The sequence below is a fragment of the Lissotriton vulgaris genome, chromosome 4_1 (assembly GCF_964263255.1).
Source record: "Lissotriton vulgaris chromosome 4_1, aLisVul1.2, whole genome shotgun sequence".
Taxonomy (NCBI): Eukaryota; Metazoa; Chordata; class Amphibia; order Caudata; family Salamandridae; genus Lissotriton; species Lissotriton vulgaris.
In genome coordinates, this window is record NC_141691.1 from 871,318,158 (window position 1) to 871,390,246 (window position 72,089).

Genomic DNA, 72,089 nt, shown 5'->3' on the forward strand with positions numbered 1-72,089 from the left:
ACAATCTGTTTAAGAATTATTGAATGTATTTAGGGCAATACTCTACAGAACAGAGCTGACTCTTTCAGGGGACCACCTGAAAGGCTGGGGTCCTGGGCCAAAGCCCACTTTGCCCATGCCTTAAAACGTCTCTGGCAGGGTCTAGGAATGCGGGTGATGGGAAGATTCTGGTGGGGACTGTTTATCATAGTTGCGGAGCAACTGGGTGGTTGCAAAGCTGTCTTCCTTTTATGATATTAAATCATTTTCATCTACCCTCCGTTTTATGAGACTATTCTTCTTTACAATAGCTGTGTCTAGAAAAAGGTCCAAGAGATTGGGGCAACATATCTGGGCATATTTCATATTCTGCAACTGATAGAATGAGGCAAGAAAGTTAGTTGGTGCTACTGCATCGAGTGCAGAGTGAGTGAGTGCGGGCTATTCCTTGCCAGACTAGTGATGCTTCTGCATGCCCAAGCAGATTGACGCATCATTTATCAGTCTTGAAAATGTGGAGATAGTTACTAAGTGCCCTCAGTATCCTTATGGGGCTGGTAATGGAGGTTTCGGGCCCAATCAGCACTACAATTTGCGGTGCTCCCGGAAGTACATGAAATCTCTGTGCAAAGCAAAAGGGTAAAACAGTAGTCGATGTTTGATAGGAACACAAGTATGCTGTCCACCAAAAATCCCTATTCTTTTATTGCCTTCCCTTCTTCTCGTTTATACTAGCCACACAAGTTCAGCTTATTTACCACTTTTTGACAGTTATTAAAAAACTCAGGGGCATATTATCAAGACAGGCGATACATTTATATCCGCTTTAGCGGCAGAAAACTGCCGCTAAAACGTCGATAATGGGCTTGCTAATATGCTCTATGGAATTATAATTGAAGCCCATGTAGATGTCCTTCATCTGTCTTGATAATATGCCCCATAATGATTATATAAAGGCAACTGTTGTTCAATGAAGAAAATAAAATGAGAAACAATGCAGCATTGGAGGTATTCACTAGGAGCTGTGGGGTGTTGTTGACCGCTGCAGGGATGGACTCTAAGATCCAGGAGTCCTCGGGCCATTACCTGCTGCCTGCTACCAGCCCCTCCCACCGACTACCTAACTCCTCGCGCCAGGAGCTGTGGGGTGTTTTTGACCGCTGCAGGGACGGACTCTATGATCCAGGAGTCCTCGGGGCCATTACCTGCTGCCTGCAACCAGCCCCTCCCACCGGCCACTTAACTACACACGCCACCCGCTTCGCGGGTGACGCTTCGCACCACGAGCTGTGGTGTGTTGTTGACCTCTGCAGGGATGGAATCTAAGATCCAGGAGTCCTCTGGGCCATTACCTGCTGCCTGCTACCAGCCCCTCCCACCGCTACTAAACTCCACGCGCAACCCGCTTCGCAGAACGCGGGGGGGCGCGCGCCGGACGAAGCCCGGGCAAAGAGCGGGCCATCTGTGGCCGTCAAGGGTTGAAGGAGGCCGGGCTGAGCCATACCCCCTGGTCGGTCGAGGCTCCACCTTACTTGGACACCTTTGAACTGTGGTACTCATTGTTTCTTTTATTTTATTTTTAGTCAAAGTCAGTCAGTAATAGCTATCTGGGCCGATTTTAAATGTTAGATTTATAGTATGCTTTTTGACGCTTTAGTTTTATACGCTTATTTTATAAAAATATATATATATATTTTTTTGTCCCTGTGACATCTGGAAAGCTCCCATTGTTGAGAGCAATGGGTAAGAACAATCCTTCTACTTCCCGCCCTAATACTCGGCAAAAGGCCGCCTAAACTACCCAACTGCCGACCCTTACTGATATAGACAAAATGTTGCAAAAGACAATAGGGTTGTGGCCAATGCTATAGAAAACGCCGAAAGACGCCTATCTGTGACTCCAGCCTTGCCTCATTCCCCAACACCCATCTTATCTCATCCTACGACACCTGTGAATGATACCCTAACAACAGTCGACTCTCCTGACTCGCTGCTCGCGTCCTCCTTTGCGGACCTCCCCTGTGCGCAGATTGAGTTGGACGCTGGCCCATCTACTAATCTAACCCCTCCTATGGGTTCCCGGGGGATATCAAGGCACCTAAGTACTGTTCTAAAAAAAGGAAACCTAAACCTCAAAAAAAAGTTGTCGGGCAGAATAGCCCCGCTCCCGATATTCCTCAGGCGGATGCAGGTCCTTCCTTTTCCATCTTAGCTTCCCCGCTGAGGGCTTCCCACCTAATAATTGATTTGCAAGCCCATATGGAACAACTCATCAATTCGCAGTTTAAAATCGTGATGAGAAGAATTGATAAAGTTGTATCCATGTTAAACATCAGGAGTACCGTAAGCCCACAACCAATAATGCCGAAGACTAGTACCTCCTCAATGATGGCTGCAGGTACTATTAAACAACCAATCCAAGGCCTTAGTCAAGCTCCACTATCACGCCTAGATAATCAGGTACAGGGGCGGGGACAATCGACAACGATCAACTATTCCACTGCCCCTACCCTTTCTTGCCCTGCCATCCATATCCCTCCAAGCAGTCTCCCGACTAGTGAGAGTTCCGGCCCTCGTATTCCATCGCCAACTCTAGCAGGGCCCAGTAACAAGCAGCTAAATCGGGGGGCGACGCTTCACAACTCTACCTCTTCTTTTCCACTTAAAGTTACCCAACAACCTTTACCCTGTATCCAGCTTCCCCCTGAAGCTTCCCCGTACGTGGGGCTTCTATCGGGAGTCCCATCGCTCTCTGGAGAGCGAGGAGAAACGTTTCCCAAGCTAAAGAATAAAACTACTTTTTGGCTGAACAAATACAGACCACTAATAAACCCAGGCAAGGGGGAAATTCTCTTTGTTAGAAGAGTAAGTTGGATCGGGGACAAACCTAAAGATCGGGTAGGAGACTGTGTGATTATTAACTTTAGGGACCCGGGTGTGGTCAATCACATTCTAGCATGGGGTGACGTCTGACAACAGGGTACAATCATTCCCCTCCCCCTGGGGCATTTTTATCCACAGGCAAGGTTCCCCAGTGTACATGGATTTCGCTCCCCACATAACACGGGTGAGAGGACGGAATATAGCATTCCGGTGCAGAACAGATTTAATGCCCTGAACAATGTTGACTGACTATCCCTCCCATTTGGGCATGTGGATACAGATATTACCCCAGTGGGGAGTTGGGTGTAAATTGAGGATGTGAGGCGTGCAGGGGCGGTAATAATGAGCATCGGTGGGACCTCACAAGAGGATTCACCGTTGACGCTATCACTGATCCAGCCAAAGTCTTGCCAACAAGGGGTAGATACCGGGATGGCATTTAGCGAAGGTACTCCCTGTGTCAGTGGTATATCTCCAACCCTAGCTTATCGTACGTGGCAACACCCCCGTACATGACTTATAGGGTCTTGGAATGTGGCAGGGATGAGTGCCAAGTTAGCAGACCCAGAATGGGGGGAGTTGGTGGATTTGTACGACGTGTGTCTGTTTCAAGAGACTTGGATGACAACTGCTCCCACTAGGGTGGGTTTTGCATCTTATCCCACCCTAGCCTTACAGGGACCTAGGGGTAGACCTTCGGGGGGCTTGTGCATATGGGTGGCTACCCATTTGGGGTGCTCTGTGAAGGTGATCAATACTTTCTCCCCGGACATTCTGCGTACTGTCCTCAAATTTTTAGATGGCACGAAAGTGGTGGTTTTCAATATTTATCAGCGCCCTAGTTCCCTTTTGAAGGGTCTTCATTGATTGAGGCATTTGACAAAATCCTCTCAGGATACTCTGCCCCCACCCACAGGATATTGGGAGGTGACTTTAATTGCCACTTCGAACCCCTGGTAGGTATACCGTCTGTAACTGGTGAGGAGGACGGTACCTGACATATACAGGAGTGTTCTTTATATCCAGCCAAGCGTCTTACTCTACTGGCTTTGTAGATTAATAAGCTTTTATTCTCCCACTCCCTTAGAGACTGTAACAGTAGATTTCCTCCTGATGTGCCGGGGAAATTCACCTACAACAGAGCTGGGAAATCTTCAACTATTGACTATATCATGGTTAACGTTGAATTTTGGTCCAAAATCAAGTCCTTTACTGTTATAGAGAGGGTGGACAGCGACCATAATTTCCTGTCTCTGGAACTACTTACTGCTCTTGGTAGTCAACCAGGAGTGAGGGAGCCCAACTTACACATTAAATCTAATCTCATAGTGGGGGCTGGCGGTAGGCGCATTAGATGGGCCAAGTTCGTGCTGGCACCAGATAAAGTAGCGGAGATCTACCAACAAGTTGCCTCCTCTTTTGCTGAGGCCGTCAAGCTCTCAGCCACCAACAATTCTTTGGACTTCCGGGTGCTGGCAATCATCCACACCAATTTATTTACCACTCTAGCTGATTACTTCTACACTCCAGTCAATGGGAGGGCTCAACCTAAAATCCAGGAGCAGTGGTTTAGCAAACAGTGCAGGGAGACAAAATGTGCATTGGTCAGTGAGGTTAAAAGCGGCTCAGTAGAGAGCATAAGAGGGGCTAGACTACTTTATATAAGGATTATTGCAGAGTCTGAGCTGGAATGGGAGTCCCGAAGATGGGAAAATATAAAAGAGGACCTCAATACATGCGATTATAGGGCGTTCTGGAACTTGGTGAGATCCGGCTCACCAGAGGGGGCGTGTGTTATAACACCTAATCTGAGCAAAGAGGTCTGGATAGGGCATTTCAAGCCCCTCTTCGCGCACTCAAATAACTCGCTCCCAACAGAACCAGCTACAACTGCACCATACTCACATGTTACTCTAGACCCAGATTACTATCCAGTAAAGCTGCAGGAAACCCAGATGGCCCTTAAAAGTCTGGCAACAGGCAAGGCCCCGGGTTTGGATCGTATACCGGGAGACCTGTTTCTGAGCGAGCAAAAGGTTTGGGTACCCTATCTCTGCCTCTATTTCAACGCCATCCTCGGCGGCATGGAAATCCCTCGAACGTGGTTGGGGGGGCCAGATTATCCCCATCCACAAAAAGGCTTCCCCTCAGGACCCGATCAATTACCGCCGCATGGCCTCATCGACGTCTTGCAGAAATTATTGGCCCGCATTTTACTATCGAGGTTGCAGTGCTGGATGGATGAACAACTAATCCTGAATCCTCTGCAAGTGGGCTTTCGTGCTAAAGTTTCCACCATAGACCAACTATTTAGACTCTAGATGGTCTACTGGAAGACAGTCATTATGAGGGCTGGTACTTTGTATTTGATTTCTGTAGATCTTCGATCTGCATTAGACCCGGTCCAGAGGGAGAAGCTATGGGGGGTCTTACTGGAAATGGGTGCACCCACCTACCTATGCCAACTTTTCAAACGGTTACATCAGGGTACGTTTGCAAGAGTAAGGTTCGGGAGGGTAGGTGAGCATTTGGCCGCATTCCCGGTGGATAAGGGTGTGAGGTAGGGGTTGTGTTGGCCCCTACGCTATTTTCCCTGTTCCTAAATGACCTGATCAACCACCTCTTGGGCGCAAGGGACTTGGACTCCCCTCGTTTGGCATCCCGTAAAATTCCAGCCCTAATGTTTGCTGTTTGCTGATGATACCCTTTTATTATCCAAATCTCCATCGGGTATTCAGCGGACATTGGAGGCTTTTTGCTCCTTCTGTAGACTCAGAAATCTGGAGATTAACCTCTCCAAAACAAAATTTATGGCTTTTAATTCCAAATTGCCCAATTTCCCCCTCCCCCACTTGGATGGTATAGCCCTCGAAAGAGTTTCTACTTTCGAGTACTTAAGGGTAACTCTGAATGACAAGATGGAATGGGGGACACATATAGCTAAGGCCAACATGAAACTGGCACAAGCTGCTGGAGGTATCCTTAAGGTCCATAATGAGTGCTCATCCAAAATCCTTGGCCCGCCACTGGAAATTTATAAAGCAAAGGTAAGAGGGGGGGGGCACTTTATGGAGTAGAGCTATGGGGCCCTGCTAACGCCTCCATGCTCTCTATCACAGAGAATAGCTTCATCAACCGCCTAATGAAACTCCCACAGAGCACACCTCTGATCCCTCTACGCCTCGACCTGGGGCTGGTCCCCCTACACAAAGTCATCCCTAATCGCCCTCTTCAGGACTGGAGGAGGCTCTGGGCAACAACCGAGCTCTCTAGCTACCAGGAGGAACCTAGCTTCCAAACTGACGCTGAGGGGCACGGGGAAAATCCCTTGGCTTAAGCATGTGAAACAACTATGTAAAGCCCTGGGGAGGGGGGATTGGTGGCTCTCCCCGGAACCTTCCTCCTGCCTGACCCCCAGGAGAACACTGGCCAAAGTGCCAAACCAATTCCGAATGGATCAGTTGGTAGTGAAACCATCTTTGGGTAGGTTGACATGCAGCTTTCTTGAAGTCAAGGATAAGTACCACTTTGAGAAATTTTTGGACAACATCCAGCCCCCACTGGCAAAGAAACTTTATGTCCAATTCAGGCATGGTTCTCTCCCTGTGAGGGTTGTAACAAATAAGTGGTCTATGGCTCAACTTGTACCAAGCTTATGCCCGCGGTACGAACAGGCTGAGGAGACAGATCTGCACGTTCTGCTCTTCTGCCCTTTGTGCTCCAAGGCAAGAGCCAAATGGATCCTACAGCTATGCATGTCCAGGGGCTTCAGGGATTTCAGAGAGGTGATTAGATTATTGAAATATGATTCTTCTGCTCTGACTGTGTTTGCGACCTCCAGATACCTGTGGTCGATGTGGTGTACTAGAGGAGCTAAAATTAAAACTCAACTCGCCTTAACTGCTTTTATACCTCCATGAACTTACATGAGAATTGTAACGTAATTAATTTACGGCCTGTTTTATATTTAACCACCAGTTTTTAACTTTTTAATGTTTATATACCGTTTTAGCTTTACTGTTTATTTATGTACTTTTCAATATTGCCTACTGTTGACAAATTGTAGTTTTTATTTATGTATCTTTTGCTTTCATGGATTTTAACCGATAATAAAGCTTTTAGACTGACTGACTGGACAGATGTTCATGAATGGACTATTGTCTGTGTGCTAGGTTAAAATGATAAACACAATTACAAGAAATGCCTCTGTATTTTGAAATATGCTGATAATCCAAGGACTAGAAACAACTGTTTTGTGAAGGCAGTCAGCATTGGTTGCTTATTAGTTAGATACTTGTCCATCCAAAGGGATTCCAAATTCTAAATATGCATGAGTTGTAGGGGGTCATTCTTTAATAAAGAAAGATTGTCTGTATTGGTCTTTAGTTTTAATGTCAATTTTGGTAATAACAGCAAAGGGACACTTGGGCGACTGTTTGAAAGTGCATTATTAGTAGTGGCAAATATGCATTTATCACTGGCAATAATACCACTAACACGATATAGGGATCAAAATAGGTCTTAGAAAATTATTTCCATGCTCAACCCTTGGTAGCTCGGCTGCGAGCTGGCAGGAGTAACTTCCAAGACAGGTATGTAAAGCATTTAAAAACACCAATTCAGTAAATAATTAAGACACAACACACAATAAAAACACAACTCTAATTTATAACAATAGGAAATATTTTTATCTTTAAAATGACACCAAAATGGAAAAGATCTATTGTAGGGAGCAGATATGTGAATTTTTAAATAATAGACACTTTAAAGTGCTTATAAGCCAGTAATGCCACCTATGGACACTTGGTTGCCTCTGACAGGGACAAATTCACACTTATCAGCTTATCTGGAGGATTTTTCAACAGAGGTCGTTTAGGCTCCTCCAGTAGGCCTAATTCCGTGAGAAACTCCTTCTTGAAATTCGTTTTGCAGCTCCAAAGTGTCCAAAACACCATCCAAGGGTTCCGGAATCTCCAAGATAGACCTTGAAAGTTTCTCCAAAACTAGCTCTTTTGCTACGTATTAATCCATTAGTTTCTTCATTGTTTCCAGTGATTTTGTTTACATGATATATCTTTGGGAATACTACTCCAAAATAACAGCTCCCATACTAATGATCTGGCAGTTTATAATAAGCCTTGTTTCCGCATATAAAAGAAATTCCAGGAAACACAGGTTCAGTTCCATCTTTGAAACCTCAACCCCCAATTACCTTATAATTGTGTTCACATTCACTGGAACCAATGAGTATATTGTTATAATAACTAGTTCTTTACCTGTGGAGAGAGACTTTCCCCTTCTTTTCAAAATCCAGCAACATTGCAGCATGAGTCTTGCCATTTGGGGTGAACCCTATATTTTCAGCCCATTTAGGAATTTTATGGTTCTTATCAATAGCCTTTATTTGGAAATTCTCTCTCCTTTTCTCAACCATATTCAAAAATATTTTCTCTTTTTCACGTAATAAGCATGTTAAATTATTCTTGTGTGATTCAGCTATATCTATTGTACCTATTGTTAGAAAATATTCACCCATATAACGTGTTACATCACTTTTAGTATGTACAGGAGTCAGGTTACTACATATAGGAAGTGCAGAAAATACCACATCTGAATTAGAATAGTAATACTGCAAAGGTCCTTTCCTATAGAATAAACTAGCTAAAATACTACATGAAATACCATATGTTAGTGGTAAATGATGGTAAATCACACCTTCGGCTACCGAAGTAGGTAACTTCATACAAATATAGCAATCTTCTATTTCCATAGCTTCTACATAGTGTACTAATAGGTTTGCAAATACATTTAAGTAAGTTCTGTTTTTATTCCAGTATAATGTAGTCCTTCCTCATCTGATTCTTCTAAATCTAAATTCTGTTGTTTAATGCTAAGTGCTTTCTCTTGTGTATCTATTCTTCTTGGTGTATCTATTGTTTGTAGCTCATTAGTATTATTCTTCATGTCTCTACTCATTATATAAGGAATAGGTATTGTCAGTCCTAACCATAAGAGTACTATCGCTATACTACATGTGCATATTCTACAGCATGTTTTTAAACAGTTTCTTTTCGGTCTTCCATTAACAGTATACTCAGCCATTTCTGACCAAGGAGACTTAACCCCTCTTTGTAGCCTTTACACAGTCATTTAACCTGTGAAATGTTTCAAGTGGGTCTCACTTCTCGATCAGTCTGATCAACAATTAACTCGTCATCACTTTCATCACTTATTTCTAAGTTTTTGAAGTCTTCAAGGACGATGTAAATCCATTCAGGGCCTCTGAATTTGTTATTCAGTCTTTTCAGTCGTGGACTTCTCCTTCTTGGTTGTACTGTAGATTGTTCAGTTTGACTTGTTATTTCATTTACTTGTTCTGATTCTTCATTTATTGTCTTTAGACGAAATCTCAATCTTTTGACAAACTTAGGCTACTTGTCTCCTTTTCTGGGCCTTTTAGCTGGCACTGTGCTCTGGCCTTCTTCCAGTGCTCTCTTATTTTCATTCAGTTGTGGCACATCTATTTCAATGCTGGCTTTTGTATCCCTCTCTATCTAACTAGGTCCAGGTCTTATTTATGTTTCTTCTGCCTGGTTACTAATCTGGCCTTGTTTAGGTATCTGCTGATTTCTACTTTGATTTGATTCACCTTCTTCTTCCTGAACACATTTTTCTACCCCTATCTGACCATGTTCAAGCTGTTCGAACCCTTGATTTTCTTCTGCCTGAGCTCTCGCCCTATCTGTTCCTCGTCAGACTCAAAATTTCTTGGTGGAGTGTCATTTGTCTGAGTATTCTGATCTTTCCTTATCTGTTCCTCCTCAGAATTACTACTGGCTTGGATTTCTGTATTCTGAGTGCGTTCTTCTAGTCCTGTCTCATCCTCACTATCACTCTGACTGTCTAGATAAGTTTGACTTCTGGTTCTCACGTATTCTGCGGGTATGTCAACTACTCGAATCCAATCATCTTGACTGGTGCTTGGTTGTTCCTCTTCAGCTACTTCAGGATCGATATCTTGAGACCCCTCAGCTGCACAACCTTCAGCTTCAGTTTCATCAGGTTCAGTCACTCTTTTTGTTTGACTGGCATGGATCCAGTGTGGAACTCCTTCGCACTTTACAGCTGTTGTGATAACCAGAATTACTTGTCAGGGTTTTCCCCACCTCGGTGCAAGGCAAGATTTTTGAGTATGTTTCTTTAGCACTACCCAATCACCTGGGTTCAGGTCATGTGCAGGAGTTGCTAGTCTGGCAACATCGCCTTCCCCAACCTGATGAGAGATAGAACGCACTTGGTCAGCCAGTTCTTTGCAGTACACCAGTACTAAATCATCAGATATATTTATCAGCTTGTGTCCTGGCACCCATGCTTGCCTCATTGCTCTTCCCATTAATATTTCATGAGGACTCAAGCCTGTGTTCCGGTCTAGAATACTTCTGAGTCCCATCAGTACAAGAGGTAAAGCATCTGGCCACTCTAATCGGGTAGACCCATACATCTTTCCCAATCTTGACTTGATTGTGCCATTCCGTAGTTCTACCATTTCAGAAGCCTCTGTGCGGTATGCACAGTGCAGCTTTTGCTTAATGTTGAATGCTTCACAGATTAGGCCAATTATTTCATTATTAAAATGGCAGCCTCGGTCTGATTCAATCATTACTGGAAAACCAAATCTAGGTATGAGTTCTCTGAGTAGGAGCTTTGCTACAGTGATGCTATTATTCCTACTTGTGGGGAAGGTTCCACCCATTTTGAAAATAGGCAGACAGTGACAAGAATGTATTTTAGTACTCGACAAGGGGGTAACTGAATGAAATTAATCTGCAATCGTATAAAGGGACCCTCTGCCTTCCCAATCTTTCCTGGTAATACTACAGTTTTCTTTCCAGGATTCATTTGCTGACAAATTAAACATCTATGGCAAAGTGCTTCTGCTATGTTCCTGAATTTCACATTGAACCATGACTGTCTGAACAGACGTATCATGGCATCTCTTCCTCAATGAGAATCTCTGTGGAACATCCTAGCCATAGGAGCAAGCAAAAAGTCTGGTAACACAGGCCTACCATCAAGGTAAACAATGACACCATCTTCAACACTTCTTGGATAACCTATCTTTCTCCACTATTCCTTTTCTTTTAATTCTGCTTCACTTTGCAAGTCTCTCACTTCTTCCCACGTTCTCACACCTTCAAGCAACATAAGTTGGCAGCTGTTTCCACCCGTTTCAATTTTCTTGTTTACAGCCATTTTAAATGTGGCACAATGTTGGGCTAACTGGTCAGCATATAGGCTACCAGCTGTCACTTTGTCATTTCCAGATTGGTGAGCAGCACACTTTTTTTTTTTAACATATTTTTATTAAGTTCTTGGCAGAGAATCAATGACATAATGATTACCAAATATCCGACATGTAAATCTAAACATACTAAACTGAAAATACACTGAAATTGCCCAAGATGGGTACAGATCAAACAAAAGATTGTATTTAAACAAAAACATACTGTCCCAGATCCCAGATATCCAGCGTTGTACGCTTTTCTCAGTCAAAGTAATCTTTCCAGTTTTTAGTAAATTTACGTAAAGCTCCAATCCTTTTTGCATACCTCAATTCACTATTTCTAACTCTCTTGATTTTTTGAAAACATTCATCTGCAGTTGGAATTATTTCTGATTTCCAATATTTAAGAATAAGAGATCTGGCAATTGCAACAATGATGTACAAAAGCTTCACCAAGGAATCTTCCAAATTAAGCTCTGGATCAACCCCAAGTATAATCAAATTATTATAGTTATCGATCTTAAAATGTAAATATTGAGACCATATAAAAAACATATTTTCCCAGAAAACCTTGATTTTGGGACAAAAGGCAATAATATGTGACCAATTAGCCAAATCAGGTTGAGTGCATCTAAAACAATTAGACGTTGCATTACTATACATTTTGGACATCGTTGCCGGTGTATAATACAATAGCCATTTGCTAAAGAAAAGCATACGTCTCCAGTTTGCCCCTCTAAGGACCGTGAAGTTTAATTTATTTAGTGTTGTCCAGTTTATTTCCTTTAAATTGAAGTTTTCATGTTTCTGCCATTTATTTATCGCTTTGGCACTCAGATCCTCCTCCCTATTTTCTGCCAAACTTTTCCTCCATGTTCCCGCCCTCTTGAATACTGGGGACCAAAAGATATCGTTCGTTAAATTAGAAATCTGGCTTAATTGTGTTATATCAATAATACTCAGTAACCTATACAGCGCTACATATGAGCCCGTAAGAAGAAAATTACCGCTTATTAACACTGCCATCTCATCGGGAGTCAACCAGACTCCAAATTTAATAAAATTTGATAAGTTAATGAACCCATATCTTGCCCAGGTAAGTGTGATGTCTAATTCTAATCTGGTCCCTAATCCAAAAACAGCCTCTCTTAATGGAGTTACTAGGGACAGGAGAGAGAGTGAGTACCTTTTCAGCATAACATCTCGCTTTTTAAGAAACCAACGCAGAGTCTTGTATCTGACTAATTTGGGTGATTTAAAAATCGCGAGAGGAGAAGGTATTTTGGATTCTTTGCAGATTAAGTCAAAAAAGAAATTAATAAACAATACATCTCCAAGTGCTGGATATTTAAATCTCGAAAGATACTGCACAAAATATGCATAGTAATAGTCTTTTAAATTTGGTAGGCCCAATCCACCGTGATCCTTATCTACGCATAAGGTTTCTATAGCTAATCTTGGAGTCTTTTTTGCCCAAATGAAGGCTGAAAAAAGAGATTCAATCTTGGAAAAAAAAGGCCAGGAAGGGAACAAGAAATGGTTGAAAACAAAAAGTTGAAAAGTGGGAGTATTGACATCTTAATTAATGCTACTCGGCCCAAGATAGATAAAGGAAGTGTATCCCATCTTAGGAACATAGCACGGACTTTCCTAATAAAGGGTTCAAAATTAAGCATGTATAGATCACGTACTGTAGATGAAAAATAAACCCCTAGGTATCTTTTGGGTTTATTAGTTATACATCTCCGAATATCTGACTGCAGGTCCGGGTTGTTATTCCAGCTGATAATAATCTCAGTTTTCCGTTTATTAATGCGATACCCCCCCAATGCTTCAAATTGTGAAAAAATGAGAAAGGCTTGTTCTTGTGACTGCATATCGGATTTCAACAGAAGCATAATATCATCTGCGTACAGTTTGATCTTATCCATACCATCTATCGGTGGAGAAATATTATTATTTTTTCTTATTGCAGATGCTAGAGGCTCGATAAAAAAAGCAAAAAGAGTGGGGGAGAGAGGGCAACCTTGTCTCGTTCCTCTTTGAACAGGAATAGACCCAACCATCAATTTATTGATTAGAATATGGGCTTTTGCTCCCTGGTACAAATTTCTAATCAAAGTGATGACTTGAGAAGGTATACCAAATCGATATAAAATAAAAAAAAAGTGTCCCAAACTACTAAATCAAAAGCTTTTTCTGCGTCTAAAAGAAGAATTAAAGCTGATACCTTACGAGTTTCAAAAAAATCTAGTGCTTCTGCTAAATAATGTGTGTTAGTGAGCAGTTGGCGGCCAGTTATAAATCCATTATGATCTGTATGAATTAACTGTGACGCAACCTTATTGAAACGAATAGAAAGCAATTTTGTAATGATTTTGTAATCCGAGTTTAATAAAGTTATAGGTCTATAGGAATTTGGGTCTTTTGCATCTTTTCCTTTTTTCACAAAGCTAACCACTGTACCATCATAGAAAGATGTCGGGATTGGTCCCCCCTGAAGCATTGAATTTACTAATAAAAGAAGTATTTCTGAAAGAGAGCCAAAAAAGGTGACAAAAAATTCGGCTGGAAAACCATCTGGGCCGCAAGCCTTACCATGTGGCAAGTTTTTAACTACCTGCTCCAATTCTCTAATAGACACCATCTTCAACACTTCTTGGATAACATATCTTTCTCCACTATTCCTTTTCTTTTAATTCTGCTTCACTTTGCAAGTCTCTCACTTCTTCCCACGTTCTCACACCTTCAAGCAACATAAGTTGGCAGCTGTTTCCACCCGTTTCAATTTTCTTGTTTACAGCCATTTTAAATGTGGTACAATGTTGGGCTAACTGGTCAGCATATAGGCTACCAGCTGTCACTTTGTCATTTCCAGATTGGTGAGCAGCACACTTGACCACAGCCACTTCTTTTGGCAATTGGATTGCTTCAAGCAAATCTTTTACATAATGACCATTAATAATAGGAGTACCTGAAGAAGTCAGAAACTCCCTTTGCATCCAGAGCTGGCCAAAATCATGCACAACCCTATAACCACATTCGCTATCAGTGTATATGGTTACTTTCCAATTTTCCCTAAATTTTCAGGCTTTTGTTAATGCTACAATTCGTCTGCTTGTGCATACTTGACTCCAGGTAAATAGGATGCTTCAACTGGACCCCCCAACGTGCACACTGCATAGGCCGCACTCAAACCTCCTTCCTCATGTCTCATACATGAGTCATCTACCAATTGCTCATATTTAGACTCAATTAATGGCTCTTCTCTTATGTCAGGACGTGGTTTTGTGCTGTATTCAGTCAGGTCGATACAATCGTGTTCGACTTCTCCCTTCACTTCTGCAAAGTGTGAATCAGGTAAGAGTGTTGCTGGGTTCAGAATATTACACCTGGCAATGGTGACGTTTTCTGCACCTACAATAATTCGCTCATACTTAGTCAGCCAACTAGGAGTGAGGTACTGAGTCTTGGTCCTTGTTAACAAAATCACAACTGCATGTGAAACATACACTGTCACTGGATGTCCCATAATAATGGATTCACTTTACTCAAGGCTCATGTAGGTTGCAGCTACTGCTTTCTGGCATCCGGGCAATGCAGATGCCACTGGGTCTCGTGTGGAAGAAAAATATGCCACAGGACATCTCATTAGACCGTGAGTTTGGGTCAAAACTGAAAGTGCACCATTATCTCATGTATCACAGAATAGTGCAACATCTTTTGAATATTCAGGCATCCCTAAGGCTGGAGCTGTACACAGACTTTCTCGTAATTTCAAGAAACAGTCATGCTTTCATCATCCCATTCTACTGGGTCTTTTGCTCTGTTCTTTGTCATTTGTATCAATGGTTTTGCTAGGACTGCAAATCCCACAATCCATTGCCTGCAGTAGCCTACAACTCCAAGAAACATTCAGATCTCTTTTTGAGTTTGAGGTAGATTCATGTTTTTGATTATTCTGATCCTTTCTGAGGTGACTCTTCTGACCCCTCTTTCCTTCTGGTGCAGCAGATATTTCACTGATGAGGTGCAAAATTGCAACTTTTCAGGTGACACTTTATGTCCTCCTTCACCTAAATGATTCAGTAAAGCAATGGTATCCACAACACAGTCATTTCGAGTTTTAGACACCACCAATAGGTCGTCTATATACTGGACCAGGACTGACTGTCCAGGCAGCACCAAAGACTCAAGGCGCTTTTTAAAAATCTGATTAAAAATCGATTGACTCTCTGTATACCCCTGTGGGACGGGGTTCCAGACATACACACGACTGTCGAATTCAAAAGAAAAAATAAATTTGCTATCTGGATGCAATGGAATAGAGAAAAATGTGTGACACAAATCTATTACAGTGAACCATCCAGCTTCCCACGGTATCTGATACAGAATTACTGCAGGATTTGGCACAACTGGACAGCATGGAACAACAATTTTATTGATTTTTCGGAGGTCTTGTACAACCCTATACTTCCCACTTGGCTTCTTTATGCCAGTTATGGGCGAATTACATGGACTGCTCATTATTTCTTGTAAAATGCCTGCTTTAACCAAACGCTTTATTTCTGTGCAACACCTGCTTTTATCTCTGGGCTCATTTTCTACTGTCGAGTATTTGGGTAAACTGCACCTTCTTTTACTGTCACTTTTATTGGATCTACATTTGTCATTAGTCCTACATCTTTTCCAGTAAAATTCCACAAATCAGAATTTACAGCATGCTGTAATTCTCCTAGTAAATCTTCTATAGATAACTTTTTATTCTCTGTTTCTTGTTTTGCTAACATTAGTGTATAGATTCTGTCTTCGTCTGCAGTTTGAATTTCAACACCACTTGGGGTGCAAAAGATGGTGCAATTCATTTTGCACAACAAGTCTCTGCCCAACAGGTTCACTGGACTTGAATCACACACAACAAATCAATGCATTTCTTTAAAATTGCCTTTTCTAACTTCCATTGGTTCTGTGACTGGGGTATTAATTTGTTTATTAGAAACGCCCACTACTTGGATCGCTTCTCCCGAGAGGGGTAGGTTTGGAACGTCTGCTGTTCTTACAGTAGAATGGGTAGCACCAGTGTCCAATAGAAAGGTGACATCATTTCCTTCAACCTTTCCTTCAATGTATGGACCTGACTGATCTACCAGCAAGGAGGCGCCAAGTACGCACTTCTCGTCCTCCCATCTCACGCACCGTCAGTATGTGTCCACACTGAAAAACGTATCACTCAAAAGAAATTGTTATGTTGCTATGTCTCTCCTCTCACTTCCCTCCCAATTTGTGGTATGCACACTCTGGTGTGCTTTGCTCCTAAAATTTGGCATAGGTGCAAGGGGTAACTGGTTTTGTATTACCTGCTACTGTTGTTTCCGTGGCACCTCATTAGTTTGCACGTTACTGTTTCGCACAGCCTTCACTCGTTCTTCCAGGGTCCCAACTTGCCGCACCCGTGACAAGTAAATTTCTTTTTGGCTTCTTCTCTATTGAATTTTCCACTTGGCTTACCCTCATTACCATCACCCTGAGTCTGGTTATTGTTCATTTTGCTCAATTGAAGCTCCTGTTGCTCTGCTAATTTCACTTGTGCCCACATTACTTTTTCCTTTAATACTTTTCGTTTATTGTCGAGTTCATCTTCACAATATGTTGCATATCTAAGGATTTCATCAATCGGCTTGGCCTGCCAGCAAATGGTATGATCTTTAATCCATTGCAAAAATGTTGGCCTTAATCCTGACACAAACCGATAGATGAAATGCGTCATGTCATATTATCCAATCCACTATACGGTTTGAATACTTGTAACAGGTGTTCATAATATGCATGCACAGATTCATCTTTATTCTGAGTGGTTCTATCTATCCTAGTCCAATATGTCTCTTTTGCAGGTATCTTCCCTTTGAGGTAGAGTACTACCTGGTTGTATTTTTTCATAACCTCATCAGAAGGTGCCCCTGTCTTCGGATCTCTAGGATACACATCACTAGGCCAATCAATAGCAATTTTACATTCGGTCCACAAATCTACAGGAACAACAATGTCAAATAATCCATCTAAATCTTTCAAAAGACATTTCGAAATCTTCACAAATCTCTCCACTTGTCTGTACCACTCTACAGGTTTCTAGCGAAGTTTGGGGAAGTCATTTTTAAATGACAAAATATCCTGTCGGGACCATGGGACATGTACATAACCTCCACCTGGTACCTCTCTCATGGGACATAACCTTTCCACCTTTTCTGCTTCTTTTAACACATATTTGGATACAGTTTGTTTTGATTGGGACTCTTCTTTTTTCTTTGCCCACCTAGTTTTCCATTTTTCTATGTCACCCCATTTCTGCAATAATGTCATAAGCTCATAAGCTCCCTGATTTGTATCTTTCTACCTGACACATTCATATTTTCCAAATCTTTGTCGGAAAATTCAACTCGATATGGTTTCTGTAACACTTTAGATTTTCCAATGTCAATTCCCATGTTAGCTGCCATATCCATTAACTTTTCATGAAACACTCCTGCATTTCTAGTAATACTTTTGCATATGAATAATAATTAATCTTCACTGAATGTATTTAATCTGTCCAATCTCACATTTCCAGCCATCATTTCTTCTAATTCGACTCTTAATTTAAATATATCCAATACTTTTGGCTGTGACTTTGGTTTCTCTATTTCTCCTGTCCATCTCTCTATTTCTTCTGGGGTTACTACTGTGGCATTTCTTGTACCTGAGGATGTCTCCATTTGTACTTCTCTAGAATTTATAGGAGTGGTTTTCCTGACTGTGTCACTCACTGGTTCTCCTACTGGCAAATCCATCAGGGAAATCACTGATTCACATTCACTTGCTTGATTATCAATTATTAAACTTTCTTTTCTTGGCTGAACTACAGGTGTAGTCAGAACAGGAGTTTTAGGACTAGCCTGCTTATCTCTGTACAAAGGAACAACTGGGCCAATAGTTACCCGAATTGTTAGGGCTTCAGGACTTGTATTTATTTGGGAAATTTTCTGAACCAACTCACTTCTTTGTTTATTTAATGCTTTTCTTTCCCTGTCTTGAAGTACTTTTCATAGTGAAGTCTCATGTACCATTTGCGGAATCAAAGGTGGTTTCAGAAACGGAGCATTTGGATTAACTGTGCTTGGCTCCTCATTATAAGGTGGTGGATTTTTCATTAATAAATATTCCAAATAATCACCATCCGATTCACCACTAGTCATTAAATGTTTCATTTTCTCAGTCCTTTTACTCCCTGTAGGTTCTTCTAAAGTTATTACAGGATATAATCCTTGCACTAATATGGACTGTCTCCATTGTTTCATTTGTTGGTCTCTTTTGGAAATTTAGGATAAAACTTACTCCAATTCCCGTTACTTCTGGGTCTGTCTCGCTCAAAAGCCTCAGTTTCCCATTCCTCCAATGCCTCATACTGCGTTAATCTAGGTCTGGGATCTAATTAATTCATGCGAGTTCTCAAATTGTACAAAACTCTGCCTTTAAATGTCCCATTTTCTGGAAACGCTAAAACACCATTATCTTTTGTGTTCTCCATTCAGTTTTCAAACCACACACGAATGTGATAGCCCCTTTCTACCATCATGTATGATGCGGGCGTATGTGGTGGTAGAATAATAATCCCTTCTCTTGTTTTGATTGCTTTATCTTTCTATAAATATTTTTTAGTTCTTTTAATGAATTACATTTTTGTTTTCTCTCCGTACATGATATAAGGTCTTCCTCTTATAAACTGTTCTTGCGCAAACCCTAGATATTTCCAATCTGGTCTACCTCCTACAAGCGGACTTATGTGCCACATATATTTAAAACGAAAAATCTTTAGGATAACTCTCAATTTGTTTACAAAATTACTTCCTATACCAGCGTGTCTTTTATTTTTCAGTGACCAATCAAAATTTAGAATTCAAATAAATTCAACGAATGGTTCCACGGCTTTTCTCGTGAGACTAGTTCTCACGCTCCTTTACTCACCCCTCCTTTACTATCTCAGCTACACACCCGCTGTCTCAACCAATACCAGCGCTGCTCTGAGTGACGTCAATGCAGCTCCGCAACTGACTCCCTCCTTTGCAAGGTAATACGAACACTTAATTTCTTTCACTTTTAATGCAGTTTTTATTATTCAACAACGTGAAAACATTTGCCACTGTACCTGAGTGACTAATTCAAAGAAAAGACATATTTCACTCACTACGAGTAAATCCCTTCCGCTTGCTCTTCATATACTACGAGTAGATCCCTTCTGTCAACCCTTTACACAAGCATTAGAGAACCTGTTACTTCTTCAGAATTATCCCTTCTGGGATATATTAAGACCAAAGTTTCAACAGTGAACCCCTTTGCTATCAATCAAGCTCAGATGAACCTGCTACTCCTTCCATTTGACCCTTTCTAGGTGATATCACACAAAAGGTTTTGCTAGCGAACTCTTTGCTATCATTTATTCATACATTCATACAGGAAAAACCCTAAAAACTGCTTCCGGTTTTACCTAATCATGCACTAATTTCCTACTGGTAAGTGACCTCACTGCAGTGTGGCTTCCATTTACCACCCGCTATTCTGCCCCCAGGGATTCCAGACAAAACATATAACAGGTACGAACAATTTTTGGTTAATACATAAATCAATACAAATATGCAAAAATATTTTTCATTAACCAACTAACTCCAACTAACTACCTATCTTAACTAAACCCGAACCATACTACTGCTACCAAAAGAAATACTCATAGAGCGCGCAGGTTACCCGACTCAGATTGCCATACTCACCAGAGCCCCTAAACAACATATGATGAGATTTAATCAGGTAACCTGTGCACTTACTCTTATCAGTGTTTTATAAATTTCATTTAGGACCTATACCATTGTCTTACCAATCTTCGTCATCGATACCTAAAGTCTTAAGGGATCAAAGGTGTTAGAATAATAGGTAGAATAAGAACATTTGCACTCATAAATAACCACAACTCGGGACAGGTTTAAACTCTTTATAAAAAACCTTTAAAATGTCATAATCCAAGTATTGAACAATAGAAAATTCTCAATTAGGAAAATAACGATTAGAATGAAAATATGTAGAGTTTTTATAAAGCAGTCTTTACGCATTGACAAGAGGGTGGGACGAGAGAAGGAAACAATACAATGACATACCCACATTTAATATTTACCTAGAATGGTGTGAAGAACTAACCCTGGCCACGGGTCAGTTTAAAGGACAGAACCCCGAAAGTGCAGGCACCATAAAGGCAAGCAGGTGCAGATCAGAATCAGGACAGGTAAAGCCAAATTGGATCAGGACAGGACGACCAAGGGCTAAGACCAGCTCACGCAGTTAAAGTTACAATGCCTGCGTTACTCCCTCTCTGCCGCTAACAGCCAGAACCAGGTAAGAGTTATCGATTTCTCCGACAAAGTGCTTCACCAGCACTTCAGCTCTCAAACCCCGATCTGGGTTTCGAACCTTCTGACAGAGGGCTTCGCCGGCACCTCTGCTCCCGATCACCTATTGAGTGCGTTGGGTCAGTGAAAGGTCAGCTATTCGGACAAGTCCGACAAATTCACTATCTAAAGCAGAGAGTGCGTTATGTCACATGAGTGTGACAGACGCATGCGCAGTATGAAATCCCGCGTAGTAGCGGCCATATTAATACAATGCGATTATCGTTAGTAAAAGCACATATGCAAGCTTCACTTAGATGTCATGAAATGCAATATTAATAGGACAATCATGTTGATTAGTACATTAACCTTATGTTGAGAGGACTGAATACAAGCAAGTCACATTACTTGCGAATCCTTGTTTCAGTCGTACTCCAGGCTGCCGATTCTTTGTGGTGATGGTCCAGGTGAGCTTTGCTAACCTGTAGCTTGAAGGGAGTCTATTATTTAGTCCAATTGAAGCAGGTTTGAGCCACAAGGCTGTTGTTTCAGATGGTGTAGGATACACATCAAACTCCTCAGTGTGGGCCCTTCTTGCTTTCTTTGGTCTCAAGCAGAAGATCTGAGAGGCACCTCCCCTCTCCGATACTTATTCAGTGTTCTCAGGGGTCAAGTAGGAGGGCACTCCTGTCCAATGAGGAACAGGACAACACCCCAGAGCATGACCACTTCCTCCAAAGTGTGGCACAATGATATCCCAGAAAGCACTATTTATCCCAAATTCAATATGTCAGAATTTTCAGCAGGGAGAAAAGAGCTGGCTATACACACCTCCAGGATGGAGTATATCCATAGTCTTTCACATGCATCTGCTCATTCCTTCCTTAAGCCAAGCAACTGGCTGGGTTCAAAGAGGAGAGTTGTAAATAAAACTGGTGTCTTCAGCTTGTGTCCTCCTTCCATTGTATGGCATTATTTAATACCCCTCTCCTGGCTCTGGCAATCCTATGCCCAGAAGCCTCTCCTTCCAAAAACGCTTCCTAACTCCAGGGGTACTTTATCGCCTCTTCTAAGCAGCCAGGCTGATCCATGTATCTCTGACCAATCAAGGCAGAGCACTAGAGGGCCGAATTTTGACTTACAGATAAGAAAGTCTTATAACTTCTTGTCTGTACATTTTAGAATAAATTCAACAATATCATATTGTTGGATTTTTCATTACCACTCTACTGAGTCCTTTAATCCTAGTGTTATGGCTTTTCTTTCTCTAGGTATTAACTAATACCCTCTTCCAATGTTAACGTATGGGCTGGGAACCTGTAATGGAAAAATGACAAGAGCAATTTATCCAATACCAGGGGATATAACACAGGTTTTATAAGGCCCTAATTATAAGTACAGGACCCCAAACCCTGGGCCACCTTGAAAATATTTTAGGGGCTCTGAATATATCAACATTTTGCAGATCCTCATTTCACAGAGCTCCTAGCACAAAAGTCGATTTTGGTTAGCACTTTACTGCAATGTGGGAAGTGAAATGTGCAGTTTTGGCAACCCCAGGGCATATAAAAACCTTTTTCATAAGGAGTCTCTTTATACGTACCTGAACCCTCCACCCCTGGGACACCAAACGGAGACCCTGGGGTACCTACCATGCCCAAACATTGTAGGTTATTCATTTTAAGTGCCCCAAACACCTATGTCTAGTTGCAGCACGATGTGCATTGTAAAAGCAGTCCTACAACACAGGGCTGCTTTTAAACTGACCTCAGGCTTTAGCAGTGAACACGTGCAAGTGCAGAAAAGGCTCCTGGCCTCTAAACTGGCCAGCCCATCTTCGAAAATAGGGACTTAAAGGTAGTTTTAATCCACCTACCCTATTATGTACCAGGGCCTTATAGGGGAGGTCAGTCCAATCACAGGGGTACCCTAACCCATAGTGTACCCTAGTTTAAGTAGGTGTTTTCACTGTATTCCAAGTGTGTCTTTAACATAGAACTGGCCCTGGGTCTGGTTAGGCAAACCCCAAGGTTAGTTTGAGTAAGTTGCCACCATTACCAGTCAGCAAAACTTTGGGGGGTGCCCAGGGCCCAGGATAAATTTGCAACAGTGATGCAATACCCACAAGAGATTTATCAAGCCACACAAGGCCACGTTGCAAGGCGCTGAGTGTCTTGATAAATCTAGAGCAACCAACGCAGAGCAAACCACTGCCTTGCATTTCTCTACAACAGAGAGGTGTTTCCATGGATGGAGTGTAGGTGTTCCCATGCATCCACATATGGATTCTGAGACATTCCCATATTTACCAACATTGGTAGAAAGGGTAAGGGGTTAGAATTGTTTGCTTCATCTACAGAGGCTCAAGGAGGAGAAATATCTTTATTTCTCCTCCCTTTTCCCCTTTCTACATGTGCTCATTCTGCATCAAACTTAGGAAGAGGAAAATACCTATGAGGACTGTTTTTGTGCAAGAAGCTGCCCCTTTCATGCACAAAAGAAATCCTGCCTCCAATGCAGGGATTCTTGCACCTGACTGCATTGGTGCTAGTCCGCAGTTTGTGCACCAGCAAGGTGACTTGCTACATTTCGGCGCATGGAACATTGATAAATGTACGCCATAGTCATTTTAGCCACTCTCCACTACAAACTTGAGGCCAGATTTATGAAAGGATTATGTAGCCCTCATGTCAGGCCAAGTGGTGCAAGGCCAACACAAGCCTTGGTTGACACCTACTATGCCAGCAGAGCCACCTTTCATGGCTTGCATAGCTTACTAAATCTGGAGTAAAGTAAAGCAGCACACGCCACTGTGTTGCATTACTTTGCCCTGGGAAGGTGTTCCATAAGTGGAGCATGGGTGTTCCCATGCATCAAATATGCCTCCCAAGAGAGGCGCAATCAGGAGAAATACCTTTATTTTATCCCACCAATTGTTTTGTCTTCTACATGTGCTGCATTCTGAGAAAAACGCCTCTGACGATTGTTTTTGTGCCCAAAGGTGTTCCTTCCTGCACAAAAGCAATCCTGCCTGTACTGCAGGGACCCTTGAAAGTGTGCCTGCATTGGCAGTAGGCTGAACTATGTGGCCCAGAGCAGTGAAAGAGCAGGAATGCAACATACCTTAGTAGATGTGGTGCATTCCTGCCCTCTCTATGTGATGCAGTGCAACTCAGCAAGTTGACTTGCTGTATTGTGCTGCATCACATCTTCATACATCTGTTCTTGAGTTTATTAGCTATGAGAAAGATACTGATCAAATGTGCTAATTTGGCAATGGAGAAAGAGGATGTGGAGCAGGTAGGACATGATGTTGCCTAGAACAGATAAATATAATTTTAAACAAATTCTTTATTATTTACTAAACCAAGCCTCAGTCAATGACTTGTAGCAAGATCTAGTCTAGGTTTCTGATTGATATCAAAAGAGAAAATCTCGAATTGACAAAGTAAAAAATTGAAGAAATCATATTGACAAACTCCAATGAAATTCCTGTCCTGGATAAATCTTCTGGTATGAGCAAGCACAAAACCATAAGTGTTTGGTGAGTGTCTAAATGCAGGAGAATTTGGAGGCCTGAGAGTTGCCTCTATGGATTCGTATCATATGTGTGGGGGATGGATCTAACGTCAAGGGGCAGGGTGAATGAACAGGAGCAACAAGAAGTAAAAACAAAGAGAATAGTGCTTTTGCATTGTTGAGTGGGCTGTTATGGTGCTGCATGAGAGACTGTCAGTCTTTTGGCCAGCTGTGACCTGGTCGTTTTCCCCGTCTGCTTTATTACCTCTGTACACATGCCCTACTCTACTGTCTCCACTCCATCATCAGCAAACATTCTCTTCCATTTTATTATAATTCAATTGCCATTGCTGCCCTACTTCACTGAGAGACAAATGTAGACGGGGCTGAGAAGCCATCTTTGTTGTGCCTTTTGATTAGCAATGGGTCATGTTCTCAGAAGCTTTGATATGCTAATAAACTGCGTCTGAGTCTTCCCCTATGGAGGAACAACCAAAGCTGCAGCAGCCATAGGAGCAAGAAAAATGGAAGGAGCAATGTGTCACTGTGTTTGGCTGTACAATGAAATAAGTAAAGTAGGAGAAGAGGCCTTGCTCTTCTCTGGGGTACATTTCCAGTAAACACATTATAAGTGCTCTAATGGGCTTGGAATGTTTTTTTCGAGAAAAACAAAAAATGTGATGGGTTTAAAGCTTGAAATAATTTCAATTACTTGTAATTGCATGAAGTTTTGTCTGTAATGCAGTATCTCAGCCGGACCCCTCACGCTGGAAGATACCGCAAGCGGACCAGAACGTCCTGATCCAGTGATACCAGTAAACCACAGATTCGTCAACTTAAAGAAAGTCTCTCTGTCACATTGGGAAGAGACGGTGCGATGTTCTACCAATCGGGTCAACCTTTGCGATACACATTTGAAAAGATTCTGCATTACGGACGGCGGAACCTGATCGATCCCTCTCAAATTCTTGAGTCATTGCTATACTATTCATCTTGAATTGGACCTTATACTAGCTAATAGCCCTGAGGAAGCTCCCTGTTAGGGAGAGAAAACGCGTTGGCTGATCAATTTCTTTCACAATGAAATCAATGAACTTTTGCACTTAATAATTTTGGTAAAAATAAAGAAAGGACTGTTTCTAAAAAACACTCTGTTCGTTTTGGACTTTATATTTGTGCGCCCCCACCCAAGCTTAAAAACATATGCAAATCAGACCAGTTCAACTTGAATGGCCAGGCAAGTTCCCGTGGAACACAAGCAATACTAGACTGGTTTAGGCATTGTCAGTAAGCTATAGCTTGAGTCCTGTGGCACGGTGCGCAAGGGGACCCACATCTGAATGTACAATTAGGGCAGGGGTCTCCAAACCGGTCCTGGAGGGCCGGATCCATGCCAGATTTTTAAAATTACTACAAGTATCTCAATGGGGATACCCCAAAAATCTGGCATGGATCCGGCCCTCCAGGACCGGTTTGGAGACCCCTGAATTAGGGTGTCACATTGATGTAAACAAAAAAGTGATCGGTTGGTATGCTTGAATTAATCTCAGTGACATTCATTTGCGTGGACTGTATGCTAGTTCATATTTTTTTGGCCACCTCAAATGAAAACAAGGTCCATGGAAATCAGCCTTGATCCTGCTCCTGCTGCAACAGTGTAACCCAAACTGTCAGGTGATGTCTCAACTAAATAAAAACACAAACAACCTCAGGCCAGTTTTAGTCTAGTTAGGCCTTGTTGCTGTGGTATAGTTTATTGCCTGTTGCACACTGAACAATAGCCCTATGTCTAGGCATACCCATCCTGCACTGAGGGAAAAAAAAGTAATTGGGTGGAATCATTAAATGAATCTCAGTCATTAGCAATTATTCAATGATGCCACCCAGTCCATTCTTTTAAATGCCCATGATACCACCTCAGAAAAGAAACAGCCATAAGAAAATCAGCCTTAGTCTTGCTCCAATAGGTATGGCCAAGCCTAGTTAGGCTTTGTCAGTGAGGTACAACTTTAGCCCTGTAACAGAGAGAGCAAGGATAACACATCTGTGCATACCTGTCACACTTGAAGTGTCAAATTGAAGAGAACAAAAAAAGTATAGATGGCATGCTTGATTGGGTGGAATGCTCAGCCACTGGCAAATTACTCGGTTTATTTAGGTTTATATCCCAGTTCATCATTTATTGTCCATCATTCCACCACAGACAGGAAACGGCCACATGCAAATCAGCATTGTTCGTGCCATTACCAGATTTGTATGGTTTTTATTGCCAGGCCTGGTCACAACTAAAAAAGAAACAGACTGGTTTCAGCCTGGTTAAGCTTTGTCAGTGCAGTAAAATTTGATTCCAGTGCTCATCGTACCCATGTCTGGGCATACCTGTTAAACCTAGAGGACAACAAAAAAAGTAATCTGCAGAATGTAACTGGAAATTACACTTTCTGATATTTCCCCAAGTTACTCGACGCCATAGTCAATCTTTACACTGAGACATAGGTCTGTGTCAAACTAAGGAAAGGTGATAGGACCGGGGAAGATCCTTGCGCAAACAGGTCTAAAACTAGGGTGCATTCTCACCCCAAGCCTATTTAATATCTACATGGAGGACCTAGATGTTCAGTTGATGGAATTCCAAAGCTGCCTGCCCAAACTAGCTAATCGTCCAGTGTGATGGGTACAAAATGCTGACGACATAGTCCTATGCAGCCAGACGCCAATCAGCTTCCAGTGTTTGATACATTACCTACACGAATATATGGAGGAGCTAGGTATGAAACTTAACTATAACAAAACAAAGGTGATCTGTTTTTCTCCAAATTGGTACACCCACAACGTGAAAATCAATTGGATGGTAGCAGGGAAAAATATTTGATCTGGTCGGATCGTACAAATATCTAGGGGTGGTCCGGGATCCCAAATTAAAATACACAGAACATCCAGTCCACAGATGGGCCCAGGCAAACAAACTCCGATTCTCATTCAATACACTACAAAAAAAGTTGTGGTACCTGTCCCATGCCCACCTCTTACAAGTAATTGCAGCAAAGTTTCTACCAATCTTAACCTATGGTACAGAACTCCTAAAGGGCACTGACATCACTACTTTAAATCAACAGCATTCTACTCTGTTTAAATGTATCTTCCGCATCCCGCAATTCATCTCTCAGGCTCAAGTGCGATTGGAATTTGGCTTACTCCATCAATCCCTGGTTAGGATGGCTGCACCTTTCAAACTGTGATGGAGATTGAGAGCTGCACTACTAGAATCGTTGGCCGTCTTATGCTGGACAGAAAAAAAGAGTTAGCCAAAATCCAAAAACATCTGGCCAACAGCGCTTTCACAGGCACTAACCTCACTTAAACTGGATGAAGCATGAGATATTAACATCAGTTTTGCTGCCTTTAAAAAAGTTGCTAACAATGCAGCCAAAAGACTAGCCTGCTCACTTGACGAAGCTGAGTTGGCAAGGAAAAGTAACAGATGAGTGGAACTGCAATCATATGAGAATTGGGGCCCCTCAACCCTACCTTATCTCCACCAGTGCAGCATTCCCTTGTCCTTATCCACCTGGGGGCATTTGAAACAAAAGATCTGGTCCCATCTTGCAAACAAACAAGGCTAAACCCCCTTTGCAGGCTTTGCAGCATTTCTGAAAAAAACTGTATTACACCTCTTATGCACCTGTCCTGAGGTTGGTGCGCTGAAATGGCAATTATTATTACCAGCACTCCGATCTCTTCAGATCAGTTCTTGCCAATCAGCTGTGATGGCACTTTTGAACAGCCAGTTGCTGCAGCTTGCTTGTAGAGAAACAAAGTTTCTCCAGCTAGTAAATAAGCAGCGACAAAGAAAGCGGGAGGAGAGTGCATATCAGAGAGTGCAAAAATGGCACATGGAAAGGAATTAAATACTAAAAGTATCCTTGTCTAAGCTTCAATTGCACATGAATAATCAATCATGAATTTGAATTCTTTTGAGTCACTCAATTAAAACCATTCTAGTCCAACCAACAACTACACGTTACAAATAAACCATGAATTTACATTCCTTTATGCTCAATAGCACACAAGATCAAACCAGACCAGGGCGCATCACCAGGAGTAGAGTTGACTGGGCAACCAAACCCAGCCACACGGACCCACACCATTCACCAAAGGCCACAGATGAGGGCACCGTGACAAATCGAACTTTGAGTGAATTTCCTGACATGAGGCTCCGTCGGGACAGCCCTACGCTCATTGAACCACAACTTATGCCTATAAATCAAAGAGACATTCAATATGATTACCCTGATGCGAGGTTCCGTCAGGACAGCTTCAAACTCATGGAACTACAACTTACGCCCATAAAGTATAGCAACATTAATTCATTATGAATTGGCTTTGACTGAGCATTTAGATGGTTTTCACCAGGTTCACGCATCTTGGTCATCCAATGACACCAGTACTGCAACTTAAAAAAAATATATATATATATATCTATATATATATATATATATATATATATATATATATATATATATATATATATATATATATATATATATATATATATTTATATATAGATATATATATATATATCACAAACAATGAAATCACGTCTCTCCTAGCCACTTAATGGCGATGGGCTCGAGATGAGGTCGCGACCCTCCACAAACAGTTTAGAGATTTCACCATATTCGAATACAAAATCCACTCAAGCCCTGAATAGTTTCTTGAAGCGTGTGTTTAATTAATCATGCTGCAAGCAAACGCCTTACGCGTTTTAGTGCCAGAGCACCTTGGTCACGGGTCAGAGAAACGTTTGTGCAGTGAAAATACATATAGTGCAAATTCATACAAACTGAGATAAGACTACTCTGTCTCTACACTCAACTGATTTTGGCAGGCATCTTGTGAATTTTGTAAATAAAGTCTCACTAGGATTTTAAATAAAGTTTTACATTGGGAGCATGGTGATGCAATACTTCAAAGAAGTAATATTTGATATTACAACACTAATATTTTTAAATAGTAATGTACAAAAACAAGTAGGTGGACAATGTACAAAATGAAATAACCACATTGCAAGTGGACTCTGGAACTGTTGTAGAAGAACAAGACAAAAGGGGAGTAAAATACAAAATGTTAACAGAATTTGATCTGACAGGTCGACAGGGATTATCAAGCCCTGGTCCTCAAGATACCCCCAATTGCGGTTGAGGAAGAGGCGCAAGAGGAGGCAACAAAAGAAATACAAAGAAGCAAGGCTCATTGGACACCTACATGGGAATGACTACAGGGGGAAAGACCGCGGCAAAATGAAGGACACTTTCACAGTAGTTAACCTTTCTAATATACAATTGTCTATTGATCAAATTGATGTTTTATGACTTGGCCTAACATTTTGCCCAATTAGTAAATCCAATTACAGAGATAGAAGAATAGACCTTTTCCACTTTGTAAGAAAATTTGAAATAAAAAAGTGGTTTGACATAAAAAATAAGAATACAGTAGGAAAATCTGCTGAAACTGATACCATTGTATGTATTGAAGATCTTGATATGTTACAAACAATGAGGGCATTGGGAAATGAGACTAAAACATGTTTGTCAGGCTTTCGATTAAAAACACGCACATATTCGACATGCTCGTATTGGAATCCAACGTTGTGTACATAAAAACACTTGCGTTTTCGAATCCAACGTTGTGTCAAAATGTCAAAGCAATCGGTGAAGTACTTTCAGAGATTTGCAATTTTGAACAAACAAACATTTAAATTTTTACTTATATAGATATACATATATATATAAATTTGTAACCAATGTTATCCATACTATTAGTGCACAGTTTTTTATCTTTCTATCTGATTTTTTAACATAAGTTGTTATGCATATGATCTACATTTTTGTAAATGTTTTAATTAACCAAACTATAAAGATATTCTTCTTCTTTTCTTCCACTCTGGCTGATGTTAATTTTTATATTCCACCATCATTGTTTTATTTTGCTGATGGCTTTACTCCCAGACCATCACAAAACTTTTATGAGGTTTTGGAAAGGTCATGATGGTATAAATGGTGGTTTGGCATTGAAGTAGTGATGCCAGAAATTGTTACAGACTTGCAGGCATTCTACAACACATGGTGAATATGATGCCATTTTGCAGGGTGTCTCAACCACCTATTTACTTTCCTGGTAGGAGCAAGAGGCAGCTCTCATGTCAGGTAAGCCACCTTCTCCAACTCTAATAAAAGTACAAGTGAATTTAGAGGTGGGAACAAAGGACATCTGCCATTTTTGGCAGAAGTCCCAATGCCGCCCATATCTAAATTCGAACTTAAGTCCTGAACTCAGCCCATGTTTTAGAAATGGGGTTTCTATTTGGCAGAGGTCTGCACCTTGTCCAAGTAGGGACCTTCACTCTAGTCAGGGTAAGTCAGATACACACCCTAAATTAACCTGTGCTCACTCGCTGGTAGCTTAACCCGTTCCTCTCTGCACGAATAGGCAGAGTTTGGATGGCCCCGGCTGTCTTCCGCACACCCCCACCGTGATGTCGGACACAAGGGGTTACTACACAGAAGTCGAGTTTAACACAGAACTCAAAGTAAAACACCACAAAAAGTCTCCACACATATTAGGAAAAATTAAAAACAATTATCTGAGTAAAACAAGACCAAAATGAAAAAAAAACAATAAGTAGAAATCGAGATAGGATTTTTTTAAAATTATGATTCTTGATGAATGGGATACTCCATCACAAACGGATATCCCATCCGCTGTATTACTAGTTCCATAGGGTATAATGCTACTTGTTATACAGCTGATGGGATATCTGTCACGTTTGTGATAGATTATCTCATCCGCCAAGATTGTAATCAGACCCTAAATGTGAAAACAGTGCTTAGAAGTCACTAGTGATCAAAAGGTTATTTGAGGTTGTGAGTGACCAGTTAAAATTCAAAGTTCAGGCCCAAAACAATGGTGGGCAGGTCGGCTACAAGACCTAGACAGGTTGCCTTGAAGAATTACCTTAAATAGAGCTTTTGTTGACATTGAGAGTCTTCTAAATCATTGTTGAGCTGTGCAAAAGGGGTCCTGCGTTGTAGTCGAGCTCCGTTGAAGTGAATGCATTGCATCATTGTGCAGCCGCATGAGCTGTGGATTTTTTGTCTTTGAGGTGCCTCTGCTTTGAAGGGCGATGTGGCAGATTTTCACATTGAGGCAAAGCATTGGGTTTTCCAGAAATCAGCTGCAGAACCAACTTCTTTTTTTTTTTTTAAGTATTTTTATTGAAGATGTTTTTTTCCCTTTTTTTTACATACAGGGCACAACAAGGTATTACATGAAACAAGACATATCATATACTAAGAGATAAAGGGTAAAAAGAAAAGAAAAAAATTAAAAAGAAAAGGAAGTAGAGAAGAGTACAGAATTTTAAGATTCAAGCAAAATTGCAGAATTTCCCCCCAGCTAGGTAAGCATCATCATACATAAATATAAATTAGACAGTGCAATGTACATTAGCCAAATATAATATTCAAGCCTTTCAATCCATACTCTCTTCTTTCCAGCGAGTGATGGGATCCCAAATCTGTTTCCCAGTGTTCCTTCCCTTTTTCCCTTTCCTTGCATAGATCTCAATCTCCAAATTATATATTGATAGTAATTTAGCAAGCCATTGATGGAATGACGGTGGTAAAGGATCCAGCCATGCAGATGCAATACAGAGTCTCATAACTGACATAGCTAAGAATAGAAAGGATTCCCCTTCACCCTGATGTTGACCCTCCTCCTCTTTTACCCCCAAAAGAAATATTGAGGGGGTTAGGGGAATATTTGTTCCTAATACTTGATTTAAGAAACCCTCTATGTCTTTTATGAGTAACTGCAGGTGAGGACATGTTGCAAATACATGTATTAGGTCTGCCTCTGAGTTTCCACATCTAAAACAATTGGTTCCTGCTGTTCCACCCCATTGGGCTATCTTTGCAGGCGTATGGTATAAGTGGTATAGTGTTTTGTAGTGTTGCGCCTGAAGAGGCGCTGAACATAACAGTGTATACCCCATTTCCAAAGACATATAAAAACTTTCCTCCCTGACTTCCAAACTACCTTTCCATTTATTTGCCCATTTTTCGATATCATCCTCCTTTGAATTTAATAACTCAGCATAGAATCTCTTTATGGTACAATCCTCGCCTGCTTCAATCACTTCCATGATTGCATTTTTACTAAATCCTGACGAGCCGCCTTTTTTGCTATGCAGAAAGCTCCTTATTTGTAAGTACTTAAAAAATTGTCTTTTATCTATTGCATACTTGGCTTGTAGATCGGAAAACTGGTAGACCCCTTGCTGTCCCAGAAAGTCTCCTATCTTTCTGATTCCTTTTCTTTCCCATTCTGCAAGTATAGTTCCAGAAGCTACTTCCACAGGTAGGTTTGGATTTCCTTTCAGTCTAGTGTATGAATTATACCGCCCCAACCCGAATCTTTTAGTGAAAGCTTTCCAGACAGTGTAAGCCGCTAGGAGCGTTTTAAACCGTGTCCTTTTGAAATAACTGGATTCGGTATATTTTAGGAATACATTCTCTGCTTCTGGGCCCAATAGCAAGCCATAAATTGCTAATGATCCCAACTCATTCCATCCTTCAGATTCTCCCCCCCCCCCACCAAACCAACCATATTTTGCAGAGCTGCTGCCCAATAATAGACCTTTAAATCTGGCAGTGCCCACCCACCCCTCTCACGTGGAAGTGTCATAAACCTAAGTGCTCTCCTGGTTTTCCCTTTTGCCCATATAAATCTGTTAATCATATCTTCTATCTTCTTGAACAGTTTGGCCTCGAATAATAAAGGTATTGCTCTAAAAAAGTAAAGAAACTTAGGTAAAACCAGCATCTTTACTACGTTTGTTTGTCCCACGATTGATAGATGTAAGTTATCTAGTCTATCCAGGTCCCTCCGTACTTTATTGATTAAGGGTGTTACATTCTTTTCCACTAAGCAGTCTAAATCAGCTGATATAGACACTCCCAGATATGTACCTGCCTGAGCAACTCGGTTATCTGTACACGTAGTATAGTGATTTTTAATTATCTGGGTCTTATTGGTGTTAAGTTTATAGCCCGAAATTTCTCCAAACTTCGAAGCCTCGATTTCCACTTGGGCAATAGCCTCCGTTGGTGTTGGTGTGATTACTGCAACGTCGTCAGCGTACGCTGGTATTGTACAATGACCAGTTCGTGTGGGCAATGGTTTTATTAGATCGCACATCTCTATTCTCCGAATTAGTGGATCCATGTACATTGCAAATAACAGTGGGGATCAGGGGCAGCCTTGCCTCGTACCTATCCTTATCTGGAATTGTGTTGTAGTCCCCGCATTCACTTGCACAGAGGCCACAGGGTCTACATATAACGCCTGGATTGCTTTAATAAACCTTTTTTTAACTCCTGATCTTTCAAGGGTATGCCACAGATAGTCCCAGGAGACCCGGTCGAATGCTTTTTCTGCATTTAGTAACATAATCGCCATTGAGTCCCCTGAGACTGCTGCTGCGTCAAATACGGTTATTACCTTGCGCGTATGATGGGTGGTGCTACTTCCAGGTATAAAACCATGTTGGTTCTTACTCACCACCCTATCTATTATCTTGGCATATCTTGTTGCTAGTATTTTAGAAAAGATTTTAGTATCCATGTTCATCAAGGTAATGGGCCTATATGACCCCGGTTCTTCCGAAGGCTTCCCTTATATGAACGCTTAGCCGTTGGCTTTGCCTTGCTGATTACTTCCTCTCTAAGTAAGAAATTTCCCACATATACTAGAATGGCCCTTGATTTGGTGCTTGTGTTTTTTTTTTGCGTCAAAGGAAACCTGTGTGCACGTTGCACCTCCTTATCCCAATCCCATTTATCCATCTCTGGGAAAGCTCCTCTCAACAATTCCACAGTAAAGGCACGTACATCCGCCCCCTCCTTCCCTTCCTCAATCCCAAGCAGTCTTATGTTGTTGCCCCTCTGTCTATTCTCGAAATCTTCGAGCTTCCACAACACGTCTGATGATATTTTCTCTTGTTCATCTCTGTACTCCTGTAATTTTACGACTTCATCCTCTACTTTGCCTGTCCTCTCCTCCACCTCCACCAGTCTGCCAGCCATTTCTGCATACATTTTATCAACCTTGCGTAGAGTCCCTTGTATTTTTTTATTTGCTTGCTTAGCTCTTTGGCTCTCCCGTCGAGCCTCCCCCTGAATCTGCTTTAGGGTTGAAAACAAGAGATCAAAGCTTGCTGCGTAGTCTTTCCCCTGTGTCTGGGCCTGAGCTTGCGATTTATTTAATTGTTCAGAGCCACCAACTGCACCCTCCTGGTACAGCTGTGAGGTGGCTGCATAATCCCAATCCAGTTTTTTAGCCACACCTGCTTGTATTACGCTCCTACGTTTCTTTGCTCTTCTACGGGTCCTTCCCTTGGTTCTACTTGGCTTACTCACTAAGTTTCGCTTTAGTACGGTATTATGTTCTGACTCTGATTCAGTATCTAGCTCTGAAGTATCTATCTGTGATGCCTCCGAGCCACTTTCCGTGGGTGATGATGTGTCATCTAAATCAGCAGATAAATTATGACTTGAGTCTGACTCTTCAGCCTCAACCTCTTCCTCATTATCCTCCTTGTCATCATCATTCCCAGTAAAGAAGCAGTCATCACTAGGTGAGCCAGTAGCTGCAAGCATATATTCAATCCTGTTGTTAATACTCCCCTTATCCACACCCTCAGTCCTTACTTGAGAGTCATCTGGAACACCCTCAGAGATATTATTGTTAATGCCATTTTTAGCCTTACTCGTTTTATCCGCTGGGATATCTGCAGGGTTATCTCCTGGGCCAGTTACGGTAGGCATATCTACTATCTCCTTATTACCGGGAGATAGCTGTGTCATTTCAGCTGTTAAAGTGCTCTCAATCCCTTGGCTGCCCCCCTCTTGCTCCTTACCCGCTTGGGCTTGAGTATTAGGCGTTGTTACTGTCGATAGCGGCATAGCCTCGGGAAGGGCTTCTCCTGCGATTATATTGACACGTGGCTCTGTTTCGCCCATTACATCTCTTATATCACCAGGCACTGTGTTTGCCTTTGTTAACACGGCTGTACGCTCCAGACCTGTCACCGCCTCTATAGATTTCTTTCTACTTTGTTCTTCCCCAGACTCTAGAACTGCAGCCCCGTTCACAAGTTCCAGGGCTGACTACTTGTCTGCCGTCGACCCGCTGCTGATTCCCGCCGCGTCGTGTTGTTCTTCCCTCTGACACATCTCAGCTGCCGCTCTGGATTGCTCCTCGCTTCTTTGACGTCATCCTCCAAGCCCCTCGCAGCCTCTAATCGCTCAGCCTCGGTTACATCTTGCAATCCGGACAGCTGCTCTGTAACACCTTCTGGCCCATTGCAGCCACTCAGTCCGGCAGCATTCGCGTTCGCGAGAGCATCCCCAGCGCTCTCAGCTCTCAGCACCGGGAATGACTCAAACAGAGTCGGCTGCCGCAAGGTAGCTTCCCTCGAGGATTCAGAGCCAGCATCAGCACATTTCGTAAGTCCCTTTCTAATTAATTCTTTCTTTTTCCTCTTTTCTGCTTCTTTATCTTGCTTTCTCTTTTCCGTGGCAGCCAGTTTCTCTTCTTCAAGGATCTTGGCAGCCTCCCTCCGCAAATGGGCTCTGTGTCGCGCCTTCACCCTTGCATTTGGTGGTATCTCAGCATCACTTGTTCGCAGATCTTCATCCTCGCTTTTGGCCATGTCCTTGCCTGTCCTCATCACTTTTGGAGCCATGAGTTGCTCCCAACACACCAAGTATTCTGGAGTCGCTGTAGTGCCTCTTCAATTGCCGCTCCAACTGTCTGCCAGAGGGTATATGGCTCTCTCTTGTAACTAGCAGAGGATTGTGTAATGGGCCACTCGATAAAATCGAACCAGTTAAACAAGTCCTTGAACATCCCGCTGTGTGGTGCCTCAGCAATCCGTTTTTTTGGCTGCAACCTGATTAATTTCGTCATTCTGCTGCATGTTGCATAAGATATAGCATATCGCTCTGCTCTCCTTATCAAAGCCAAGTTCCCAGCGTTTCACCACGGGAGAGTGGTCGGGTGCTGCTGCCTCCTACGGTCTGTCGGCGGCCATCTTGCCTGCAGAACCAACTTCTAAGGCCCATGACTACAAGTGGGCACCTTAGGCAAGGGTAGGACTGACAGATGACAGAGTCCAGCAGCACCAGCAGGAGTGTAGAAAGTTTGTTTTTTCTCTGAGACTTCAGAAAACAGGACGCAAGCAATCCCTTGAAGTCACTCTGGGTTTATGTGTGAGGGTCCAGTCCTTGTCCTTAGTAGGGCAGAGATCAGCAGGCAGCAGAGCACATCAGCCAAGCAGCAAAACAGTTCCTCAAAACAGTCAGTCAAAGCAAAATGGCAATCCTTACAGCACAACAGTCTTCACTCCGGCAATGTTCTTCCCAGGTACAATAGTATACTGACTTGGTAATATAAGAGCCCTAGTGCTTATACTCAAAAGTGCTTTTGTAATAGGGTAGACTTCAATAAAGTTCTCTGAAGTGCACAAGGACCCCTTTAAACGCTGTGCTGTCTGCAAGGCTGTCTGTGGAGGGGAGGGGTGTTATAAGCCCTTTGTGAGAAGACATGACACAGACTATTGAAATGTAAATGTGAGCCACCTCTGCCCCTTGTTGTCCAGGAAGGCTAACATAATTCAGATGAATGCAGAGGAAACCTCTGTCACACCCAGCCCTTCCTGTGTTTGTGGCTGTCGAGAGGGATTGCACAAAGTTCAGCTGTCACCGAGCCTAGACGTGTATTTGAGATAGGCTGCAGACACACAGAGCAAATTTAAAAGCAGAGAAATGTCCACTTTCTAAAAGTGTCATTTCTAGAATGATAATGTCTAATCAAACCTATAACTAAAGAGGATTTATCACCACCATTCCAAAGATATGAAACATGAAGTAGCTACTCCTCTCCAATCAGAAATTATAGCTTAAGAGTGTTTTAAAGAGTCCCCAATGCTAGCCCATGAGAGGAGTAGGCCTCACAGACGTGAAAATTAATGTAGCTCTTTGGCATTACCAGGACATGTAAAACTTAATAACATGTCCTGCTTTTTAGTTACATAGCAACCTGCCCTTAGGGTAACTTAGGGCCTAACTTAGCGACGAATTATGTGTTAATGAAGGGGAGTTTAAGGCTTGGCAAAAGGTTTTAACTGCCAAGTTGAAGTGGCAATTAACTACACACACAGGCCCTGCAATAGCCGGCCAGAGACAGGTTTGAAAGGCTGTTGTGTCGGTGGCAAAACTAGTGACACAGACCACTAGTCGCATTAGATTACAGGCCCTAGGTATATGGTATACCTCTTTACAAGGGACGTACAGGCAAACTAAATATGCCACTCAGATTTACACCAATGTTGCCATGTTTAGGGGAAAAGTGCATGCACTTTAGCACTGGTCAGTAGTGGTAAAGTCCTACGGTCAACAAAAAGATATGGCAAAGAGTGAAGGGATGCAGGCAAAAGGTTGGGGGAAAACCACCCTTGGGATGACTAGTCTAATATCATGTTATGAAAGATTAAGAAACAGATACTTTAATGATTTCTCAGGTTTGCATTTGAGATTCATCGTCCCTCTACACATTTTGGTAATACCACTACAACATAAATGGACATCTCTAGTCACCTTTCATCTCTTGCCATGTAAGGGCTTTCTATGACATCTGTACTCAAATCTCAAAGAAATATAGATACAAGTGGGTCACATAGTACTGTAATTTCTTCACATGCAAAAGAATAATCATGTGTGGATCTGCACCTCTGAACTAGTAAGAATGATCATAACTAATCACATTTATCACTGACAATTTCAGTATAATATGGAAAGTTGTTTAATATCTAGAACCCAATACATGAAGCATGAGCCTGCCTCTGTAAGGTGCTATGATGCAAAAAAAACATTTAAAAGGATTAATTCTGAATTCTCACACAATTAGCATTTGTGGAACCAAATTAACTAGGGTTTGCACAAGCCAAACTCATGCAAAGTGACGTTAAGTCGAAAAGAGTCTTGAAAGGGTGTATACTGTCCAGCGCAAAACATCTTTTCCCCTGGAAAGATACGCTTTTCTTAGTGCAAATAATGACTTTGCTGCTTTGTGCCACCTTGACTCAAGGGTTATTACTTGGGAGAAACTTTGTTAGATCAGTGCATTTACCCATAGCCTATGACGCAAAGCTTGATATGCTAAGATTGACGGCCTGATTTTGCATAACAAATTTAAGACTCCTTGAGGTGGGTGCTAATAAGTAGAAATGTTTTAATTTCTCTCATCTTTCCATGCTTTGGATGTGTGCTGCACTTCACAGCACATACAACATGTGTGATGTTTCAGAATTTCTCTAGATATGTGGTCCTAGATTCATAAAGAAATCATGCAAGCAGTGCAACAAGTAAACTTGCTCTGCACATTGCATGAATGTACGAAAACAGAAAATGTTTAAGCCACCATGCTCCTACGCAGATACCCTTGCCCCGTATAACAAGGGTGTCTGCTTTGAGGTAAGCATCGTTGTGTGCAGGAAGGATTCCCTTGCTGTACAAAAAACAAGTCTTAAGGCATTTCCCTCTTTGAATGTGTCCTGTTAAATGCAGCACACATGCACTGAGGATAAAATGAGGACAAATTACCACATTTCTCCTTGTTTCATTTGCCTAAGGGAGGTGCAGGAGTTTTGTGCAAATCTCTGTCTACATACAATTTTTGTAGATAGGGATTTACATCAAAATCACCCTTTTGACGGAAAGTAGCACAAAGCAGCACAGTGCACAGCCTTCCGCTTCTTTTGCTTACAATTCAGTGCAAATTGCAATTTGTGTGGCATTGTAAATACCAATACAACACTTTGTGCTGGGTTTGGGTGTAAAAGGTATTGCAAACCCAATGCAAAGTCTTTGTAAATCAAGAGCTGGACTTTGTGCTGCAAGATTGTGCTTCTGATACAAATCCTAAACTAGCCAATAGACAGTCTTCTCTAGAGCAAAGTTTGATCATCACACAAGGCAGCTGTTTAGATCACCAGTGCAGGGGACGACAGCAGCAGTAGGCCATTTTTCATAAATATGAGTGCACTGCTTTACACTTGAACAGCACCCTTGGTTGCTGGGCTAAGTTACATAAATTATAGGTCTGCCTCTGAGTTTTATTCTGGTAAGATACCCATATGAATGCAGAAATTCTGTCAATACAGTAAAAGTGCTGATTTTACATGTTTAGTGTGGGTGTGTCTAGATAAGGCATTGGAGTAAATGAACATTCACACAAATGTGTACTTAGAGCTTTCATGGAAATATTTAAGGTTTCTGTCCTTCCTAAATGCACCCATAAATTTGCTCTTGTCAAATGCACCCATAAGTGGGTTTCCATGGTTGAAATAAGCGGTTGTAGGGAAATGTGTTTCTTAGTGGGAATCGTATTTTCCCTTTGGTCTATACGACCTAAGGAACATTTTCCTTACATTTGTGCTTACTGTACTTAACATATTGTACATGATTTGCAAGAGTAAGGTCTACAATAGTGATTGTGAGAAGTTGGCCTGGTATATTCTGACCACTAATTATAGTGGGCATCTTGTACCAGACCAAAAAACCCTTATTGATGATTGGGTTAAAGACAACCTTTATTGAAAGCTATCCTAGTGGTAGCTATGGGCTAAGTCTCGAAGGAATGTAAAGCAGCTTCTTTTACCATATCAGAACCTCCAGAAGGACCAAATGCAATGAGAACCACACAATGAATATATCAAATATATGTATTTATTACTAAACACTCTCTTCTAGCCTCCTTATGAAATTAAAGAACAAAGCACACAATATTAAATCACTAGAACGACAGTAAATAGCACAATGCACAGTGGGCTCCAGGGGGAGACCAAACCATATACTAAGAAAGTGGTATAACAACTACAACTTGACTAGACACAGTGCCAATTGCACGTAGAATTGATGGGACCCCAAGGAACCACCCAAGGTAGTGCCACAGGGGACCCACAGAGGACGGGTGCAGAGTGAGAACACAGGCTCGTGCTCCGTGCAACTCTATGGGAAAGTCGTGGTTGGAATTTTAAAAATTAAGGGCACTTTGGAGAGGACTTTGAGCAAACCCTTTCGAACTTAGAAGGTTCCTAGGCTAGCAGCCTTGTGAGCAATGGAGAACTCGTGTTACCCAACACAGGGAAGCCAGGTGCATAGGTGTCAAGTGATGTCGGCAATCATCGTCGTTTTCAATGGCATGATGCTGAAAAGAGCTGAGGCCGTGAAGAGGAAATGTGTCCAGTGGAAACCATGCCTGGATTCGAGGTGAGTAGAACCTAAAAGCATAGGGGACAGAGTCTGGGTCACTTCAGGGTGACCATGGGCTCGGTAAACGTATGCCCATCGATGTTGTGTGCTTCAGGTGAGTTGATGCGATGCTTGACTCTGCTGCCACGAGGACCAGGAGATGTTGAGGACAACCAAAGTCCACAGGTGAGCTGTCCCATGAAGGATGTCAAGAGCTGGGGGGGTCAGTGTCCGGATGGAACACAAAGAAGCCTTGGCAACTGCAAACCACGCTGTCAGAGGAAATCAGCTTTGGTGAGGACCAGCAAGGTCCTGGGAACTCTCCAAGCTAGGAAGAGTTAGGGCACGTCTGGAGCAACCAGGAAAGCTCACCGAATGTCAAAGTTACCTTCCCACAGGCCAACAGACCAGGGATCTCGAAGAGACCTCAAGATGAATCACAAAATACAAGCCCACAGAACATTTGTGGCAGCCACGGGGACCAGGAGACGTCGAGGACAACCAAAGTCCGGTGGTGAGCTGTCCCACAAAGGATGTCGAGTGCTGGGGTCAGTGTCCGGATGGAGCACCAACAAGGCTTGGCAACTGCAACCCACGCAGTCAGAGGAAATGAGCTTCTGTGAGGACCAGCAACGTCCTGGGGAGTCTCCAAGCTAGGGAGAGTCAGAGCACATCTAGAGCAACCAGGAAAGCCCATGCAAAGTCAAAGTTACCTTCACAGGGACCCACAGGCCAATGAACCAGGGATCGCGAAGGGACCTCAAGATGAAACATGAAATACCAGCCCACGGAACACTCATGGAGTGTAGGCCGGAAATCTTCAGTGGAAAAGCTGCTCGGGGTCAGGACTACAAGTGGCCTAAAGAACAGCCTCAGGGGATGCCGGAAAGCATATGCTCCTGCAAAAGAGCACAATGCACAGGGATTCGGGTTGCATGGTCCCCACGAGAGATACGGGCCTCAGAATAGATAACAGCACAGATCAACCTCAGAGACCTCGGGAATCTACCTCCTGTGTTGCAGAAATCTTTCGAGTCATCAGGAGATTCGAAAATGCAAACCAGTCAGATGTGTTTAGGTGCCTGCTTAGCAGGGGAGTAACTCCTTTACTCCAAGGGAGATTCTTCAGTCATCCAGCGTCATGCAGATTGTCGAAGCACTTGATTTCTGTAGCAGAGTTTAGTCCAGGTAAAATCTAAAGTCATGCAGTCATGGGTTCCTACTTTATACCCAAGGAAGGGGTGGGAAAAACTTTTGGGACCCACCTATGGGAGAGCCAGGAGAGAGGGGTGGCTAAACCCATGTCCTTTGTCCAGTTTTGCCCCAGAGCAGGAGCAAATGGCTCCTGCAACCGGTTTACTGGACTATGCACAAGGACACTAAATGTGTCCCCAGTGCGGATATCAAAGCATTCTCAGAGTGCACCCACCCAGCCCCAATACACTGAAGCCTGTCTGGGAGATGGTTGCACCTCCCTGTGACAGGAAGCCTATTGTCAAGCCTTCCCCTGCTCAGGTTTGGCTCAGCAACAGGAGGGCAGACTCGTGTCTGAGGCTGGCAGCATCCATTTTGTGATGCCCAGTTCGAGAAATACGGTATTGGGTGTACCGGTGTGTCGCATATGTCCCTTTAGGAGGGTGGAATCATACCTCCCCTGCCAGTTATTGGTGGGGAGGTATGATTCCCAGGTGTTTGACACCAAACACAACATGTTTCTAAGCAGCCGTTTTAAGGTTAGCATTTACATCCAAGGTTACAATGCACTTAAAAGTATATGGTTGGTTGCATCACAAACAACCCCGGAGAATATGTTCCGAAGGCTGCAGAGGGGCTCTGATCATGCATGGGCACCCGCTCACATAAAACCCAGCACCCTGCCTTCAGGACCGATAAGGCCTGCCCTAGGGGTGATTGATAGGTTTATATGTGCAGTGATATATGGTAGATATAGTGAACTTATATTTAAGTGAGGGGGGCATGCACCACCTTACACAGGATGCAATAGCAGACCTGTGGTGTCAGTTTGAGTGGTCTCTCAGGGGTGGCACAATACATGCTGCAGCCCCTGGGAGTCCTCTGGTGTACCTATGCCCTGGGTACATAGTATACCATGTACTAGGGACTTATAAGGGTACCCCAGAATCCAATCTGGAGTGTACCTAAAGTACATGCAATCAATTTAGGAAAAAAGCAGAAAACTCGGGTCCTAATTAGCAGGATCCCAGTCAGACTAGTCGAAAACCCGAAAAAACCCAGGAAAAAAAATGGGGATAACCAGAGTCAGAGTCCACCTTCCTACAGTGATTTCCTGGAGACCTCTCTGATCGATCCTAGGAGCGCACACTTTTGACTTTTTACTTGATGGCGAAACACAAGACCATACGGCGCAGAAGGGGGGGCTGGGGCATTATTTTAGGTGCCACCAATTTCGTCAAGGGTGACCCATTCCGTCCCAAAGCCAATGAATATCTTTGTGATATAGGTGCCTCAGACCTTTATTTACATTCTGCAGGGGGTGCCACACATTTAACCTTATACCACTGATTTTCTTGTCTATATTCTTATTGAGAGGGCTCTTAATTCTTCTTGCACAGGTACGTACAATCTCGGGGATATAAGATATCGTAAATGCTACATGGTTACAGTGCGTTCCAGTCGATAAAGAGGCCAGTACACAAAGCAGTGATTGGCAGAGGAGGATGTTTGTTTCAGTGAACACATTGCAGATTTTGGTGGATCTTACTGTGTTTATTTCAATTAAGGATGTGTAGTTTGTGGAATAACTCAGGGCCAGATGTACGACGAAGTGGCGGACAATGTTGTTAGCCTCCTGGGCCTAACGACACGCTCCGTCACTTCGGAAATGCAAGGCTGCACCATATTTTCAAGTATGTGGTGCAGCCTTGCGGTTCCCCCAGCGATGGCGCTAGGTTCCATAACTTAGTGCCAAAACAGGCACCCTTGCACTATGATGTGCAGGGGAGGATTAATTATGTGCAGGAAGGTGACCCTTCCTGCACATAACCAATCCCAAAATGCCATTTTGTAACTTTCATGTGTGCTGCTTCATGCAACACACATGAAAGTTACAAAATGGCATTTTTAAAAAGGTTTGTTAATGTACAGGAAGGGACACCTGCCTGTATATAAACAAACCGTGGCATTTAGCTTTTTCCATGTGTTCTGCACAAGGCAGCACACATGGAAAAAGCAAAAATGAGGAGAAATAATGCATTTCTCCTCCTTTCTCAACCGAATGACAAGGGTTTTCCTGGTCTTAAATTTGGAGCTGCCTTCTATGTATGCCACCCTTCTACGTAGGGGGCAGCGTCAAATACAATGGATCTTGTGGTGGAACACCCACCACAACACCCACTGCACGCCCCTTTCACGCTAAACATAGCATGAAAGGAGGCCTTATGTACAAGGCAGCGTTATGCCACGTTAAGTGGCTTAACGCTGCCTTCTAATAAGGAAAACCCCTATTACCACAGGAACGTCAAAAAAAGTGACGTTCCCGTGGCAATAGGGGCTTGGAGATATGCCCGTCAGTTTGTTGACCGCTTGTTGTGTCCGAGGCAGCGTCAGTCTTCTGTCCGCGGGTTCTAAATTTAGTACCAAAATTACCATTAAGTTTTGTCATTTTGATGCCTACCATTTAAGCACAAAAACAATTGTGCTGTAACAATAGATACTTCACTCCTTTTTTATTCACCAACTCTACACGGCCAGTCAATAATTACTGTAAACATTACTAAAAATATGTGTAGGATATTATAATAGCATACCAGGATGCATCAGAAGGAACATAGCAAAGCCCAAACCTGTTGCAGATCTTCATGTGCCATGTCCTAAACTTTGTGTGCGCTAGGCTGTCTCCAATTGTAACAAGGCAATAGATTATCGTTGTTTGCCTGCGTTCAATGCTTTGCAAACATTTTAGACAAAATAAACGATTTATAAAAAAAGAAATGCTGGATTAATTTTTATTGCAAGATAACAGTCTAACGCCCCCACCCCCCAAGATATCCCTTGTAACAAAGAACTAGTTAGGGAAATTGCTACCATTACATTATAACAACCATTTTTATTAGTCGATGGTTCCCTTCATGGATTAATAAACTAACGACAGCGGCATGTCCTGCCTTTGTCAACAGAAACGACTTGCATTATTCATAGGATGCCCTCCTCTATGCATATAAAACACACGAAAGCTGCAGTGTAACCTGTGTATGGATTTATGCATATATTACCATTGATTTCTTCATGGCACACATCTAAATTCCACCGCTTAGATACTCAATTATATTATGCTTAAGGGATGCTTGATCTCCTCGAAAGGTTTGCAAATGTGTGATAAATATAAGATGTACAAATAAAACATTCACGATCAAGAAAAGTTTCATGTCTGAATTAAATGAGTCTGTATGTTGAAATATATATTCATGAAATTGTCTCATCGATTAGGAAAATCTCTCCAAATATCTTCAAGGTTACACCTGCCACTATGTCTCAATGCATCTATGACATTGAAGTGACATAACTCAGTGGTTTGTCGCACAATCGATAATCGTCATATTTGGGCGTAATAGGCAGCTGTGAGCAGTAAGGCGCGCACCACGCACTTCATAAATATTAATCAGGCCAGAACAGCCAGTGCACCTCACGGCACCTTAGTAAATGTTGGACCAGCGGCGTTCATGGTACATCAGGCTTCGATTTCTGAATTCAAATTGCAATGCGTCAGAATTGTGATACCTATTCCTTAGAGAGGCATCCCTTCAACATGGCGCATTGTAAAAGGGAATTTTGGGGCACTGATATCTGGAACTTTTGTCTTCGCCTCCCGGTTTCTGCAGCTCGGACAACTGAAAGGTAAAAGGCTGTCTGACACCGAGGGGCTTATTTACAAGCCCCTTGCACCACTGTTACGTCACTTTTCCCCATTTTAAAAGTGACGCACCAGCAGCGCAAGGGGCTTGTAAAATAGGCCTCTCGATGCTTTACTGACACTGCAGCTATCACAAAGCATTTCCTCCGTAAATTGTAAATCTTAAGGCATGCAGCACCTTCTACCGTTCCCCAGCCCTTGCGATCACAAGGGGATGCAATGTACCTTGGGGCAGATTTACAGGCCCTTGCAACATCTTTACGTCACCGTTGCGTCACTTCTGCAACAGATTTACAACGTGATGCATCTAGTGAGATGCGTCACGTTACAAAGCCCTGCGCTACAATATACCTGTGTCAGGTATAATGTATGCAGGGTGGGCGTTCTGTCGCAAGGGAGTCCGGTAAAAGGGATGTAGTGAAACCTTTAAGATTTACCTGAGTCACTTTTACGTCCCCGCTGCGTCAAAACCTGAGGCCTGCTTGTAGCAGGCATAAGCAGTGACGCAGCACAATAGGTATAGGCTGACCCTGAGCATTGCTGGAGTTGCGTCACGCTTGCGAGATGCGCTAGTCCTTGTAAATCTGCCCATTTTTTGCCAATTTCAAATTGCTGCGTACAATTGTGTAGTGCAGATTTCTACTTCACATTTGCAAAATGACCATATCAGCTTTGCAGAAGCAAAATTCGTTTCTGATTTTGGCTTCCAAAAGTTTGTCATAAATTCCTCAGTAGTTGAAGCAATAATATAATCCAACTGCAGCCAACCATCTGTGAATTCTTATTATAATGGTAATTAAAACAAGTAAGAGTACTGTTTGAAGTTACTCCTTTCCCTACCACTGTGCACCCTCCGGTCAATTTTCACCCCACTTAAATTGTCCAGAAACATTATTAGTGTATTTTTGCTCCAGTATAGTGTCTGATTTCATTTTATTTTAAATGCTTCAACTGTATTAGCCTGGTGTACAGTACAAAAATAAAGGGCATATTTATAAGGGATTATTTTTTCCGACGCTCTGGTGGCATTAAGCCCTTCGCCTTTATTTACAAGGTGGCGTTAAGCCACTTAATGTGGCTTAACGCCTCTTGTAAATAATGTCCCTATTTATGCAGCACTTAGAGTGAAAGGGGCGTGAAATGGGTGTTGCAGTGGGCGCTCCACTGGAACACCAATTGCTTTTTGACGCTACTCCATATTTTCAAAGTATAGATCAGCGCCAAAAATATTGCCAGGTACTACCTGGTCTTAAGCAGGCAATTCGAGGTGAAATGTTTAATTTTTCCTCTTATTTTGTTCTTTCCATGTGTGCTGCATTGTGCAGCACACAGAGAACAGGAAATGGCCTGTAAAGATTGTTTATGTGTAGGAAGGTGTCCCTTCCTGTACATAAACAATCACCCCTGCAGAGCAGGCACCCTTGCAACATGGTGCAAGAATGCCTGCACTGGCACTAGGCAGCTTCTTTAATGCCAGTGTTAGGGAAACACAGAGGTGCGCTGCATTCTTATAAAGCGGATCACTGACAAAATATCGAAGGTCAAAAAATCGACCGACAAAAATATCGAAGCAAAGATATCGATATCAAAAATATCGTTATTAAAAATATTGTGTTTTTAGTTGACAAAATATGTAAAATTAACTGAATGAATACTTATAAATAAAAAAATAATTAAAAATAATTCATAATGTTTAAAATTAAAAAGGAATATATAAAATGTAACGAAAAAATTAATTAAACGTATACAAATAATAAATATTATATAAACGTACTTAATAATCCATTTTAATAATTATTTGAATAACTTATAAATTATTAAAATATATTATAAATTACAAATACATCTATAGACATCAAACATTAACAAATAAAAATTAAATAATTATGTATAACAAATTAAAAAAATTTATTTACTTTTCAAAATGTTACAATTAATTATATACTTCATTAAATAAAATAATACAAAAAATATTATATAGCAGAGGAAATAAAACTAATATTCCAACTCCAAAAAAACAACAGTAAAGATAATGTTGGATAGCGTAGGGCTTAAAATGACTATTTCCACTCCAGGAAGTGCAACAGTAGGGAAAGCGTTGGATAGCTTAGGGGTATAAATTACTATTTCCATGCCAGAGAGTGCAACAGTAGGGAAAGTGTTGGATAGCCTACAGGTTAAAATTACTATTCCTACTCCAGAGAGTGCAACAGTAGGGAAAGCGTTGGATAGCGGTAAGGTAAACATTACTATTCCCACTCCAGGGAGTGCAACAGTAGGGAAAGTGTTGGATAGCGTAGGGGTATAAATTACTATTCCCACTCCAGAGAGTGCAACAGTAGGGAAAGTGTTGGAGAGAGTAGAGGTTAAAATTACTATTCCCACTCCAGAGAGTGCAACAGTAGGGAAAGTGTTGGAGAGAGCAGAGGTTAAAATTACTATTCCTACTCCAGCAAGTGCAACAGTAGGGAAAGTGTTGGATAGCCTAGGGGTATAAATTACTATTCCCACTCCAGAGAGTGCAACAGTAGGGAAAGCATTGTATAGCGGGAGGGTAAAAATAACTATTCCCACTCCAGGGAGTGCAACTGTTGGAAAAGTGTTGGATAGTGTAGGAGTATAAATTACTATTCGCACTCCAGAGAGTGCAATAGTAGGGAAAATGTTGAATAGCATAGGGGTTAAAATTACTATTCCCACTCTAAAGAGTGCAACAGTAGGGAAAGTGTTGGATAGCGTAAGGGTAAAAATTACTATTCCCACTCCAGAGAGTGCAACAGTAGGGAAAGTGTTGAATAGCATAGGGGTATAAATTACTCTTCCCACTCCAGAGTGCAACAGTAGGGAAAGCGTTGGATAGCGGGAGGGTAAAAATTACTGCTCCCACTCCAGTGAGTACAACAGTAGGGAAAGCGTTGGATTTCGAAAGTGTAAACATTACTATTCCAACTCCAGAGAGTGCAATAGTAGGGAAAGTGTTGGATAGCGTAGAAGTAAAAAATAACATATTTATAAATATCATAACTGTTTAAATAAACAATTAATAATAATAAATAATTATTAAAAACATAATCACCAATGAATAATTAATGAACAAGAAAATAATAATACAAACCAATAAATAATAATTGATTAATATGAATGACCAAACAATACATATTGATAAATAGCATATTTTAATACAAAAATAAATAATTAATAAACATTAATCACCAATTAATATTTACTTATTAATATATTAATTAAATTAAAATATTGACCAATTAAAATGAAACTACAATAAACTAATTTTCATAACCAAAAAATGATACATTATAATAATTACCAATTAATAATTAATGTCCAATAAATTAATTATCAACACCCCAAAAAATAATAATTATTTAATTGCATTTCAATTACTTCAAACTATTCATCTATAAACACACAACACACTCCAATAATAAAATAATACACTAACATAATTATTAATTAATCAATTAATAAAAATGAATTACCAAATAATAACAATTAATTACCAATTATTAATTGATTAACACTTATATAATTACCAATACCAATTATTTAAAATAAATTATTACTTAATTACAATTAAATTACTTACCATCCTATTCCCCTATAAACCCACAGCACGCTACAGAACTTAAAAGCTAAAGTTAATTAAAATTAATTTACAATTCCTAAAATGAATAATTATTTGAGGCTAATTAAATTACTTCCTACCCTATTCCCCTATAAACCCACAACCCACTACGGTACTAGAAAAGAAAAATAACTTAAAAAAACATTATTAACATATAAAAATTGTATACATATATTTTAAAACAAGTAGAAAACTTAACAAAAGACATATAACACATACACATTATATATATATTAAAATACATAACAATATTATACATATCAATATTAGTAGCATCGATATTAGTAACATTGTTATATTTGATATCGATATTACTAACTTCGATATTACTTACATCGATATAAAAAAATAGATATTACTTACATTAGGGTCGATATTCTGTCCGTCGATATTCTTAAAATCGATATTCTGTCCCTTTGATATTGTGACATCAATATTAGTGTAGGTAAAAAAAAAAACTTTGCGGTATTAAGACTGCAAACCCTTGTAAATACAGCACATCCCTGCGTTTTGAAAGTGACCGAGCATGGCGTTACCAATTTCAGCGTAACACCCCGCTCGCCAGTTTCTAGTAAATATGCTCCCTAGTATCGTAAGGCCTAAGAGACTTACTGAAAGATACGCTCAGACATGTATTCAGACTTGTATCTGTTCTTATAATTGCATCCAGACCAGTCCTTCCAAACCTTTTAGAACCACAACCTGATTTTTAGATCAACAAACTTGTGCAACCCACCTTGCTTAAATGGACATGAGATGAGTGATGTTTTATTTTGACTAAAGTACCATATGGTAGCCCACTGTCATTTACACACAGCTCATTTTCCATTGAAATGGCCACTTCATTTGCTCTGACATACAGTTTTAATGATAAAACTATATTGCACACAAATGATAATGAATAGAAATATGGTTTCAGTGAAGATTTATCATTTGTATGTCCCCAAATAAAGGAGGTCATTAGGATAGCTGGCGGACTTAGTCCGCCCGCCATCCTATCTGTGATTGGGACCGCCCGCCATAAGGGCGGGGGTCCCGTGGGGGCATTAGGATCTACCCGCCACTGTGGCGGGCACATCATGCGTTTTTAGCATTGTGGCAGGCGGTGCCACAATGCTAAAAATGCACGTATGCATTTGCATACACAAAGCGGCAGGCACCGCGCGGTGCCTGCCGCTTTGTTTATGCAAATGCAGGGGACACCGCAGGTACCCCCCGTGTGCACCCCCCACCACTCCTTCACCATGGGGTCCCACAGGGGGCCCCCAAAGTGAAGAATGCATGCCTTTGCCGGCACGGAAAGGCATCTAAAGGAAGCCCATGTTAATATGGATGGTGGTGCCTGCCATCCTAATGGGCCCCTAAGTGTCTTGAGTTATTTTGATGTTATTAGAATCTTTGGGCTTGATGTAGAGTTTGGCAGACAGGTTACACTGTCACAAATATGACGGATATTCCAATCGTCGTATTCCAAAGGCAATCCATCCAATCGCAGTCATAATACGGCGGACTAGATATCCGTCACATTTGTGAAAGTGTAACCTGTCTGCCACACTCCCTGTACTCAAGCAAGTTTGTCACTTCATTCACTTTACATTTCTTTCTCAGGCTAAAAAGGGAGAGGAGCTTTTGAAAACCAACCCCCATGTAAAAACATAATCAACAATTTGCCAGAAGACATAGCTTGACATTTGACCTCTGTCATAGAAGCGCAAGAAATGTGACAAGATAAATTAAGAATTTAAAGGCATCTTTATTTATTGCTTGGCCTTTTGCCATCCCACAAAAATCCTCATGTGAACGACTAGTGGACACCAACCCACAATTTAGCAAACACTGATCTAGCCAAGTAACAAACTACATTTTGTAGTATGTAAAGTAGGACTCCAATCGTACTAATTATTTGCTACAAAATACAGTTTACAAACCCACAGTTGGAGATCTCCACTTCCACTTCTATCTTTTCTCTCTGGCATTCTCTGTCCCAGTGACAGAGATCTCTTCAAAAGTAAGTATACTATTTTATAGGCTCATGTCAGCTGAGGCTCAGTCCAGCTGCTGTGTTGAAAGTGTTGGGATGATATGTCAAGCAGGGGCCAAGTAAAAGGGTGGATTCCAAACTGCTTTTTCGCAATGTTAATTCCCTTAGAGATTTTAGACATGACTACAGCCCGAACTGCTAGATGGATTTGCACCAAATTTTGCAGAAAGGTAGCTCCTAGTCCCGAAAAAGCCCTTTTTGTTATTTTGTGTAAATCCTTTCAATAGTTTGAGATGTTTAAAGGAAAACACATTTATATATCTAGAGGCATGAATACTTTGCAATTATTTTGCAACGAATCGAGAATGTATGCGCAACCAGGAATGTCGTGAGTGGCTGGCCACAACCTGAGCAAAAAGTTGTGGTTGCCATTTTGTGTAACGAGACATGGGCCTGAGGATTCTAAATAATTATTCAAAGAAATAGAAGGGGACAGGGTAGAGGTACGTATACCCCATGGCTGGAATATATGGGTTGTTAGAGGGACCCCTTAGGTGTAAAACTGATCAAAAAATGTTTTGTTTCCCACATGCAATGTGTGAGGATGTGAGCGATGGTCAGCGCAGCCCCGGGTAACTTCACAACAAATGTGTGGGTCTCGCTAAAAATGTTTTTCAATAAATGCATTCACTGACACATATATATTTACACACAGCATACCCACAGTCTCTTACACTGACTCACAGACCCACTCAGAGACTCACGCACACAGTCATTGACCCACTCAGAGACTCATGCATCCACTCACACAATCACTCAGAGACTCACACACTCACTCACAGACTGGCTTAGAGATGTATACACTGACTCACACACCTACTCAGAGACCCACGCACCCACTCACAGACCCTCTCAGACACTAATGCACCCACTCACAGACCTACTCAAACACTCAAGCACCCACTCACAGACCCATTCAGAGACTCATGCACCCATTGACAGACCCACTCACTCATGCAGCCTCTTGCTCACTCAGATCCATGCACCCATTCACAGACCCACAGTGACTCATGCACCCTCTCACACACCCATTCAGAGATGCATATACTCACTCACAGTCCCACTCAGAGATGCATGCACCTACTCACAGACCTACACAGAGACCCATGTACCCCTCAGAGGCCCAGTGTGATACTCACACATCCAGTCACAGACCAACTCAGGCACTTTTGCATGTACTAACAGTCATACTCAGGCACTCACTCACAGAACCACTTAGAGACCCATGCACTCACTCACACACCCACTCAGAGGCTCATGAACCCTCTCATAGACCCACACGGAGAGTTACACACATAGTTACAGAATTTGAAAAACAAAAAAGGGATTTAAAAAGAAAATGAACAAGTGTTTGGGAAATGAGGTGGCTCTGGGAAAGGCCTTTATGCTTATTGTGTGTGGATGATAACTACACAAAAACAGGATTCAGTTTTTCAAGTTGTCCAGGAACACCCTTTTGCCTCTCTCTATGAAATTAATTCCATCATTTCTATAGATACCATCCATATCAAAGCGTAAGTTGTTGTGGATAGAGCCCATGTTACAGTCTCTGAGGAATGCCAAAACAGTTTTATTGACATGTTTCCTGGCTATGTCTCTCTCTGGACAGAATTCTTTTGACCACTTACATTTCCTATTTTGGTTCAAGTTAGAGAATACCAAAGGAGTCTGAGGGAAAAGTACCATTAATTGAGGAAAGGTATATTTCGTTAGGATTTCCAGTCCTTCCCCAGTAAATGTTTCTAGGTCAGTGCCAGCACAGTGCACAATCATGAGGTCAGGATGGTTGCTTTCAACCAAAGGCAGTAATTGATGCCACTTTAACACACTCTGGCTAATATAAGTGATGTCCACATCAGCTAAACCCTTGTCTCTTTCAATGCCACTCTTTCTAGCACTCTCTCTAACCCAAAACACAAAGCTGTGATCCAAAATCTACGCTCTAGCCATTTTGAAGGCAAGGAGGAGTAACACACAGGAGAAGGATGGAGCTTTATGAGACAGTTTTGAAAATGAAAGGCAGTTCAAATGGAGTACAGAACCTTATGTAAATAAATATATTTGATTGGATGGTGTGAATAGGAAGGTTGATACAATTAGGTAGTGTCTTTAAAGAAAAAGTAAGTCAATCTGTGATTGGCTGTGGTACAAATAAAAAAAAATGCACTGCAAATTTGGAGATGTTTTTAATTTGGCGCACTCAACCACACCTGTGGCTATTCATTTTGAAACTAGTATGTTGCTTCTAGAATATGCTGTAAACTTGTGACCTACTGGTTTCAAGACAGTGTTCCAAAGACTGTAGGGGGAAGGGTATTAAACAGATTTTAGTGTATTAGTTAAAGTTGGAGTGTTTTAGACCCAACATCTATGAAGAAGGGTTTATTTTCCTAGCGGCAGACCCTGATGCAGAGGTCTAGCCCGGGACCAGGGTTCAATTCCCCGCCTCGGCGGGTCTTGGGCTCAAAAATTCCACGGACCTGATAATTCTCGCCTCGGTGCCTATTCCAATCATAGAGTCCCATTCTGCAACTCTCGGCAATAGCTTGCTTAATCTCCACAACGGCCCCCACAATGCTAAGGATGCCTGGCCTTCACCCTGGGGGTGCCCAGGAGTGGACGCCTCACAGGGAAAGCCAGGACGGGTTCCACAGCGGTATTCGTACAAGTGCCTTGAGACCCTTGCGGGTGAGTAGTGCGCAATACAAGTATCAATTTTTATGAAGTGTAGTGCAGTTGTAAATTATTTGAGAACAAAGCTAAATGTGTGTCTGGACTCCCGTACTTATTTGTGAATTTGTCGCAAAGTTACACGGAGGTCCACGCTGAGGTTCACAATGAATTTGTGAATATGCCAAAAACACTTCCAGATTGAGCTTCTTTATTGAAGTACATGAAAGGGTTAAGAAATACTGACAATTGAGAAGTAGACTAACAACAGCAAAATATGAAACAGACGTTTTTGATTTGCTAACTGCGACAATAAGAAAAAAGTTGAAAAGGTTGCCAATAATAGATGTTTTGTATCAGAGTGGTGTACCATTCTTATGCTTAAATTTCACATTTTCTGTGAGAGTACATTGCAACTGACAATGTCAAAAAACGTTACTGACCAACTCAATTAACAGGTATGTGAATTAGAGTGTAACTTAAGAAAATGTGACTGAAAAGATACATGTGCATGTGAGGTTGCTGAACGTGTGTATGATATATGCAAAAGTATTGAGAGTGAATGTGGGGATTTGTGAGTGGGTGTGTGTTTGTTTTTGTAGGTTTATGAATGGGTGTATGTGTCTGTCTGAGTCTTAGAGAAGGTCAATGAGTAGCCTTTAATAAGGTATTGCTCTTGTGTGTTTATATGTAGCATTGCTGCATAGTTGAATTGTAAATGTACACTGCATGCTGAGCTTTAAAGTTCTGTTTTACTATGTACTAGTTACCCCTTAGGTAGGGTGAAGGTAAGTCATAGGGTAGATTGATATGTGCTTAGAAGCGAAGGCATGCAATTTAAAGTCTTGCAATTTAAAGTCTCAGTCAGTTAAATACCCAGGGCCTCATTTATGAGAAGTGACGCATCGCTGCGTGAAAACAGCGATGGGTCACTTCTCAGTGCTCCCTCCTTGCGACATGATGGATGTGTCATATTCACAGTTTGACGCATCATGTCGCAAGGAGTTACAGATACGTCAGTATTTCTGACGTATCTGTAGGCGCAAAAGTGACGCATTGCTGAAGTGTGTCACAAAAGTGACGCAACTCCAGCAATGTGTCCTTTCACATGGGGCAAGCCCCATGTGAAAGGGCCTGCGTCAGTCTTATTCCTGCTGTGAGGCAGACGTGGTATATTGACCCATTTGCACTCTAGAAATGCCGCGGTGAAATCTCGTAGATTTCACTGTGTCACTTCTACAAGGCATACTTACGTGGGAACGCCTACCCTGCATACATTATACCTAATGAAGGTATAATGTAGCGCAGGGGTTTACAAAGTGACGCATCCGCTTAGATGCGTCACTTTGTAAATAGGGCGCAACAGGGGTCAAGATTTACGCCGCCGATGGGTCACAAAAAGTGATGCAACGGAAGCGCAAAACTGTCGCAAGGCCTCATAAATAAGGCCCCCAGTGTCTCACCCATACTGCAACTTACATACATATTTACAAAACCAGAGTCACTCGTCCACACAGTCAGACAGAGACAGAGGCACTTACACATTCACTCACATGCCTATACATCACTTATATATTCAGCACTAACAGAGCCAGCTGCGCACCCGGTTATATATCTCAATGCTCACTTATACACCCACTAAGATATCCACTTAGCCAGTAAAATACACAACTAGAGACCCATATACATACTAGGACAGCTAGCCATAAAGCGACATAGTCACTTACACATCCAGTAGTGAAACTCCCCGAGAGAGACTGATATACTTATTTAGGATATACTTATTTAGATATGTACTGAAGTACTGATACTCCTAATCACCCATGCAGACAAGTAACCCTTTACACATGTGTTGGGCCTACTATAGCAGAGCTGGTGTGTGCAGCTTTACTGCTAGGTCGATTTGGCATTTAAAACTCCTTGCCAAGTTTTGAACTTCCCTTCTATTACATATATGTATGTAGGCCATGGGGCAATGGGGCAGGGTGCTATGTGCTTAAAAGGAAAGACATGTACTTTGAAGTTTTAGTGAGTCACATAAGCACTTCCAGACCCATATGCTCAGCTAAACTTCCAGTGTCCCACTCATAGTGCAACTCACATATGTATTTACAAAACATAGCGGCATTCACCCACCCGGTCAGACAGAGAGTCACTTACACATTCAGTCACATGCCCATACAGCTCTTATGTATCCAGTAGTAACAGAGCAAGTTGCACACATAGGTATATACCCAAATGCTTACTAATACAGCCAGTAAGCAATCCATACAGACAGTTACATACACATATTGTGACATATAGAGATACTAGGACATCTAGTCATAGAGCAATATAGTCACTGACACATCCAGTGACACACACAGAGAGAGTCTGATACACATATTTTGATATTTGCTGAAGTACTGATACCCCTAAACACCCATGCAGATAAGTAGCCCTATAAATATGTGTTGTGCCTTCTACTGCTGATCCTGTGTGTGCAGTTAAAATGCTAGGTTAAGCTGACATTTAAAATGTGTTGCTAAGTTTCAAACTTCCCTTCTACTATAGATAAGTTACCCCATGGTAGGGTGTACAGAGGACACAAGGCAAAGTGCTTAGATGATGAGACATGCACTTTAAAGTCTAAGTCAGTCACATATGCACTTACAGACCCCTAGGCATAGTTAAATATCCACTGCCCCACCCATACTGCAACTAACATTTGTATTTACAAAACCATAGAGTCACTCACCTACCCAGTCAGAGCCACTTACACATTCAGTCACATGCCCATACAGCACTTGTATATCCAGCAGTAACAGAACCAGTTGCACACACAGTTATATATGCCATTGTTCAGTAATACAGCCAGTAATCAATCCATCCAGACAGTTACATACACATATAGGGACCCATAGAGATACAAAGACAGCTAGTCATATAGTGGCATAATCACTTACACAGACAGTGACACACTTAGAGAGTTACTGACATACTAATTTACATATGTACTGGAGTTCTGATATGCCTAATCACCCATGCAGACAAGTAGCCTTTTACACATGTGTTGGGCCTGCTACAGCACCACTTGTGTGTGCAGTTTTAGTCCCAGGTTAAGCATGTATTTAAAACAGTTTGCCATGCATTAAACTAATTTTTTGTACATAGAAGTCACCTCTAAGATAGGCCATAGGTAAATGTACAGTGATGCATATACTGAAACACCTAGGTACTCACTCACTCACTTATGCGTAAAATTAGAAACCTAAGAACACACTCATGCCATACCCTGGCACTTACATATGCATATACGCACACACAGGCACTTAGGGATGCACACACAAATATTCCCAATGACACTGAACCATTCAGTAAGAAACCCAGGCACTCACTCGTTCATATACTGATACAATGAATCTATTGGTGTACCAGATTGATGTTTTAGAGAATTGAACGTTTTACTGGAGAAGAAAGGCTCTGATCTATCAAACTTTGTCTGGTAAACTCTATGTATATTTTGCACATACACTTTAAAATGGCCACTAATGCTTCCTACCTCTGACTGTTATAGAGATTAGTTATCTGCTATCATAGATTGTACTGTATTCTATACTGTTCTAGGCCATACCTGGGTATGTCTTATTTAAACTCCAAAACTGTATGTACCTCGTTTTTTACTCGATTTTAAAGTAAATGAATTGTAAGCTATTTTCAAATGTGCTTTTATGGTCAAACTGGTCGAAATAAAGATATTATTGAATTGAATTGCGTTTCAGCACGCACAATGAAATTCGTTTTATTTGTTTACATTACTCCGGGTTGGCCGTGAGCTGTAGTTTACTACCCCCCCCCACTCTGACCCTCCCCCGCACCACCCAGCGGCACTCCCTCCACGGGTCGCTACTGGTGCTGCAGTAAGGAACCGACACGTCACCTTCCCCGAAGCAGGGAGCCAACAGGATTTCTGGACAAGCATTTATTTAAGTGATACAGATTCTTAGATATGAGGCTTTGTGAGTGAAATATGTTTTGTGTTACATTGCGTGATGTTTTCTATTATCAACTTTGCATTGTCAATGTTTTTACAATCTTTTTTTTACTAAACCACTGACTTTTACCGTACTTATTGTTTTTGTTGTAATGATTTGCGTGGTAATGGCATGCGTTGCAATGGAACTTTTCAATGTATTCCTATGCATATGCATGGTAGTGACATGCGTGGTTAAGATATGCAAAGTTCAGGTAGGTTTGTCCTTTAGACCGCATTGTTTGGGCATGCATGTTAAAGGCATTCGCTGTTATGTCTAGATTTCACCTCAGCTATTTAAAGAAGACTGTGGCAAAGATTGAAATGTCTGGGATTTATTGCAGCAATATTGCGAATTGTCATAGTGTTTTTCTCAGAAACCACTGCTTAAATAAGAATGAGTCAAAAAAAGAGGTTGAACAATCCATTGACTCAGGTTTTTGTCAAACAAAGGTGTTTGCTAGTCCTGCTTTTTTGATTTAGATGAACAACATTGATAGAGAAGGCCTAACTTCAGTGCCAGATGTGGCAATGTTTCAGGGTCTTTCAGTGTTCCTACATGCTGATGACTCTTTCTTGATTGATAGAATCCCAAGAGGGCTGTCACAAGCCCAGCTATGTGCTATGGAAAGCAGTTTCACCAAAAATGGACTGAAGATCCACACCAACAAATCAAAGTTAGGTTCATCAGGAACCAATGCAAGCACACTAGAGATTTTAACCTGGGGGCACTAAGCTGGAACAACTGTACTCTTTTCCCTATCTGAAATTGAGCCAAATGAGATAAATTATGTGAAATGGCTGCTTACTCTCAAAGGTGGTTTTCCCTTTATAGCCTTGGTGCCTGATGTAAGTTACAGTGTCAAGAAACATGACAACTGGCTGCAGTAAAATGACATACTGAAAAGGCAGATCCACATCCAAAGGGAATGGTTGATAAAACATGGAAACAGCACACAGGAATGAAACCCAATGTAGATATATATGCTTGTGGATAGCGAAAGCCAAACACCTTGGTTTGGAATGTAGCCTATTGGGTTCTAATCCAAGCTTAGTATTTTTGAGAGGTTTGCATGGTGTGGTTAAGAAATGATTAATGGCGAAGAGATGATAAACCTTAGAAAGATACTATGGGTATGGTCACAGGGTATGTATGATATTGTGCAATGTCCTCAGTCTTACTTGCCGATGCGTACAAAAGCACATGAAAGGAGATTCTAAACAACAGCTAGACATTGCCAAATTCCATTTGGAACCTTTCCAAATCCTAAACTTGTGTACATGAGCAGAAAGGTGACATGTTACACTTTCCTTTGTCCTGCTGGCTTTTTCCCTCAAAATGAGTATATCCCTGCAGCCTCTGTGAAGCAGGTGGAGACCCAGCCCTTCTCGGGGCCCAAAAAACCTTCAGGAGGCCCCATTCAACCCAAAGCCAAGTAAGATCTGTGACCTAAAGAATTCTTTGGCCCCTCATCACATTTTTGGGGATCGCACCATTTTGCAGTACTCCACTATTTGATCTGTCAGGTAGACAGGTATCATGATAGCTGACACAGAGTTGGCTAAGAAGGAGGAACCTCACTGCAAGAACAAATTAACATCTCATCAGCATAAATTAGCATCTCAATCACTCAAGCATCATATTTACACATAACAATGTTAATCTGTTTGCATTATATTATTTAACTGCAGGTGGCTGTATTTAGTAGTAGGCGACACATATATAACTATATTGTAATCATTATATTCTCTCATGTTGAATGTATTTGTAGGTTGCCATCTTTTACTCTTGAGGATGACTTGGCTTGTGCCTTGGCCTTAGTCACTTGGATTATTTGTTTCTTACAATAAATTGCAAGTTTTGTGTTTTTCTTTTCTCTGCAGGTGTATTATCGAGGAGTGCTAGTTTGTAAGATTATAGTAATTGTTTATTGTAGAGAATTGTCAGGCTTAGATTACCTAATTACATTTTGGCTATAGACATGTAACATGTAGAGATGGTAAAAAACTTCCTGTACGAGGCAGACTGACCTGTTGCTAACTTCATAGTTGCAGACCTGTACATTTTTTGTTTGATGCTGGGAACCTAGGAAGTCTACCCATTCCCAGACAACTTTGGCTTCTGATTGGACCACCCAGAGGGAGTTGGTGGGGTGAAGCTTCCTGATGCTTCTCCTGTGTATTAATTGTGTGTTTCTATGAAAAGTTTAGCAGATCTTGTCCTGAGTTTTAATGAGAGAAGATGTTCCTCAACCTTGCAAATTGCCCCCTGCCAAGGGAGTGGGTTTCATGCCTTAGTGCCTGTTTCTTCTCCAAGAACCATAATTTGGTTTTTCTGATGCTTGCACTTTGTTCTTAGAAATTCCCCTTGCTACTTTTAAAGCTTTACTTAGAATATAGAAGTTCAATTATGGAACCTATCTATTTAATATTCTGTGTTTTGTATCTTATTATATTGTGTGTCTTGATCATGTTGGTTGTATGCAACCTGACTGAAATTTGCTAATAAACTTTCATGTTTGGCTTGTGGATCCAAATTGGTTTCACTGGCTCCTTTCATACACTTTTAGTCAACAAGCAAATGTCCATACAACCAGTGGAGTATCTTGTATAGCGGTAAAACAAGGATATTTAGGTAATGGAAAATCTTCCCTATCAAGTTGTAGCAGAATGTGGATGGTTTGACACTGAGCTGTAGGGAGCTAGAGCAGTCCAGAAAGATCTTGAACTTGCCCTGATTCAGCTCATGTATCTAAAGTCCATGGCCCAGTTGGGCTATTGGCTGTGTTTCAGCAGTTCTGAAGGTGGTTGCTGTGCCTGGGGACTGAGAATAAATAGGTTTGCTCTTCGCAGATTGTGTATGTCAAGCTTGTGGTTTTTGTGTTGACATTATGCATTTTGTGATGTAGTATCTGTTAGACATCTGACCAGGTCTGGAGGTGGATGGAAAAGCTGGTGTGCTGTTCTATGTGTATTACTAGTTTGCATAACTGCATATGTGTTTGGTGATGAGCAGTTAAACTTGTTATCAATCTCGGGATAGATAATGTATTTTGTCTAACTTGACTGTTAAGGCTTGGATTGCCGGTCTGTGAGGTACCATCAGACAAACAATTGACATAGGGAATTGTAACCTCATGTTATGAATATACAAATACTGAATTGTAGATAGTGGATCCTGTTGCACAGAAGAGACGCTGCACTAGTCAAGATGAATTCCTGGTTTTTGAGGATTATTTTTGGGCATCATTCCTTATGTGTAGTTGAAGTCTCCTGTGTCCATGATGTAACTGCTGCCCAAGCGACCAAATTGGTCGATCATACTAGAGCTTGCTGTGTCTCATACCACATGAAAGTTGCCATTTATATTGATACTCAGTATGGCTTTGGTGTTGTTCATGACTTTGGACAGTTATGGCCACAAAGAGGGTTTATGACATCATCAGTGTCACCTATACAGAACAACAATTATGTAATGAGATTGTTGGGGACATTAGAGATGCCTCAAGACATTACTGTGGTCAAATTTGCAGCAGACAAAAGTGGCAACAATTATGCTACAGCTGGATAATGGTATGCTAATGAAGTTGCCTAGTATTGTCCTGTACTTTTAACAGGGAATATTCAAATATTCAGAAAACAAGACTAATTTCAATGTATTGTTTATTGTTGCTGATTTGTGGAAAGAAGTTAAGAGACTGCAGGAAGAAGCACCAGGGATTGGACATCATGGTTGAGTCAGAGCAGGTTGTGTGAAGATTGAGGATGATGCCCGTGTGCAACATGGTGCAATATATACTATTTGTGGTGCGATACTTCTACCATTCGGTAGAGGCTTTTCTCACTAGAAGGAAAGACAATCTCATTGACACCAAGTTACTGCTGCAAGAATTGATCTCTCATTTTGGACTTCTGGCTTCTATTGGTTCATATTGTAGAACTCATTTCAATAATGAGGTTCTGAGAATGCTTTGTGTAGCTTTGCAGATCGAACAGCATCTGCTGTGTATCTACTGGACGGAGGCATCTGGCATTATTCATAGTGATTGAGGCACTTAGAGTCCCTCCTTACTAAGGGTTGCTCTTCTCTTGCTCGGCCATTTGATTTCACTTGAGCTCAAAAAAACTTCCTGATTGCTATTTTGATATTTTTCTGACAGGATGAAATTATATTGAAATAATGTAATTAATTTGATTTGTTAATGTTTTTTTTTATTTCGTAAACAATACTTTGCTTAATCAAAATGTGTATCATGGCAGTGTCTGTGATCTACAGAAGTGTACTTTAAAATGAAAGTTTTTAAACTTTGTTAAAAACACGAAACACCTGTGTTGAAACAATATCCACTGAAAGAAATATTACCTTTGAGTGTATTATTATAGTGTTTATATTTTTGAATGGGTTTGCTTTATGTTTAAAAACTGCAGGCCATACTTTCCCAAAGAGTGATTTCATAATTGATGTTGAGAGCATAATGAACTACAGTTAAAAGCATTAAATGGCAATTACAAACACTTAAAAGATGTGGAAATGCTTTTAAGACTTTGGAAATAACAGCAATTGAAAGAAAACGTTTGTAGGTTTCGTAGGTTTGTAGTCTATTATTACCCGAAAGCCAAGTAGCTTTGCTTATCGAAATCACAAGTTACTCTCAAATTCAGATAATTTAAATGTTCATTCATCTACCTCACCAAGACATTTTAAAATTGCCTTCTACGAGTGAATGCTTGTGTGGAGAAAATGCATCGGACACAGTAAAGGCATACTAGTAAATGTGTCTATGCACAATAGAAATGGAAGTGTTGTCGTGATATTATTTAAGCTTATGATGTATCGACGAAAGTAAAGGCAAATGTACATTGAACAGATATAAAAAAACTTCATTATCACGAAGAGTCACAAACTCACAATTGAAGTTTTTACACAGACGGACTCAGGTTGCTTAGAACAAGTGGCCCACACATCTAATCTTAGAGTGAACTCCAAGGGGCATAATATCAAGCGGCAGAAAAAATTATCGCTGGCCGCGCTTAGTGTGAAAAAAAATTTCGCCAGCTATTGCTGGAAATTATCGCCATGTTAGTGCTGTATTAACAACGCATAGGGCAATGTTGATAATTATTCCAGGGATAGCACTGTTTTCCATGGAACATCGCTGGTTTTCAAGCGATGTTCCATGGAAAAAGGAGATAACCTTGCTGATACGACCCTGTGGTCGTATCAGCATAATCCACCCCAAATGTTAAGTATACCTAAATCAGCATTTTAGCAGATGTTAGTTTTTGGCGAAAAACACGGTTTTCGCCAAAAACTAACATCTGCTAAAATGCGTGGGCCTCCTTGTAAATATTGCGATGTGCACATCATCAATAATTTACATGCAGTACTGCCCAGTGACGCCCTCTTTGCATCTTATTAGAGATGCAAAGCGAGGCGTCGGGAAAACGGGTGCTAACATGCGCTAATGCATGGTAGCACCCACTTGTAATTAGGGCGATAGTTTTATCTCCGCTTTTTTGGCTTTTAAAGCCAAAAAAGCGAAGTTAAGGCCCTTGTTGATATGCTCCTAAATTTTTCTGAAGTGCGAGCAGGTTAGGAATATTTCAAATTTGTGGGGTTTGTCACTCACAAATGTTTAGCATCAAAAGTCATGTTACATTTTGCTAAAGTCTGATAATATCTAGCATATCCTTTTTACATAAAGTTGAATGAATTGCATTCCCTAAAATGGGGCACACTTATCTATTCTATAAGGCACTTTGGCCCAGACTTACAAATGCATTGCATTGGGTCTGTGTTACTTTTCTTTTTTTTAATATTCTTTTTATTGGTGCATAACATATAGAAGTACAATCCAAATTATAAAGTTCCGGTAGATGTAACACATTCATTTTACATTATTTCAGTACTTTGTCAGATATACAGTGATAAAAACTTGAGATCAGAATCATTTCTACAACATGTGATGTTTTTAACTGTCCTCCTGCGATGATTCCCCAACTGGTGTAGTACATATTCCCCCTCTAAATACATTCCACTTTTCCCACACTCGTTCCCATTTTTTGGGGCATCATTTATTTAGATACACCGTCCTTTCGGCCACCATGGCCATATCCATGTCTGCACTCCAGTCTCAGATTGGGGGAGTGTTGTGTGCCCCCCATAATCTGGCTATGTTTCTCTTACCTATTATTAAGCCCAATGTTGCCCAGGTTTGTGCTGCGGTGTTAAGATCTGTTGCCTCCTATATGTTCAAAAGACATTGTTTAGGTTCTCGTTGCACTGGGACCCTACTGACTCGAGTGATTGTGGACATGACCTTCTCCCAATATGTAGCTATTGCTGGGCATTCCCATATCCTGTGGTAAAATTTACCTACTTCCCCACATTGTCGGAGGCATTATTTACTGTCTGTCTTTCCTATTTTACATAATACTACCCCAGTATAGTAGATCCTATGGAGCACTTTGAGTTGCACTAGTCGGAGTTTCGAGGAGATTGCTACCTCCTTTGGGGATGCCAATGCCTCCTGCCAGTCCATCTCATCCAGCTCTCCCACCTCCTTCTGTCACTTATCCCAGATTGACTGTGTAGGGTCAGGGTGATTGCTTAAAATTTTTCGATATGTTAAGGACGTGGCTTTTTTGTCCATGTGGTCTGTGAGAAGTCTGTCCTCTAACAGTGAAGCTTCAGGGTAGTGCCAGGTGGAATGGCAGCCTCTAGGGCATGCTTGACCTGGAGATATCTAAAGCTTTCCAAAGGTACCATTTCATATTGCTCTCTGAGTTGGGTGAATGGGATTATTTTTTCCTTGTCCCACAGATCTCCCACCCTTTGCATTCCAATGATATCCCATTGTCTGAATCCTTTGCTACTGAGTAGTTTGCCTAATATACCGGTGTCCCAAAGGGGTGTGGCATGCGTGATCTTATTATTCCACCTCATATTTTTTTGTACTATATGCCAGAGCTGAATCGTGTGTTTTGTCGGTCCTAATAGGGCCATCTTGTGGTTAGTGTTCTACAGTGCTCGGTTGAACCCCGGGACCTAGGACAAGTCTGTCTAAATTATAGGCCGGATCCGTATGCAGGATATGAATCCATTGATTTTTTACACCCAATTGGGATGCCCAGTAGTATATTTGTATACTGGGGAGCACAATGCCACCATCGTACCAGGTCCTGATTAATTTGTTCACTGCTATCCTGGCTGGTTTCCCATTCCAAAGGAGTTTGGTCACTTCCGTATCAATTGAGTGAAAATATGATGGGGTACTAAGAATGTGGCATTATGTAAAGCATAATGGAAGTGAGAGAGCGCCATCTTTGTAAAAAGTGCTGCTCTTCCTAGCAGCGTCAATGGTAAGGATTGCCAATGTTTGGTATCCCTACGTAGTCTCTTCAGGGTTTCTAAAAGATTTATAGTCATGAAATCCTCTGGGTCTGAAGTGATATGAATCCCCAAGTATTTAAAATTCTACTATTTTCGCTGCAGACCTTCCGGGTAGCTTCGGCGGTGGGCCTGCAAGGACATACAGGGGTCGATTAGGATGGCGGACGGAAGAGCCACCGCGGCCCGTGAGTAGGTGGAAAAAGCCTTTTCCGTGTCCGCCTGCCGCGGATACTCCGTCCGCCATATCAGGATAGGAAAACTTGTCAAATTTCCGTCCGCGACGGAAAAGCACGCTCCGCCGGCCAACTACACACGACCACGCGGCGGACGTCACAGATCCGGACGCACCGCTGTACGTACTGATGACTAAGACCGTCCCCCCAATCAAGATGGCGGAAAACACACATAAAACCGCAGCGGAAAAACAACCTGTCTGAACACGTCGGAATCCCCACAGCGAACACAGGTGACATAGCCGAGATACCCACCGCAAGCTGACCACCACCATGGACCCTGCGCTACACGCTTTCCCGATGCTCTTCGCGATCCACCACGTCCTAGTCATGGCCTACTATGGACGACGCAGGTAAGGCACAAACCATTGGCTGTCTGGAGGTCAATACCAGCAAGGGACGTGACGTAGGGAGGGGGAGTGTCATGTCACCGTAACCACTGATGAGAAGCAAATACGAATACACATTTGTAGTACGCAAGCAGGAATGACAACGAAAAACCACGAGATTTGATAGACCACCTTTATTTCACAAAATAGGGGTTTAATCACAGTGTATGCGTGAGCATGGGCAAAGTGGGCACCAGAGCAGGCACATCATAGCAGGTAACGAGAGGGCAGTATGCAGTATCAGAGCATCAACAGGGCATTGTGCAGTACAGAGCAGGCACATCATAGCAGGTAACGAGAGGGCAGTATGCAGTATCAGAGCATCAACAGGGCATTGTGCAGTACAGAGCAGGTACATCATAGCAGGTAACGAGAGGGCAGTATGCAGTATCAGAGCATCAACAGGGCATTGTGCAGTACAGAGCAGGTACATCATAGCAGGTAACGAGAGGGCAGTATGCAGTATCAGAGCATCAACAGGGCACAGTGCAGTACATAGCAGGTACATCATAGCAGGTAACGAGAGGGCAGTATGCAGTATCAGAGCATCAACAGGGCTTAGTGCAGTACAGAGCAGGCACATCATAGCAGGTAACGAGAGGGCAGTATGCAGTATCAGAGCATCAACAGGGCATTGTGCAGTACAGAGCAGGTACATCATATCAGGTAACGAGAGGGCAGTATGCAGTATCAGAGCATCAACAGGGCACAGTGCAGTACACAGCAGGTACATCATAGCAGGTAACGAGAGGGCAGTATGCAGTATCAGAGCATCAACAGGGCACAGTGCAGTACACAGCAGGTACATCATAGCAGGTAACGAGAGGGCAGTATGCAGTATCAGAGCATCAACAGGGCATTGTGCAGTACAGAGCAGGTACATCATAGCAGGTAACGAGAGGGCAGTATGCAGTATCAGAGCATCAACAGGGCATTGTGCAGTACAGAGCAGGTACATCATAGCAGGTAACGAGAGGGCAGTATGCAGTATCAGAGCATCAACAGGGCACAGTGCAGTACATAGCAGGTACATCATAGCAGGTAACGAGAGGGCAGTATGCAGTATCAGAGCATCAACAGGGCTTAGTGCAGTACAGAGCAGGCACATCATAACAGGTAACGAGAGGGCAGTATGCAGTATCAGAGCATCAACAGGGCATTGTGCAGTACAGAGCAGGTACATCATATCAGGTAACGAGAGGGCAGTATGCAGTATCAGAGCATCAACAGGGCACAGTGCAGTACACAGCAGGTACATCATAGCAGGTAACGAGAGGGCAGTATGCAGTATCAGAGCATCAACAGGGCACAGTGCAGTACACAGCAGGTACATCATAGCAGGTAACGAGAGGGCAGTATGCAGTATCAGAGCATCAACAGGGCATTGTGCAGTACAGAGCAGGTACATCATAGCAGGTAACGAGAGGGCAGTATGCAGTATCAGAGCATCAACAGGGCACAGTGCAGTACACAGCAGGTACATCATAGCAGGTAACGAGAGGGCAGTATGCAGTATCAGAGCATCAACAGGGCATTGTGCAGTACAGAGCAGGTACATCATAGCAGGTAACGAGAGGGCAGTATGCAGTATCAGAGCATCAACAGGGCATTGTGCAGTACAGAGCAGGTACAATAGAGGCAGGTAACGAGAGGGCAGTATGCAGTATCAGAGCATCAACAGGGCATTGTGCAGTACAGAGCAGGTACAATAGAGGCAGGTAACGAGAGGGCAGTATGCAGTATCAGAGCATCAACAGGGCATTGTGCAGTACAGAGCAGGTACAATAGAGGCAGGTAACGAGAGGGCAGTATGCAGTATCAGAGCATCAACAGTCCATTGCAAAGAACAGGTCCATCAGAGGCAGCACATGAGAGGGGCACAGAGAATCAACAGTCCATTGCACAGAACAGGTCCATCACAGGCAGCACATGAGAGGGGCCAAGTGCATGAACAGTCCATTGCACAGAACAGGTCCATCAGAGGCAGCACATGAGAGGGGCACAGAGAATCAACAGTCCATTGCACAGAACAGGTCCATCAGAGGCAGCACATGAGAGGGGCACAGAGAATCAACAGTCCATTGCACAGAACAGGTCCATCAGAGGCAGCACATGAGAGGGGCACAGAGAATCAACAGTCCATTGCACAGAACAGGTCCATCAGAGGCAGCACATGAGAGGGGCACAGAGAATCAACAGTCCATTGCACAGAACAGGTCCATCACAGGCAGCACATGAGAGGGGCCAAGTGCATGAACAGTCCATTGCACAGAACAGGTCCATCAGAGGCAGCACATGAGAGGGGCACAGAGAATCAACAGTCCATTGCACAGAACAGGTCCATCAGAGGCAGCACATGAGAGGGGCACAGAGAATCAACAGTCCATTGCACAGAACAGGTCCATCACAGGCAGCACATGAGAGGGGCAGTATGCAGTATCAGAGCATCAACAGGGCTTAGTGCAGTACAGAGCAGGTACATCATAGCAGGTAACGAGAGGGCAGTATGCAGTATCAGAGCATCAACAGGGCACAGTGCAGTACACAGCAGGTACATCATAGCAGGTAACGAGAGGGCAGTATGCAGTATCAGAGCATCACCAGGGCTTAGTGCAGTACAGAGCAGGTACATCATAGCAGGTAACGAGAGGGCAGTATGCAGTATCAGAGCATCAACAGGGCACAGTGCAGTACACAGCAGGTACATCATAGCAGGTAACGAGAGGGCAGTATGCAGTATCAGAGCATCAACAGGGCTTAGTGCAGTACACAGCAGGTACATCAGAGGCTGCACAACTACGTGTCCCTACCAACCCGTCACAGGAACCACAAGAGTGCCACGCAGTTCCCAATGGACACACCATGTGAAGTAACATTTCAGTGAAGTGTACAGCACCTCACATCACAGACTCAGGGGGACTGCGTGAACTACCTGCCTCGGACACACTGGCAGCACCAGCAACAGGAGTGTGAGACACAGTCACAGCCCGAGTCACACACACATGGGCCACGGACCCAGACACACTGGCAGCACCAGCAACAGGAGTGTGAGACACAGTCACAGCCCGAGTCACACACACATGGGCCACGGACCCAGACACACTGGCAGCACCAGCAACAGGAGTGTGAGACACAGCCACAGATGTAGTCACTGACACGTGAGCCACTGACCCAGACACACTGGCAGCACCAGAAACAGGAGTGTGCAACACAGGCACAGATCTCCTAACTGACACGTGAGCCATAGACCCAGATACACTGCCAGGACGTGCAACAGGAGAGGGCACAACTGACACTGTGCCACCATCTGATACATGAGAGTCAACTGCACCAGCGCCACTGGGACAACTGAAATGATGAGCCACAGGGCTGTATGGGCCAGGAGGCAGGGTGGGCCTGGGAGCTGGTGATAGGTCATCTAGAGCCAAATCGGGGTTGGCAGGTGTCAATGGTGTGTGTCTGCGTTTCTTATGGAGGTGTGAGTGCACCCTGGACAGGACTGGACTGCCAAGTGGCGGGGACTCCAAAGAATCACCACCCAGCATAGGTGGAGCAACTGCTGCCGGGGATCTGGTTTCTGGGGACGTGCTGGAGCCTGCTTGTCGTTTGCTCTGTGCCTGCCGCCTGGACTCGGAATGATGTGTAATGGGGGATGCTACAACAGGGGACACCCACCTCTGCTTCTGACTGGCCTGGATGGGAGTGGAGGTATGGGGGGACTCCGCCGCGGAGACATTAGTTTGGCGTCCAGTAGTAAACATCAGCCTCAGTGCAGCCAGGGGTGAAGTATGCCTGTCCTTGATTGCGCCATTGTCCATGCTAGATGCCTTGTCCGTAGGAGGTGCCTTATCCTTAGGTGGAGTGTTGGCTCTGGATGTAGCCTGTGCCCTGCTCGCCGCCCTGTTCCTGCCCGCAGACTTGTCATCTGTGGTGCACCTGTCTCCAGTAGACACCTGCTCTCTGTGTGTGTCCATGCCCTTGGGAGTGTCCCTTACCTCTGCTGTGGGCCTGCTCTTGGGAGTCTCCCTGCTCTTAGTAGGTGCCTTAGTCTTCTGACTGTCCTTGGGAGTGTCCCTTACCTCTGCTGTGGGTCTGCTCTTGGGAGTCTCCCTGCTCTTAGTAGGTGCCTTAGTCTTCTGACTGTCCTTGGGAGTGTCCCTTACCTCTGCTGTGGGCCTGCTCTTGGGAGTCTCCCTGCTCTTAGTAGGTGCCTTAGTCTTCTCACTGTCCTTGGGAGTGTCCCTTACCTCTGCTGTGGGCCTGCTCTTGGGAGTCTCCCTGCTCTTAGTAGGTGCCTTAGCCTTCTCACTGTCCTTGGGAGTGTCCCTTACCTCTGCTGTGGGCCTGCTCTTGGGAGTCTCCCTGCTCTTAGTAGGTGCCTTAGTCTTCTGACTGTCCTTGGGAGTGTCCCTTACCTCTGCTGTGGGCCTGCTCTTGGGAGTCTCCCTGCTCTTAGTAGGTGCCTTAGTCTTCTGACTGGCCTTGTCCAAGGAACAGTCCATGGACATGTGAGTATCCCATGCCTTGGGAGTACCTTTTGTGTTGAATGCCTGTGTAGCTCCTGAAGGCATGTCCTCCAACAACACTTGTGGATCCTGTGTGTGTACTCCAGTGCATCTGACGTCGTCTACGTGAACAGATGTAGGTGATCTAGGGGATGTGGTCTGTGCCCTGCGTGCCCTGACGTGCTGTCTGACGCTGCTTCTAGTGCAATAACCTCTATTTGAGTCTTGCTCACAATAATCACTACCCCCTGAGACATCCAGCGGTGTAGATGGGGAAACAGAAGTAGCACCCTGTTCATTCGACTGAACTATTGCAGACGACACACTGCTTGCCAATGACTGCACTGTCCTGTGTAGACCTGAAAGATCGCCATGCATCCCTTCCATGAATGCCACCACCTGCCCCAACTTCCTATCATGGTCCTGGAAAGCATTCGTCATATTGGTCTGCCCCACACACAGCTGTCGCAGCAGATCAACTGCCTCAGCACACAGTGCATTTTGGCTCACCGTGGCAGGGGCAGCGGTGCCTGCACCGAACGCCACTCTGCTCCCCCTACTCCTCCGGCCACGAACAGTACATGGTGCAGTTGGTGGAAGTGTGGGCCCTGTGTGCTGTCTTCCGACAGAAGGTGATGAGTGCCCACTCCCAGTCTGTGACAACAGTGCAGGCTCACCAAGACTGTCCGACGAGGAGGACGATGGTGTCTCCACATGCGAGTCCTCAGGGACGGTCCTGTCCCCCTCTCCGGCGCTGGCCTCCTCCGTGTCAGTCTGCGTGTGTGCGAAGTCTGAGCCGGACTCATTTCCTCGGCTACTCTCCACCGTCTGTGGCAGAGTGTCCTCTGTCAAAGCTGAAATGCACAGAAAAGATGTGTGAGTCATGGGCAGACTGACGTACAGAAGGAACAGGATAGCCAAATTACATAGCAGACAAAGGTTTAGGAGCCCACATCCTGCACATGGCCCACCCCTACCAGTCATCCTCACATTTCCTGGCATGGGGCCATGGACCACTAGGGGATGTGCATTAACACTCAAGTACTAAGCAAGTGGCGTGTCAACATGGCGGACCTGGCTGTCAAATGAGTACCACCCAATGGGACCAAAATGGCAGCACAGGCATACGTACGCAACACGGAACTTAATCGTGTGTCTGGGCACCAATACATGCATAGCACTCACAGGTTTCCTACACAGACAGTATGCTCACCGCTAGTTTGCTGTTGATCGGCACTCAGACGTTCGGCCAGTTCAGGATGCGTCACTGCAATTATACGGTGCATGAGAGGGGTCATGGAGCGTCGGGCCAGACGGGGCATCCTTGGAATCAGGCCCAGTGTCACTTCAGCTACATTCTTGCTCAGCCTGGAAATGTCGTCCCAGCGTTTGTGGCAGTGTGTATGTCGTCTGTTGCACACCCCCAATGCCCGTACTTCCCGTGCTATGCTCCTCCACAGGTCCTTGCGAAGGTGCAGCTTGACCTACCATGATGAAAGACAAAAGGGCTAAAGTCAGTGGACAGGTGGCCTGTGACACACATAGGGGCAAGACGTAACTGTCAGCAGCCATGCACAATCGGGAACATATGTGTAGCCCACACTACACAGCTAAGATAGAAATTGGCATGATCATTTTGCCCCCTCATGCACACCAACATGTCCCACACTGCACTTACCACCCGTCCTGGTGCGCCGTAGAGGCGTCCATAGTTGCGGAGTACACCGTCCACGAGGACATCAAGCTCCGCGGCGGTGAAGGGTCGAGACCGGATCTCATTGCCTCTCGACATGGCAAGATCACGGAGTATGGCACTAGAGCAGCAGTCGGTGGTCAGCTCAGCAGCAGCAGCAGGTCGAGGTGATGG